The 72,089-nt window shown below is 39.9% G+C and overlaps 1 protein-coding gene across 2 annotated transcripts; it reads left to right on the top strand.

Moving 5' to 3' along the window:
• The first annotated feature begins 15,460 nt into the window (after positions 1 to 15,460).
• LOC128655723 (barrier-to-autointegration factor-like protein) lies at positions 15,461 to 36,341 on the top strand. 2 transcript variants are annotated; one of them, XM_053709295.1, is made up of 3 exons: positions 15,461 to 15,596; positions 16,040 to 16,170; positions 36,002 to 36,341. In XM_053709295.1, exons 2-3 carry the CDS (start codon positions 16,045 to 16,047, stop codon positions 36,149 to 36,151), a joined length of 276 nt encoding a protein of 91 aa, XP_053565270.1. In that variant the 5' UTR covers positions 15,461 to 15,596; positions 16,040 to 16,044; the 3' UTR covers positions 36,152 to 36,341. The 2 variants fall into 2 exon arrangements, with proteins under 2 accessions (XP_053565270.1, XP_053565271.1); XM_053709296.1 differs by having other exon boundaries at positions 15,467 to 15,505.
• Positions 36,342 to 72,089: the final 35,748 nt, after the last annotated feature.

Raw genomic sequence — 72,089 nt, forward strand, 5'->3', positions numbered from 1 at the left:
TAACCCCAAACTGCCTGATAACACGTTGCTGGACTTTGCTTGGTTGAAAAATTCTACTGGTTAACCCCAAACTACCTGATTACACGTTGCTGGAACTTTGCTTGCTAGACTATTCTACTGTTTAACCCCAAACTGCCTGATTACACGTTGCTGGAACTTTGCTTGCTTGACTATTCTACTGTTTAACCCCAAACTGCCTGATAACACGTTGCTGGACATTGCTTGTTTGATAATTCTACTGGTTAACCCCAAACTGCCTGATTACACGTTGCTGGAACTTTGCTTGCTAGAATATTCTACTGTTTAACCCCAAACTGCCTGATAACTCGTTGCTGGACTTTGCTTGTTTAACAAATTCTACTGGTTAACCCCAAACTACCTGATTACACGTTGCTGGACATTGCTTGTTTGATAATTCTACTGGTTAACCCCTACCTGCCTGATTACACGTTGCTGGATATTGCTTGCTTGATTACTCTTTTGGTTAACCCTATCTACTCGAAGTTTCTTCTCCTGACCCTGCTGTGCCAACTTCCAGTTTATTTCAGTGAGTATATTACTGCAGCTGTCGCAGGGTCAGATCCTGGAATATACTCACAGTGCTAGGGTGTTTTCAAACTTCATTCTAGCATTTGGGTCTAACTCTGGACTTAACCTATCCTGACATTACAAACAGGCCATATAATGGACCCTGGTGAGTTATCCAGAGCTGTGGCTCTACAGGGACAGCTTCTTGGAACCCACTCTGCACACCTGCAATCCCTGGATTCTAAGTTGGATCAAATTACTGCTCTTTTGCACAATCTCTCTCCACCTTCACAAGTCTCAGCAGCACCTGTTGTTCCTGCGGCCAGTTCTAACCCTGCATTTAATCCGCCACAACCTGCAGAACAGTTCATTCCCAGAATTCCGCTACCGGATAAATATGACGGCAATCCTGAAGACTGTCGAGGATTTCTTAATCAGTGCCACCTTCACTTCAGAAATAATCCTCAGATGTTTATTTCCTCTTCCTCCAAGATCACCTTTTTAATTTCTCTTATGAAGGGTAAAGCCTTGGCTTGGGTTTCTCCACTGTTGGAAAAGGATGATCCTTTGCTCCACGATATTGACACTTTTGTATCCATATTTTCTTCCGTGTTTGATAAACTTGGAAGGTCAGCGGCTGCCGAAGCAGGACTTTTAGATTTAAGGCAGGGATCTCTTTCTGTAGCACAATACGCTATAGAATTCCGGACTTTAGCTGCTGAAACTATGTGGAATCATGAGGCCCTGCGTGCAGCGTTTCGTAAAGGTTTTTGTGATCGTTTAAAAGACAAACTGGTTTATAGGGATCTTCCTGATTCTCTAGAAGAACTCATCAACTTATGTATCAAGTTAGATGCTCGTTACTCTGAGCATCTCCATGAACGTGACCGTAACAGAAGATCCTTTATCAAATCTTCTTTCCTTCCTATGCCTCGTTCACCAAACCTTCCTACTCCAAATACTTCTATCTCTGAATCAAGTGAACCCATGGAGGTTGGTGCAATTAAGTTATCTGAAGCTGAACGTCTCAGAAGGCGTAATCTTGGACTATGTCTTTACTGTGGTATTAAGGGGCATATGTTAAAAGATTGTCCAACCCGTCCAGTAAAAGCCAGGGCTTAACTCCAGAAAGAGGGACTGAGTTAAGCCAAATATCTTTTTCTACCCTCAATCCCAAGCTGTTTGTTCCAGTCACCTTCCGCTTTGGCAACACCCAATTCCAGGCTCAAGCACTCATCGATTCTGGAGCTGCAGGAATTTTTATGGATTCGGATTTTGTCAATGCCTTTCGGATTCCTTTGCTTTCCAAGAGCCAAGTAATTAAGGTCACTACTGTCAGTGGTCAACCCTTAGGTTCTGGATTCATTCAATATTCTACAATACCACTTCTCATGTCTGTAGGAGTACTTCATTCGGAAACCATTTGTTTTGACATCATCTCTTCTCCTCAGTTTCCTCTAATTTTGGGACTCCCTTGGCTTCAACTTCATGATCCAGTTTTTTCCTGGTCTAAAGGGGAACTTGTTACTTGGCAGGAAATATGAATAGACCGGTCCGGTCGCCAATGGCAACCTAAATTTCTTGAGGGCAAGTAAAATTTTTAAGTTACCAGCCCGAGCGGCGACCTGACATTTTAATTAGGATAAAAGAAGCAATAATAAAAAATGTCAAATTGCCTTTCACATATGCGCACACACGGGAAAGGAGGATAGAAAGGGGAGGTTCTTTCTGTTAAATGCATTCAAAGAACTCCCCTTATCTCCATGGCTCTTGGTATCTTCCTTGTCAGTTGATACTTCCCACCCCTAAAGTTGTCTGCGCGGGAAGACATCCTGCTAGAGCGGTGAGTGTTTCTTCTCTGTGTATGAATGTAGTATGGCTTAAAGTGAAGGTCAATTTTCATCAATGAGTGCCCGGTTTTTAAAAATACTTTTAAAATCAGGGGCACTTTCATTGATGAAAATTAACATTGCACTGGATTTTAAGAAATACTTACCTTTTACTTCTGCAAAGCCGGTCCGACGATCTCCCTCCTTCTTCTTCCTGCTGTAGACAACAGCAATGACGAAACTGGCTTCCTCCAATCACAGCCAGGCATCACGAGCTGGACGCTCTGGGGTGCAATCCATGATTGGAGGAAGCCGGTTTTTGTCATTTCTGACGTCACTACAGAGGAACTGAGGCTGAGATCGGCGATCCGGTTTTGCAGGAGAAAAAGGTAAGTATTTCTTAAAATCCAGTGCAATGTTAATTTTCATCAATGAAAGTGCCCCTGTTTTAAAAAGTATTTTTAAAAACCGGGCACTCATTGATGAAAATTGACCTTCACTTTAAAGTAACTATATAGTTATGGTAGGTAGCTTGCTCACGTACATTATGCTGACGTACTCCAGGGTCCTCTGCAGTACTTCAGCACAATGTACACGAGCAAGCTGCTTACCATAACAATATAGAGCAGTGCATAATATTTCTGTATGCTATTGATGCTCCAAAAACTGACTTTAACCAATTCGTAGAGAACATGCCATCTCCATGCACCCAGTTAAATCTGCTAGTGCGGGACTGGCAGTGCTAGTAGTTGAAAGGCAGCTGGGCAGAAAGGTGAAAAAGGTATTTTTAAAATGCTTGTTATGTCACTGTTCATTGTCCAGCTAAATCCAATACCGCTCACATATGCTGAAGTAAAAAAAAAAAAAGCGCAATTATATCTTTTTTTCCTTAGGGGGAAAAAAGTCAAGATGTACATACAGTATTACAAAGATAATATCCCTGTTTTTTTCTACCTAGTGATAGAAAAATATTTTCTAAAGATAAAGCCTTTTTATCAAGTCCCAAATATTAAGCAGCTTGCAGGGCATTCAAATTGGGACCTCTGTCTGCAATGCTTTGTGGGATTACAATAACACTATTTATATTGCCTTTTTACATAAGCTATATACACACTACATGCAGATACGCACGGGCGACTAAAGTTTCTTGCGGGCTGGTAAGTTTTGTCATTTACTTGCCCGGTGGGCAAGGGGAGTTTTTGGGTATTCATAGGCCCTGCTTGGGGATCTTCTTGTTTCAAACAGTGTCTTCAGAATACTCCCAAACCTTCTAGTACAGTTGTGGCAGTTTTGGACATTCCTGATTCCTTGCCTGAACAATATCATTCTTTTTGTGATGTCTTTTCTAAGAAGGATGCTGAAATATTACCTCCACACCGGACCTTTGATTGTCCCATTGACCTACTACCTGGAGCACCTCTTCCTAAGGGTAAAACATACCCACTTTCTCGTCAAGAAAATGTTTCACTTGAAGAATTCATCAAGGATAATTTGGCCCGAGGTTTTATTCGCCCTTCTTCCTCTCCGGTAGGAGCAGGTTTTTTCTTTGTTGAAAAAAAAGATGGAGGTCTTCGTCCTTGCATTGACTATTGTGCTCTTAATCAGATTACAATCAAGAATTGTTATCCTCTTCCTCTCATTCCCAAATTATTTGATCGTCTCCAGGGTGCTTCCATCTTTACCAAATTGGATCTTCGTGGGGCATATAATTTGGTCAGGATTGGTACAGGGGACGAGTGGAAAACAGCCTTCAACACTAGGTTCGGGCACTATGAATATTTAGTTATGTCTTTTGGGTTATGCAATGCCCCTGCAGTTTTTCAACATTTTGTTAATGAAATATTCAGAGACTATCTTAATCAATTCGTTATTATCTATCTTGATGATATTTTGATTTATTCTCGGACTTTACAGGATCACGTTCATCATGTCCAGAGATTAAGTGAAAATTCTCTCTTTGCCAAGCTTGAAAAGTGCTCTTTTCATCAAGAATCTATTCATTTCCTGGGCTACATTATTTCACCATCTGGATTCAAGATGGATTCTGACAAATGGTCGTCTATTATAGATTTGCCTAGACCAACTTCCTTAAAATCTCTTCAGAGATTTTTTGGGTTTGCCAATTACTACCGTAAATTCATAAAAGACTTTGCTAACATCTCGGCACCCCTTACAGCTCTTACTAAGAAGGGTCAGGATTGCAAGCATTGGTCTGATAAAACGTTACAGGCCTTTGAATCTTTGAAGTCTGCATTTACTTCGGCTGCTATTCTTTGCCATCCAGTTCCTAGTCTCCAATTAATCCTTGAAGTGGATGCTTCTCTGATCGCTGCTGGGGCTGTACTATATCAGCGAAATCCTGTTACTAGCAAGATCCTTCCTGTGGGGTTTTTCTCCAAGAAGTTTAATTCTTCAGAACTGAATTATGACGTCGGTAACAAGGAACTGTTAGCTATTAAGATGGCTTTGGAAGAATGGAGACATCTGCTTGAAGGCACGGTTCAACCATTTCTTATTCTCACGGATCATAAAAATCTTCTGTATCTTCATACTTCCAAACGTTTCGACTAACGTCAAGCACGATGGGCTCTGTTCTTTTCCAGTTTTAATTTTGTCCTCTCTTATATTCCTGGTTCTAAGAACACTAAAGTGGACGCTTTATCCAGACAATTTCTGGCCTCTGATTCTACATTATTGGATTCTGAACCCATTCTCCGTCCTGCTAAAGTTCTAGCTCAGTTATCTACTTTTCCTTTCCGAGCATTACAGTCTGCTCAAGCCTCTGTTCCTTCATTCTATAACATACCTCCTGGGATCTTGTTTGTACCTACAGAATTCCGCCTCAAACTTCTTCATTGGGCTCATGATAATATTTTGTCTGGACATCCAGGAGTACGTAATACTTTGTGGAGACTCAAACAACATGTCTGGTGGCCTTCCATGGTCAAAGATGTCAAGGATTATGTTGCAGCTTGTCATTCCTGTACCTCTAATAAACAGTCTTCTTCTTTACCTCTTGGACTCCTACAACCTCTGCCTGTTCCATATTATCCCTGGTCTCATGTTTCCATGGACTTTATTACAGATCTTCCTAATTCTGCCGGAAACAAGACCATGGGTTGTGGTAGACAGATTTTCCAAAGCAGCTCATTTTGTTCCGTTACCTGGATTACCATCTGCCCAGAAACTCGCTGAATTGTTTATACTCCATATCACCAGATTACATGGTTTTCCTTTGGACATTGTTTCTGATCGGGGAGTTCAATTTGTCTCAAGATTCTGGACATCTCTGTGCAAACAGTTTGGAGTTACCATATCTCTTTCTACTGCCCATCATCCTCAATCCAACGGTCAAACTGAGCGGGTAAATCAATCTCTTGAATCCTATCTCAGGCACTATGTTAATCATCAGCACACCAATTGGTCTCAACTTCTTCCTTTAGCAGAACTTGCTTACAATTCCCGTTTCAATTCTTCTTTACAGACTTCTCCTTTCAAGGCAGCCTATGGATTTGTACCTAGAACTTTTCCTATGTCTTCTGGGGGTTCTGGAGTTCCTGGAGCAGATCGAACTGTGAAGAATCTCTGTAAACACTGGAAGAAGATTCGGGAAATTCTTCTCCTCTCTTCTCAAAAGTATAAACGATTTGCTGATCGCAAACGCCGTAAGGCACCCTCATTTCGCACTGGAGACAAGGTTTGGATTTCCACCAGATTCATTCGACTCAAACAACCTTGTGCTAAATTGGGTCCTAAATACATTGGACCATTTAGGATTGTTTCCAAGGTATGTTCTACTGCCTACAGGGTGGCTTTACCGGACACCTTGAAGATTCATCCTGTATTTCACGTATCTCTTCTTAAACCAGCAGTCTCTAACCGGTTTTCCACCAAATGTAAAGTTCCCTCTCTGTTTCTTGTGGATGGTACTTCAGAATTTGAGATCAGTCAAATTCTTGATTCCAGATTACGGGGTAACCGTTTATATTATTTGGTCCATTGGAAGGGATATCCCATCACTGAACGTTCCTGGGAATCTGCTTCTCATGTCCGCGCCTCTGCTTTGATCAAACATTTCCACGCCCAGAATCCTTCAAAACCTGTTTGTGTTCCCCGGAGGGGTCCTTGAGGAGGGGGCCCTGTCGCGATCGCTCTGCTGCTGATCGCTTTCTTCCTTGCTTGTGTCAGCGCGGTAGCGCTTCCTTGGTTGCCTAGCAACCCTGTTTCTCTCCGGCCCCTTCTGCTGACGTCAGAAGGTCTTCTTATTCCGGCGTCTCCTCTCCTCGGTGCCTGTTTGTTCTAATTACCTGGCTTGTGAGTACTTCTTGAATCTCTTGTCTTATTAGAATTGCTGGCTTGTTTAACTCCAACCCTGCTTAAAGGGACAGTCTACCATAGAATTGTTATTGTTTTAAAAGATAGATAATCCCTTTATTTCCCATTCCCCAGTTTTGCATAACCAACACAGTTATATTAATATACTTTTTACCTCTGTGATTACCTTGTATCTAGGAACCTTCTTCCAGCCCCCTGATCACATGACTGTGACTGTTTATTATCTATTGTCATAAATTTAGCATTGCTTTGTGCTAAATCTTAAATAACCCCCTGTGCCTGAACACAGTGTTATCTATATGGCCCACGTGTACTTTCTGTCTCTTTGTGCTGAAAAGAGATTTAAAAAGCCTGTAATAAGAGGCAGCCCTCAAAGGCTTAGAAATTAGCATATGAGCCTACCTATGTTTAGTTTAAACTAAGAATACCAAGAGAAAAAAGCAAATTTGATGATAAAAGTAAATTGGAAAGTTGATTAAAATTAAAACTCCTATCTGAATAATGAAAGTTTAATTTATACTAGACTGTCCCTTTAACCCTACCTGCCTGATTCCTGATAACTGGACATTGCTTGTTTGAATATTCCTCTGTTTAACCCCAAACTGCCTGATAACACGTTGCTGGACTTTGCTTGGTTGAAAAATTCTACTGGTTAACCCCAAACTACCTGATTACACGTTGCTGGAACTTTGCTTGCTAGACTATTCTACTGTTTAACCCCAAACTGCCTGATTACACGTTGCTGGAACTTTGCTTGCTTGACTATTCTACTGTTTAACCCCAAACTGCCTGATAACACGTTGCTGGACATTGCTTGTTTGATAATTCTACTGGTTAACCCCAAACTGCCTGATTACATGTTGCTGGAACTTTGCTTGCTAGAATATTCTACTGTTTAACCCCAAACTGCCTGATAACTCGTTGCTGGACTTTGCTTGTTTAACAAATTCTACTGGTTAACCCCAAACTACCTGATTACACGTTGCTGGACATTGCTTGTTTGATAATTCTACTGGTTAACCCCTACCTGCCTGATTACACGTTGCTGGATATTGCTTGCTTGATTACTCTTTTGGTTAACCCTATCTACTCAAAGTTTCTTCTCCTGACCCTGCTGTGCCAACTTCCAGTTTATTTCAGTGAGTATATTACTGTAGCTGTCGCAGGGTCAGGTCCTGGAATATACTCACAGTGCTAGGGTGTTTTCAAACTTCATTCTAGCATTTGGGTCTAACTCTGGACTTAACCTATCCTGACACTCCCTCTCCCCAAGCATGAGTCAAAGCTCCATGGTGAGGGTCACACAGATATCAGCCAGAGCTGTGGGTTTATTGTTCTTATATACACATTCTTACACATTAGTACCACCCACAGGGTTTTGTAAAGAGAGTTGCGGTTAGTGGGTTTGGAAAATAGCTTCTTGGACCTTTCTATATTCATTAGTGGGGATAAATTTGGCACTAAGCTATATTCCAAACCCACTGACCGCAACTCTCTCTTGAGGGCTGATAGCTGCCATCCCCCATCACTATTTAAGGGTATTGTGAAATCGCAGTTTTTGAGAACAGCCAGAAACAATACAGATAAGGCAGTGGGGGGCTCCCAGTTGGATGAGATGAGGGACAAATTCCTTAACAGAGGATACAGGAGACCTATGCTGGATGGCATCTTGGATGAGATAAAAAACACAGACACCACAGACAAAGAGGCAGCAAGTAAAGACCCTAGGAAACCACTCATTATGAGCACCACCTTTGCTCCGAACAATAAAAGGGTAGGTAACACACTGAACAAACACTGGACTATCCTATCATCAGACCAGAAACTACCCTTTACCCGGACAGTCAGACCTATGGTTGGGTACAGAAGAAATACCAATCTTAGGGATCTTCTGGTTAAATCAGACCCAAAAACCAGCTACACAGCCCAAAATAAATCTCGAAATAAGGGATGCTTCAGGTGCCTGGGTTGCATTACCTGTAATGCTATGATTACAACTAGAACTTTCCATCATCCACACAATAACAAGAGCTACACCATACGTCACTCTATAACGTGCATGATTACTCATGTTGTGTACCTTTTGGTATGCCCATGTTCTGCTTTCTACGTTGGAAAGACCCAGGGCACCATGAGAGAGAGGATGGCAAACCACCAGTTAGCCATTAGGCAGGCCTTCGACACCGGACAATCTGAACAATCAGTGGCATGACACTGCCTGGCTGAGGGACATTTAGTTTCATCAATAAGAATAATATTAATTGAACACATTCCAAAACTGGATAGAGGAGGTGACAGAAAGAAACTATTATGGATTTATCGTCTGGGAACTATTTACCCAGGTGGACTGAATTCAACTCCTGATTTCAGGGCCATGATCTAAGTGATGGCACCAGAAACATACTGGAGTGCAGGTCCTTTATGGGGCCATGTACATGTGGCGTGAGGGCTGCCATACACTGTTGGGTGCGGACATCCCTCGTGGGCCACATGCCTGTTGAGCATTGAACAGGGTGACACGAGAGTGTACCTGGTTCAGGCTACCATCACCCCTAGTCCAAGGCGAGTCACTCGTGCGTTCGGTGCCACTAGTAGCCCGGCATTATTGGAGATCCACTGGATCACTCCCAGGATGATAGTTTGAGTCTTTTGGACATACTGTAAAGCTACTACAGATAGCTAATATCCAATAACATGTGTAATGTGTGCGTTCCTTGAATAAGAACACACAGACATCTGATTCCATTGGGAATAGAGATGCTATTGTCCTAATGAATGCAAGCTGTACTTTGTATGTAGGTTTGGATTATTAGTTAGCAATAGTTAAGACATGATCTGCACAGTTAGATGTATATGATCTTGTAATCAGGCCACTCATTTGGATTACAGATGCACTGTTTTCATTCATTCATGTATCTAACTCGTATGACACACGTTCTATAGGGGAGATACTTTAAATCTATAGGATTATAAGTATTCAAAATAACACTGAGGATCATGTATAGTTACTACCTAAGGGTGATACAAATGGATATATGTAATTTTTTACTCAATTTATTATGTTTGTGCATATTTGTTTAGATGGTTCAGCACCACACTAACTCATTAACACATATAAGTTTATATTTATATGAAGGCGATTTAGATTGCACAATACATTTTAAATAGCTAATTGGGAGGTTATGTATATGCTATATATAAATAATATATCACAATTTTGCTCACTTTAATTATAGAGCATACGGCTGACATTTGATACATTACTTTAACACATCGTCACGATGCCAGCATTGGTTGCTAAGCAACAGTAATATTTCACTATGAATATATACAGGGTAGACCCCCCTCCATGCCACGCAATTGTTTTCAGCCTGACCCAATGCTGTTTTGGGCACAGAAATTGTTGCCAATACTGGCATAGGTGACATAATTCTCATTTTTGAATAAGTAACATATATTTTCAAAGGGTTAATAACCATTGGGCCACTGATTTCACTATGAATATATACAGGGAACATCCCCCTCCATGCCATGCAATTGTTTTTAGCCTGGCCCAATTGTGTTTTTGGCACAGAAATTGATGCCAACCCTGGCATAGGTGACATAATTCTCCTTTTTTAAAAAGTAACAGATATTTTCGAAGGGTTTATAACCATTGGGCCTCTGATTTCACTATGAATATATACAGGGTATTTATTCATAGTGAAATCAGTGGCCCAATGGTCATTAACCCTTTGAAAATATGATTTACTTATTCAAAAATGAAAATTAGAGCCCTATACAAGTGTTGGCATCAATTGTTGTGCCCAAAACACAATTGGGCCAGGCTAAAACAATTGCATGTCATGAAGGGGGGTCTACCTTATATATATTCATAGTGAAATCAGTTGCCCAATGGTTATTAACCCTTTGAAAAAATATGTTACTTATTTAAAAATGGTAATTAAAGCACCAATGCCAGTGTTGACATGAATTTATGTGCCCAAAACACCATTGCGCTAGGCTAAAAATAATTGCATGTCATGGAGGGAGATCTAACCGGTATATATTTATGATGAAATCAGTGGCCCAATGGTTATTAACCCTTTAAAAATATATGTTACTTATTCAAAAAAGAGAATTAGAGCACCTATGCCGGAGGTTGGCATCAATTTCTGTGCCAAAAACTCCATTGGGCCAGGATAAAAACAATTGCATGGCATGGAGGGCGATCTACCCTGTATATATTCATAGTGAAATCAGTGGCCCAATGGTTATTAACCCTTTGAAAATATATGTTACTTATTAAAAAATGAGAATTAGAGCACCTAAATCAGTGTTGGCATCAATTTCTGTGTCGAAAACACCATTGGGCCAGGCTAAAAACAATTGCATGGCATGGAGGGGGATCTAACCTGTATATATTTATAGTGAAATCAGTGGCCCAATGGTTATTAACCCTTTGAAAATATCTGTTACTTATTCAAAAATGAGATTTATGTCACCTATGCCAGGGTTGGCATAAATTTCTGTGCCAAAAACTCCATTGGGACAGGCTAAAAACAATTGCATGTCATGGAGGGAGATCTAACCTGTATACAGGTAGCCCTCACTTTACGCCAGGGTTAGGTTCCAGAAGGAATGGTTGTAAATCGAAACCGTTGTAAATTGAAACCCAGTTTATAATGTAAGTCAATGGGAAGTGAGTGAGTTAGGTTCCAGGCCCCTCTCAAAATTGTCATAAGTAACACCTAATACCTTATTTTTAAAGCTTTGAAATGAAGGCTTTAAATGCTAAAGAGCATTATAAACCTAATAAAATAATCACACAACACACACTTTACTTGCATTTTTCTGCAAACAATTCTCTCTATGCATTCCAATCTGGACTGATTTATAGACCGGAAGATCTTGTTCCTATGAAAGCTGCTCGATAGCTCAGGTCTAGTTATACTGATTCATTTTAGCTTGCTTGGCTTGCATATCTTTGCTGCAACACAAGCGTACAGCTCCACCTACTGGCTATTTTAATCAATGCACTGCTTCTCAATGCTTTTCAATAGCAGTCACATGACTGAAAAAAAAGGTTGTTATTCTGAAACGTTGCAAATTGAACCGTTGTAAATCGAAGGCCACCTGTATATTTATAGTGAAATCAGTGGCCCAATGGTTATTAACCCTTTGAAAAAAAATGTTACTTATTTAAAAATGGTAATTAAAGCACCAATGCCAGTGTTGACATGAATTTATGTGCCCAAAACACCATTGGGCCAGGCTAAAAACAATTGCATGGCATGGAGGGGGATCTACCCTGTATATATTTATAGTGAAATCAGTGGCCCAATGGTTATTAACCCTTTAAAAATATCTGTTACTTATTCGAAAATGAGAATTATGTCACCTATGACAGGGTTGGCATCAATGTATGTGCCAAAAACACAATTGGGCCAGGCTAAAAACCATTACATGGTATGGAGGGGGATCTACCCTGTATATATTCATAGTGAAATCAGTGGCCCAATGGTTATTAACCCTTTGAAAATATATGTTAATTATTCGAAAATGAGAATTATGTCACCTATGCCAGGGTTGGCATCAATTTCTGTGCCAAAAACACAATTGGGCCAGGCTAAACACAATTGCATGGCATGGAGGGGGATCTACCCTGTATATATTCATAGTGAAATCAGTGGCCCAATGGTTATTAACCCTTTGAAAATATCTGTTACTTATTAAAAAATGAGAATTATGTCACCTATGCCAGTGTTGGCATCAATTTCTGTGCCCAAAACACCATTGGGCCAGGCTAAAAACAATTGCATGTCATGGAGAGAGATCTAACCTGTATAAATTTATAGTGAAATCAGTGGCCCAATGGTTATTAACCCTTTGAAAATATGTTACTTATTCAAAAATGAGAATTATGTCACCTATGCCAGGGTTGGCATCAATTTCTGTGCCAAAAACACAATTGGGCCAGGCTAAAAACAATTGCATGTCATGGAGGGAGATCTAACCTGTATATATTTATAGTGAAATCAGTGGCCCAATGGTTATTAACACTTTGAAAATATCTGTTACTTATTCAAAAATGAGAATTATGTCACCTATGCCAGGATTGGCATCAATTTCTGTGCCAAAAACACCATTGGGCCAGGCTAAAAACAATTGCATGGCATGGAGGGGGATGTTCCCTGTATATATTCATAGTGAAATCTGTGGCCTAATGGTTATTAACCCTTTGAAAATATCTGTTACTTATTAAAAAATGAGAATTATGTCACCTATGCCAGGGTTGGCATCAATTTCTGTGCCCAAAACACCATTGGGCCAGGCTAAAAACAATTGCATGGTATGGAGGGGGATCTACCCTGTATATATTCATAGTGAAATCAGTGGCCCAATGGTTATTAACCCTGTGAAAATATCTGTTACTTATTCAAAAATGAGAATTATGTCACCTATGCCAGGGTTGGCATCAATTTCTGTGCCCAAAACACCATTGGGCCAGGCTAAAAACAATTGCATGGCATGGAGGGGGATCTACCCTGTATATATTCATAGTGAAATCAGTGGCCCAATGGTTATTAACCCTTTGAAAATATCTGTTACTTATTCAAAAATGAGAATTATGTAACATATGCCAGTGTTGGCATCAATTTATGTGACCAAAACACCATTGGGCCAGGCTAAAAACAATTGCATGGCATGGAGGGGGATCTAACCTGTATATATTTATAGTGAAATCAGTGGCCCAATGGTTATTAACCCTTTGAAAATATCTGTTACTTATTCAAAAATGAGAATTATGTAACATATGCCAGTGTTGGCATCAATTTATGTGACCAAAACACCATTGGGCCAGGCTAAAAACAATTGCATGGCATGGAGGGGGATCTAACCTGTATATATTTATAGTGAAATCAGTGGCCCAATGGTTATTAACCCTTTGTAAATATCTGTTACTTATTCAAAAATGAGATTTATGTCACCTATGCCAGGGTTGGCATCAATTTCTGTGCCCAAAACACCATTAGGCCAGGCTAAAAACAATTGCATGTCATGGAGGGAGATCTAACCTGTATACAGGTGGCCCTCACTTTACGCCAGGGTTAGGTTCCAGAAGGAATGGTTGTAAATCGAAAACCGTTGTAAATTGAAACCCAGTTTATAATGTAAGTCAATGGGAAGTGAGTGAGTTAGGTTCCAGGCCCCTCTCAAAATTGTCATAAGTAACACCTAATACCTTATTTTTAAAGCTTTGAAATGAAGACTTTAAATGCTAAAGAGCATTATAAACCTAATAAAATAATCACACAACACACACTTTACTTGCATTTTTCTGCAAACAATTCTCTCTATGCATTCCAATCTGGACTGATTTATAGACCGGAAGATCTTGTTCCTATGAAAGCTGCTCGATAGCTCAGGTCTAGTTATACTGATTCATTTTAGCTTGCTTGGCTTGCATATCTTTGCTGCAAAACAAGCGTACAGCTCCACCTACTGGCTATTTTAATCAATGCACTGCTTCTCAATGCTTTTCAATAGCAGTCACATGACTGAAAAAAAAGGTTGTTATTCTGAAACGTTGCAAATTGAACCGTTGTAAATCGAGGGCCACCTGTATATTTATAGTGAAATCAGTGGGCCAATGGTTATTAACCCTTTGAAAATATCTCTTACTTATTCAAAATTGAGAATTATGTCTTCTATGCCAGTGTTGGCATCAATTTCTGTGCCCAAAACACCATTGGGCCAGGCTAAAAACAATTGCATGGCATGGAGGGGGATCTACCCTGTATATATTCATAGTGAAATCAGTGGCCCAAGGGTTATTAACCCTTTGAAAATATCTGTTACTTATTCAAAAATGAGAATTATGTCACCTATGCCAGGGTTGGCATCAATTTCTGTGCCAAAAACACCATTGGGCCAGGCTAAAAACAATTGCATGACATGGAGGGGTATCTACCCTGTATATATTAATAGTGAAATCAGTGGCCCAATGGTTATTAACCCTTTGAAAATATCTGTTACTTATTCAAAATACTAATATTTGTATTGGTGCCAACGTATGCCCTTTTTTCAAGTTTGTATATTCAATTGTTGTATAAAGGGATTTCACCTCTGTGTAACTACATTACATGAATCATATTATTATATAAATAAAACCTATATTTTTATTTTAAAGTCAATTTAAAGCAGTCTGACAAAAAAAAATGAATAAGAAACCAACTTCCATGAATAAGAAACAGAATTTCACGAATAAGAAACAGCTTGAATAAGATAAGAAACCAACTTCCTTGTATATACTGTACACACACCACAACACCGGAGATAAATATAAATATAATATGATTGGTAAATACTATAAATATTAAGCTGTTTTAATGAGCATCTTTAATAGATTGCAGATTTGCTTCAAATCATGCTAATTGATTAATTTACTATGCAGTAAGTTTTTTTTATATTGCAGTGTTTTGAGGGAACTGAAAGGTAATTTTTATTAGTAATTTGAAGGCTTGCAGCAGCACAAACTTATTGTCTTTAAATTTCGTTCCTATTTTACAATTGTTTATGTTCGATCGTACCGTCTTAGGTTTCCTGGTTTTCTAATCTTTTACATAAGATCTCTCTATACGTGGTCTTAGTTCAGCGCTCTCTCTCCTCTCGTCGATGTCTATAATATTTTTAGCGCATGCGCTTATTTCCGGCCGCTCTCTGCTGTGATACATATGAAAGAATGAAAATTCAGTAAGAGACTCATGCGCATTTGAAGGTGGGGGCGTAGATTGAAGCTTTCAGACGCCACTGGGGGAACAATCAATTAGGTATATCGATCGATAGTCGGCATTGCACAACAATTGTTTTTTAAGCGGCAGGTGAAACTGCGTATTGCGTAATAGTGTTGCTGCTTGCAAGGTAAATTACTCTGCTAAATATAATTTAAAATGCGTTTTTAGATGCGGAGGTTGTGGATAGTTGACTTTAACTTTAATTTAACTTTGATATACTATGCAGTGTTTAAAAAGCAATATAGAAAATAACCTACATGTTTTATTAATCAAGCCATATTATACTTGCAAAATATTATCCATTAGGGTCTGCATTAAATTTCAAGTACCCACTGATTTAAATTAGCACATTATTTCTTTAATCTCAACATATTTAAACTATCATTTTCTTCTGAGTAAACAACAATACTATTTCAAGTATTTCTAAATGTATTTTCTTTTATCCGATTAATGAAGAAAATAATCGGCCAACTAATTGGTTATGAAAATAAGTTAGTGGCAGCCCTAAAAAAACAGATAAAACCCAAGACTAAAATGTATTTGTTGTTTTTTTCCCCCTTCAATCTCCAGGGAAAATGTCTAACACCTCTCAGAAGCACAGAGACTTTGTGTCTGAGCCTATGGGCGACAAACCAATAACGGCTCTTGCTGGCATTGGAGATGTACTTGGTGGTAAACTGGAAGAACAAGGATTTGATAAGGTAGGATATGGAACAAAGATGTTATCTTTACAATCAATGGAGAGGACCCACAGCCTGAAGCAGGGTGCAGGAGTATGCTGCTTTATATCAATTGGGGGTTTAATACAGCTTCAAATTGGCTACACCATCTTCCCAGGCTGTTTAATAAAAAAAGAGACTTGGTATAGGTTGCCACTGAACAAGCTAAGTAGCCACTGTTGGTTTAAAAATAACAGCACTTTTCTCTGTCAGTGAGGGGTATAAAGTGCTTTGCAGTAACATCTGCCGATTTGTCTCCCTTTAACAAATAAGATGGCATGCTTAATTTACAGTTGGCAAATATTCACATTTAAACTGACAGTAAAGTTAGATATAAACATATATGATTCAGATTGAGTGTGCAGATTTCCAATTTACTTTGTTCTTTTGGTATCCTTTATGGAGAAATAAAGCTATGTAGGCTCATAGGAGCTTAGAAGTGTGCACATGTCTAGCATTCTATGTCAGCAGTGTTTGCAGTACTATGTATAATAATTTTATAAACATTGCAGCAAACGCTGTTACCAGATAGCTAGACATGTGCAAACTTTTTGAGTTCCCCAATCGTTACTCTTTAACAAAGGATATCAAAATAACTTTGCAAAATTGATGATTTAAATTTTCATGCTTTAACACATGAAGTTTTCTTGCTCGTTTCTGACAGCTCATAACACTTTTAGAAAAGTTTCCAATTTACCTAATTTATCAAATTTGCTATGTTCTCGTTTTTTTTTTTTCTAAGAAAATACCTACGTAGGTAGCATGCATGTCTGGAGGGCTACACGGCAGAAGACACTGCTGCCACCTAGTGCAAATGTATAATATATTTGCTAAACTTCTGCCATATTGGTCCAAAAATGAAGTAAATAGGAAAAAAATTAAATTGTATGGATCATTAACCCCTTAGTGGCAAACCATTTTTAAATGTTCTTACCATTGGGGACCAGGGCTATTTTTACATTTCTGCTGTGTTTCTGTTTGTGTTTTGCTGTAGCTTTCTTCTTACTCATTTACTGTACCATACATATTATATACCATGTTTTTACCATTAAATGGACTTTCTAAAGATACCATTGTCATCATATCTTATAATTTACTATAAAACAATTATAAAATTGGATGAAAAAAATTGAAAAAAGCAAACATTTTTTTTCTAACTTTGACCACCAAAAAACACCCATGCTAAACACCCGACCCGTCTTGAAACACGAACCAGATCAAATAATAAAAAATTTACTTTTTCACTAACTTTAGGTTTCTCACTGAAATTATTTACAAACAGCTTGTGCAATTATGGCACAAATGGTTGTAAATGCTTCTCTGGGATCCCCTTTGTTCAGAAATAGCAGAAAAATATGGCTTTGGCATTGCTTTTTGGTAATTAGAAGGTCACTAAATGTCACTGCACACCATACTTGTATTATGCCCAGCAGTGAATGGGTTAATTAGGTAGCTTGAAGGGTTAATTTTAGCTTTAGTGTAGAGATCAGTCTCCCATCTGACACAGAAAGCCTGCCAGTATATATATATATATATATATATATATATATATATATATATATATATATATATATATATATATATATATATATAATGGGTAAAGGAAAGTTAGTAAAGTGCACTATATTAGTAAGCTCCCATTATGGGAATGATTCTCAACTCTCACTTGCAAGATTGCAGTATATGCCCAAAGACAAGGGATAAAGCAGTCCGTTGAAAAGGTAAACTTAACACAGAGTTCAAATGTTTGCACACTCTTGCCCCGGACTCTTCAGACAAAAACAACAGCACAAAAGGAGTATGCCATATATGTTTAGCATTGCCACAGTAAATTCATTGGCTATACTCACTGCATCAAATGCGGTGCTGCGTTGTCACAATCCTTCCGGCTCCGTGTGCTGCAAACAGATCCCCTTTGCTCACCGCTCCTTGCAGAATCCTCTGTGCCGATTCAGTGTGTTTCTCAATTCACACAGTGCGCGTCCGATGACGTATGCACAGCCGGTCACGTGGTATGCGGTGTCCAATCGGTGTATCCCTTTTCCTCGTCTTCAGTAGATAGCCAGCAGACGTAAACAGGGCTGTACATGCAGGCGAGTCCAAACCCAGCCTGATAAGTGAGAGGCTTCCGAGCCTAGGGACCCCAGATACTGGCGTAATGAAATGATCAGTAGAAAGAAATCCAGGGTCAAAGTATTAAAAATAAAATCCAAACTTTATTAAAGTCCACTTGTGTATAAAAAACCATGGGGGTCAAAAACATACAGCACTCAGCACTTGTTGTTTCCAGCTGACATGTTTCGGTGTAGTACCGTAATCATAGCTAATGGAATACACAAGTGCTGCTTCATTTAAAAGCAGAATAAAATTCTGATTGGTTAATAACAAATACAAACCTACGTGTGAGTGTGTGAACAGGTGATTGTATCAAAAGTTAACCTATTACATACCAAAAGAATAGACACTTAAGTTGTGAATGGAAATGTACATTATGTATATTAATAGTTATAAAAGCTTAACTATTAGATTTCAGAGCTAAACCAAAGCATAGGTTCATACTGCCATAACGGAAAACATACTTAATTTCCATTAATTTAAAAATATATATAAATATTTTATTATAAATTTTCTGCAGTGTAGGATCCCCCCGTATTTGCCACCATTTTGGGTACTGGCAGCTGTCTGACGGTACCTACTTTCCAATAAAATTTGCCTTTTTTTTTTTTTTTAATTCCACTTTTTCTGTAGTGTAGCTGCCCTCCCTCTATACCCTCCCAGATCCCTTTTTCACCCTCCTCTCCCACCACTTCTAGTTTAGTGACATTCCCCACCGCTTCTTGTTTAGTGATTGCGCGCGCACAACCTAATGAGATCTCTCCCACTGGCCGGAAGTTCTCCAGTGATGAGCCGCCCACCTGCCTCCCTGCAATGGCTTCCACCCACCAACGATCGGCACCATCGCTGGCCGATGCAGAGAGTCCACAGAGTGGCTCTCTCTGCATTGGATGCTTAAAAAAGGGTATTGCAGGATGCCTCAATATCGAGGCATCACTGCAATACCCTAAATGCGACTGGAAGCGTTCATGATCGCTTCCAGCGCTTGAAAACTCTGAGGACGTGCAGGGTATGTCCTTTGTCCTTAAGGTGTTAAAGGGACAGTTAAGCCCAAAAAAACTTTCATGATTCAAATAGGGCATGTCATTTTAAACAACTTTCCAATTTTCTGTTATCACCAATTTTGCTTTGTTCTCTTAATATTCTTAGTTGAAAAATAAACCTAGGAGGTTCATATGCTAATTTTGACAGTTTTTCACCACTAGAGGGAGTTAGTTCATGTGTGTCACATAGATAACACTGAGCGCATGCACGTGAAGTTACCTAGGAATGAGCACTGATTAGCTAAAATGCAAGTCTGTCAAAAGAACTGAAATTAGGGGGCAGTTTGCAGAGGCTTAGATACAAGGTAATCGGAGGTAAAAAGTATATTATAACTGTGTTGGTTATGCAAAACTAGGGAATGGGTAATAAAGGGATTATCTATCTTTTTTTAAACAATAATAATTCTGGCGTTGACTGTCCCTTTTTAAAGAAAAAAAAAATAGGATTTCATGTCCCTTTAAATTCAATTTTGACTTTACTGTCCCTTTTTCATTCACATACATAACATCAAGGCAACATTTTTAATAAAAAATAGAACTACTATATCGATAAAAATATTTAATATAAACGTAACCACAGTGAGTAGTTTTATATAAAACATCTCCTCTAAACCTACAACTAAGATGCGGTAGCAATTTCTGTTTCCAAACCACTAATTTAAAATGTCAATATGATATAAAAAAGTATACAAGAAAAAGTTCTATACAAATAAAATATGAATTAAATATATAATGGATACAACGAGAGCCAGTTCATAGGACATCACCACAAGAATCATAATCCTGACAAGATTTCCAAAATTGGGCATCATTACTCAATGTATAGACCACTGAATTAAGCCACATTTGCAATTTCTTATTTCCTTTTAATACTGTAAATTGATTTCTGCTGAAAATGAAATATAAATATATATTTTTCTCTCTCTCTCTCTCTTTTTCTCTCTCTTTTTCTCTTTCTCTCTCTTTTTCTCTTTCTCTCTCTTTTTCTCTTTCTCTCTCTTTTTTCTCTCTCTGTTTCTCTCTCTCTGTTTCTCTCTCTCTGTTTCTCTCTCTCTGTTTCTCTCTCTCTGTTTCTCTCTCTCTGTTTCTCTCTCTCTGTTTCTCTCTCTCTGTTTCTCTCTCTCTGTTTCTCTCTCTCTGTTTCTCTCTCTCTGTTTCTCTCTCTCTGTTTCTCTCTCTCTGTTTCTCTCTCTGTTTCTCTCTCTCTCCTCATAAAACAAGTGAACTCCATTGATTTGACAAATAGTTATCTCTGCAAATAATCCAGTACCTAGAATCAATTATGTATGATGATTATTATCACTAATGTTGGTACTGATTCCATTGGTAACTGATATTTCTGTTTAATAACTTTTTTTGATTTTTGCTCTTTGAATTTTATTTTATTGTTGCAATTTTATTTTTTTTATTTCATTTCCTTAACTGTCTGTCATATAACTAAACTCCCCTGTTCTAAAAAGTTTTAAATACACTACAAATCCAATCATATATGGCGTATTCTAAAGATTGTATTTCCTATTAAATCTTGTTTGAGAAAATAGAACATTTAATATAACTAAATTGGAAAGTTGTTTAAAATTGCTTGTTTAATCTTACTGTCCCTTTAAAGTCCCTTTTTAAATGGAAAGATTTTGTGACAAAAATATAGCTTTGAGAAGGGAGAATGCTGATATGATAAAAATATTCATATACTGTACATTAAGGGATTTAAGAAAGCTATAGGGTTTTTTTTTTTTTTTTTTTTTGTTTGTTTTTTTCTTCACAAAAAGCCCTGAACTTAGGGGCCATGGTCTTTACTTGTAGAGTAGTAGTTTCACGAGAACTTTCTGTTAACACTTTACAGAGAGTGGACGATTCATAGTATAGACTTATAGAGGTGGTAAGGGCACAATACTGTGTGAGAAATACAAAAATGCCTGGGATATTCATTAGACTATCCTAATAATGAATTAAGCTCAAGTGTTAGAAGAAAATCTGGTCAACAGTTTTGGAGCCAAAAATGTTTGCTTTTCATGATTCACGTGTCTGTTTAGTGTATATTTAAAGGGACACTGATCCCAAATTTTTTCTTTCGAGATTCAGATAGAGCATGAAATTTTAAGCAACTTTCTAATTTACTCCTATTATCAAATTGTCTTTATTCTCTTGGTATCTTTATTTGAAATGCAAGAATGTAAGTTTAGATGCCGGCCCATTTTTGAATAACCTGGGTTGTCCTTGCTGATTGGTGGATAAATGAATCCACCAATCAAAAAGTGCTGTCCAGAGTTCTAAATGAAGAAAAAAGCTTAGATGCCTTTTTCAAATAAAGATAGCAAGAGAACGAAGACAATTTGATAATAAGAGTAAATTAGAAAGTTGCTTAAAATTGCATGCTTTATCTGAATCATGAAAGAAAAAATTTGAGTTCAGTGTCCCTTTAACACAGTGCAGCTAGAGAGGAGAATGTTTTGAGTTTAAAATTAGGGTTGCACCGGTACCATTTTATTAAGACCCAGTACAAGTACCGATACTTGTTTTCAAATACTCGCCGATACCAATTACCGATACTTTTTTTTATGTCATGTGACAGTTAACCAAGCACAATACAGACTAATTATTTAAGATTCCTTCTTTATAATTATGAAGGACTGTAACTTAAAAGACATTATGAAATAACAGTTTTATTTGTCATAAAGTTCACAGAACATGTTTATAAATAAAAATATTACAATAAAATATATTAATAACAACAAACAACAAAAATAAAATCACAACCAACCAAAAGTGCAATACAGTAAAAAATAGAAAAATAGTAAAAATAGAACAGTGCACTGTTTAATCATGGGTAACAACACTATGGGCTAAATTACATTTGACTGGTAAGTTTTACCAATGCTATGCTAAAGTCTATGGAGTTGGAAATGTGAACAAAGCATTGATAAAGCTTACCAGTCAAATGTAATCTAAATCTAGTCCTAAAATGGCAGGATGAGTGTTCATTGGAATTAACTTAATTTTTGCCATGAGTACTCTTCCTGCAATTATATAAGCTAACCTATGGATGTTCCTCAGAGTACAGTATGTTTTGAACATCATTGTGCAAGATGAGAACTAGCAGTAAAAAAGGCAATTTAGCAATTAGAATAATTTTTCAAAAGTTAGTGGCATGTTAAAGGAACAGAAGCCTCTCTGCATGTTCCGCTATAAGTCTGTTTTTGCTATCAGTAAGGAGGTTTGATTCTAAGTTGAACAGTCTTTCACTTTCCACACTACTGCATGGGGCAGATAGATATTTTTGGACCATTTTAGCCAGAGCTGGAAATCTCAGTTTATTAACTGCCCAGTACTTTAGGGGTTTGTCTGAATGATGTACAGTGATCTCTCCTACAATAATACAAATAACAGCAATTTGTATTGGCAGAACAGTAGTAAACACTTTTTAGTTTAGTCTCCACTTCAGTTTAAAATGAAATGGGAACGTGCAGTTTGAAAAAACGCCACAAGATAGCATAGGGTAGGAAGTGGAGGTATCGGTAAGAGTATCGGTGCATTTGCACGAGTAAAAGTACTCATGCAAATACTTGTTATCCATACCGATACTAGTATCGGTATCGGTGCAACCCTATTTAAAATATTGAATAATCTGCCCATAATTTCAGTGTTACATAGTTTTCTTCCTGGAGAGTGAAGACCCATAGTCTGTGCTCTGTGTTTTTTTTTTTTTTTTTTTTTTTATTGAAACCTGTTTCGGTGCTGTTTTATTGTGGAATCTGCCTGTCAGAGTACATTGAGACTTTAGAAAAGCTGCTCTTCTCTTGCAGCGTCCATGGCAGGACAATTCCTCCCCCTCTTCTGTCTGCTGCTTATCTATCTTCAGGCTCAGTCCACTGGAGCAACAAAAAAACAACTTCAGAGGTACTTTTAATGCTGGCTACCAGAGAGAACTGCAATAGCATTGCAGCCCTTTCTGGCAATTATATGGTTAACTAGTCCCCAAATGTTAGCTGAGGGCAGTAGGTTATGTGGGAGGGGCTATAGTTCTGTCTTTCACTTGTTAATGGCCCTTTAATCATTGAAGCCTATCTCTTGTAGGAGTGAGTCTGCTCTTATTTGTATTCTTTAGTTTGAAAGAGCATATCTATGTAAATAATCTTTTTACATGTGCATGATATTGCATTTAAAATATATTTTTAATTTACAATGGTCTATTTTATGTGTGTGTGTGTATGTATATCTATCATTAAAATCTTACCATCTTCTAGTCCTTTAATTTAACCTGACCTATATTTTCAGGTGCACACACATTTTGGTCACTTGCCCGAAATTTGCACAGGTACATTTTTTGCGCCCAGTGCTGAAATAAATTAGAGGGAACATTGCAGTTTACACATTTATTTCTTGGTTAAGAAGCTTCCTATGCGGTTTTCTTAAATTGTTGGTTCGTCAGACATGATGGGCGGGGCCTAATTTCATGCCCCAGTGCGCGGTTAGCTTCTGGAGACAACAGCAGCCATTAGCTCCGGTTGGGAACAGACTGTGAGGCTGTGTTTTGGAGTGGGACCGGATCGTTTTGACAGGTCTTGGGGGCAGGTAGGCGCCACAGCAGAGCTGTGGCGAGGTGCAGAAACGATTTAGTGATATTTGTCTGCAGAACGTTTTTACTGCCTAACTTACTCAAAGATTTAACTCTCCTATTACTTGTGGTGCAATATCTGGTTGCACATTAGGTTCACAGATCATAATTATTTATTTTGTATAATGTTTTAACGACTTTGCAAAAATAGTGTACACTTTTTATTCTTAAAGGTGCAGTACCCGTATTTTTGCTGATTTGTTTTTTCACATATAATAAAGTTTGGGAACGACTTGTGCTGTTATTACTAGTCTGTACAACATGTCTGACATGGGAAGTCAGTGTTCTATGTGTTTAGAAGCCATTGTGGAACCCCCTCTTACATTGTGTCCTTCTTGTACTGAAAGGGCCTTACACTGTAAAGAGCATATTTTAAACAAGGAAAGTGTGCCTCAGGATGATTCTCAATCTGAAGAGAATCAGGATATGCCATCAAATTCTCCCCAAGTGTCACAACCTTTAACGCCCACGCAAGCAACGCCAAGTACTTCTAGTGTGTCTACTTCTTTTACTTTGCAAGATATGGCTGCAGTTATGTCTACTACCCTTACAGAGGTTTTATCTAAACTGCCAGCTTTGCACGGTAAACGCCATAGGTCAGATATTAATGTAAATACTGAACCCTCTGATGCCTTAGTGGCTATTTCCGATACACCCTCACAATGCTCTGATTTGGGGGTTAGGGATTTTATGTCTGAGGGAGAACTTTCAGAGTCAGGAAATGTAGTACCTCTGACAGATTCGGACGTTACGCCCTTTAAATTCAAATTGGAACACCTCCTCCGCCTGTTGCTCAGGGAGGTTTTGGTGACTCTGGATGACTGTGACCCTATCACAATTCCCCCAGAAAAATTGTGTAAAATGGACAAATATTTAGAAGTACCTACTTACACAGATGTTTTTCCGGTTCCTAAGAGAATTTTGGAAATTGTTAAGAGGGAATGGGATAGACCAGGTATACCGTCTTTCCCCCCCATCCTAACTTTAAGAAAATGTTTCCTATATCTGACACCATGCGGGACTCCTGGCAATTGGTCCCTAAGGTGGCGGGAGCTATATCTACTTTAGCTAAGCGTACAACTATATTCATTGAGGACAGTTGTGCTTTTAAAGACCCTATGGATAAAAAATTAGAGGGCCTTCTAAAGAAACTATTTGTTCACCAGGGTTTTCTCTTACAGCCTATACCCTGCATGGTTCCAGTAACTACTGCAGCTGAATCTTGGTTTGCCGCCCTGGAAGAGTCTCTGAAGGTAGAGACACCTTTTAGAAGACATTTTAGACAGATTTAAGGCTCTTAAATTAGCCAATTCATTTATTACTGATGCTGCTTTTCAAATTGCAAAATTAGCAGCGAAAAACGCAGGCTTTGCCATTGTGGCGCGCAGAGCGTTATGGCTAAAGTCATGGTCTGCTGACGTATTGTCTAAATCCTAAGCTTTTATCTATTCTCTTCAAAGGTAAGACCCTATTCGGGCCAGAGCTGAAGGAAATAATCTGACATTACTGGAGGTAAGGGTCACACCCTACCTCAGGACAAGTCCCTCAAGTTGAGGAGTAAACAAAATAATTTTCTTTCCTTTCGAAATTTTAAAGGAGTATCCTCTGCTTCCTCTTCCTCCACTAAGCAGGAAGGGAACTTTGCTCAATCCAAGTCGGTCTGGAGACCTAACCAGGCCTGGAATAAAGGTAAACAAGCCAAAAAGCCCGCTGCTGCTACCAAGACAGCATGAAGGGGCAGCCCCCGATCCAGGACAGGATCTAGTAGGGGGCAGACTCTCTTTCTTTGCTCAGGCTTGGGCAAGGGATGTACAGGATCCCTGGGCATTGGAAATTGTGACCCAGGGGTACCAGTTGGAATTCAAGGATTTCCTCCCAAGGGGGAGATTTCATCTTTCACGTTTGTCTGTAGACCAGACAAAAAGAGAGGCTTTCTTACGCTGTGTAAAAGACCTCTACACAATGTGTGTAATTTGCCCAGTTCCAGATCTGGAACAGGGGCAGGGGTTCTATTCAAATCTATTCGTGGTTCCCAAAAAAGAGGGAACCTTCAGACCAATTTTAGATCTCAAATGTCTAAACAAGTTTCTCAGAGTCCCATCGTTTAAGATGGAGACCATTCGTACAATTTTGCCAATGATCCAGGAGGGTCAATACATGACCACGGTGGACCTGAAGGATGCGTACCTTCACATTCCTATCCACAAGGATCATCCTCAATTCCTGCGATTTGCATTTCAGGACAAGCATTATCAGTTTGTGGCCCTTCCCTTCGGGTTGGCCACGGCTCCCAGGATCTTCACAAAGGTTCTAGGGTCTCTCCTAGCGGTTCTCAGACCGCGAGGCATAGCGGTGGCGCCCTATCTGGACGATATCTTGATCCAGGCGTCAACTTATCTTCTTTCCAAATCTCACACGAACATCGTGTTGTCATTTCTAAGATCTCATGGTTGGAAAGTGAATGTAGAAAAGAGTTCACTAGTTCCCAAACAAGAGTTCCATTCCTGGGAACTCTGATAGACTCGGTAAACATGAAAATATTTCTGACAGAGGTCAGAAAATCAAAGATTCTAAATACTTGCCGAGCTCTGCAGTCCATTCATCGGCCATCAGTGGCTCAGTGTATGGAAGTCATCGGACTAATGGTAGCAGCAATGGATATCATCCCGTTTGCTCGCTTTAATCTCGGACCACTACAACTGTGCATGCTCAGTTAGTGGAATGGGGATTATGTGAATTTATCTCCTCAGAAAAATCTGGACCAAGGGACCAGAGACTCTCTTCTGTGGTGGTTGTCACAGGACCATCTGTCCCAAGGGATGTTCTTCCGCAGGCCATCTTGGGTAATAGTAACGACGGACGCCAGCCTCCTGGGGTGCAGTCTGGAATTCCCTGAAGGCTCAGGGTGTGTGGACTCATGTGGAGACTCAACTGCCAATTAATATTCTGGAACTGAGAGCAATATTCAACGCACTGCTGGCGTGGCCTCAGTTGGCTTCGGCCAAATTCATAAGATTCCAGTCGGACAATATCACGACAGGTGTGGCATATATCAATCCTCAGGGGGGAACAAGGAGTTCTCTAGCGATGATAGAAGTATCATAGATAATCCGATGGGGGGAGACTCACTCTTGCCATCTGTCTGCGATCTATATCCCAGGAGTAGAGAACTGGGAAGCGGATTTTCTAAGTCGTCAGACTTTTCATCCGGGGGAGTGGGAACTCCATCCGGAGGTGTTTGCAACCTTGATTCATCAATGGGGTACACCGGAATTGGATCTGATGGCATCTCGACAGAATGCCAAACTTCCACGTTACGGGTCCAGGTCAAGGGATCCCCAGGCTGTACTGATAGATGCTCTAGAAGTACCCTGGTTGTTCAACCTGGCTTATGTGTTTCCATCTTTTCCTCTCCTTCCTTGTGTGATTGCCAGAATCAAGCAGGAGAGGGCTTCAGTAATTCGAATAGCGCCTGCGTGGCCACACAGGAACTGGTATGCAGATCTAGTGGACATGTTGTCTCTGCCACCGTGGAGACTGCCATTGAGACGGGACCTTCTCATTCAAGGTCCGTTCCAACATCCAAATCTAACTTCTCTGCAGCCTGGAGATTGAACGCTTGATTTTATCTAAGCTGGGTTTCTCTGAGCTGGTCATTGATACCCTGATTCAGGCTCGCAAGCCGGTCACTAGAAAAATTTACCATAAGATATGGCTTAAACATCTTTATTGATGCGAGTCCAAGGGTTACTCATGGAGTAAGGTTAGGATTCCTAGGATTTTGTCCTTTCTCCAAGAAGGATTGGAGAAGGGATTATCAGCTAGTTCCTTGAAGGGACTGCTTTATCAATTTTGCTTCACAAGCGTCTGGCAGATGTCCCAGATATTCAGGCATTTTGTCAGGCTTTAATCAGAATCAAGCCTGTGTTTAAACCGATTGCTCCGCCATGGAGCTTGAATTTAGTTCTTAATGTTCTTCAATCGGTTCCATTTGAACCCATGCATTCCATAGATGTTAAGCTGTTATCTTGGAAAGTTTTGTTTTTAGTAGCTATCTCTTCTGCTCGAAGAGTTTCTGATCTTTCTGCATTGCAATGTGATTCCCCTTATCTTATATTCCATTCTGATAAGGTGGTTTTGCGTACTAAACCTGGATTCCTTTCTAAGGTTGTTTCAAATACGAATATTATTCAGGAAATTGTTGTTCCTTCCTTGTCTTAATCCTTCTTCTAAGAAGGAGCGTCTGTTACATAACTTGGACGTGGTTCGTTCTTTAAAATATTATTTACCAGCGACCAAGGATTTCCGTCAAACATCTTCCCTGTTTGTTCCGGAAAACGTAGGGGTCAAATAGCTACGGCTACCTCTCTCTCTTTTTGGCTGAAAAGCATCATCCGCCTGGCATATGAGACTGCTGGACAGCAGCCTCCTGAAAAGATTACGGCTCATTCCACTAGAGCTGTGGCTTCCACATGGGCTTTTAAAAACAATGCTTCTGTTGAACAGATTGTAAGGCTGCGACTTGGTCCTCCCTTCATACATTTTCCAAATTTTACAAATTTGATACTTTTGCTTCTTCTGAGGCTATTTTTGGGAGAAAGGTGCTTCAAGCAGTGGTGCCTTCCGTTTAGGTTCCTGTCTTGTCCCTCCCTTTCATCCGTGTTCTAAAGCTTTGGTATTGGTATCCCACAAGTAAGGATGAAACCCGTGGACTCGGTATATCTTGTAAAAGAAAAGGAAATTTATGCTTACCTGATAAATTGATTTCTTTTACGATATACCGAGTCCACAGCCCACCCTGTCATTTTGAGACAGGATTTATTTTTTATAAACTTCAGTCACCTCTGCACCTTTTGTAGTTTTTCCCTTTCTCTTCTTATACCTTCGGTCGAATGACTGGGGGGAGGAGTTAAGGGAGGAGCTATATAGCAGCCCTGCCGTGGTGCTCTTTGCCACTTCCTGTTAGCAGGAGGATTATATCCCACAAGTAAGGATGAAACCCGTGGACTCGGTATATGGTAAAAGAAATCAATTTATCAGGTAAGCATAAATTTCCTTTTTTTGTTGGCTATTGCCTCTGCGCGCAGAGTTTGAGATTTCTGCTTTGCAATGTGACCCCCCTTTATCTGGTTTTTAATGCTGATAAGGTGGTTTTATGTACTAAATTAGGGTTCCTCCCTAAGGTGGTGTGGGATCATAACATTAATCAAGCAACTGTTGTTCCTTTGTGTCCTAATCCTCCAGCGAAGGAACGCTTGCTTCACAATCTGGATGTGGTTCGTGCCTTGAAGTTCTATATTCAGGCTACTAAGGAAGTCGGAAAAATCTTCCTTTTTTGTTGTCTATACAGGGAAGCGTAAGGGGCAGAAGGCTACTTCGACTTCCCAATCTTTCTTTTTGAGTGTCATCCCCTTAGCTTATGTGACAGCGGAGCAACAGCCTCCTGAGAGGATAATGGCTCATTCCACTAGAGCAGTGGCTTCCTCCTGGGATTTTAAGAACAAAGCCTCTATGGTTTTAGATTTGTAAGGCAGCTACCTGGTCCCCTCACACACTTTTTCTAAATTTTATAAGTTTGATGTGTTTGCTTCGGCTGAAGCAGCTTTCAGGAAAAAGGTTTGCAGGCTGTGGTGCCCTCAGAATAGGGTCCGTGTCTCCTTTTTTTTTTTTTTTTTTTTTTTTTATTTTTTTGTTCCTTCCTGTTATTCATTCAGTGTCCTCTGGAGCTAGCGTATAGTTTTCCCAACAGTAAGGAATGAAGTCGTGGACTCTCCCTGCCTTATGGAAGGAAAACATAATTTATGCTTTCCATATAAATTCCTTTCCTTCCTGGCAGGAAGAGTCCACGACCCCACCCGTAATTTATTTTTGTTGGGCGGCTCCTTTTTTAATATTTTTTTCTGGCACCTTTATACCCTGATGGTTCTTATACTTTTCCTTGTTCCCCCGGCAGAATGACTAGGGGGCTAGGGGAAGTGGGAGGGATATTTAAGCCTTTGGCTGGGATGTTTTTGCCTCCTCCTGGTGGCCAGGTGTTGTATTTCCCAACAGTAAGGAATTAAGTCGTGGACTCTCCCTGCCAGGAAGGAAATTAATTTATCTGGTAAGATTAAATTGTTTTAATCCAGAGCTTTGGTCTTAAGCTCTCGAATATGTGAGTACGGCCAGTATATGATTTTGATTTAAAGCTGCATAACAGGACTTTACTATTAGTCTTCCTTTTCTTTTTTATACTTTTGAGTGCACATTATCATATTCGGCAGTTGTTGCTATTTCACAATTTGAAATGTTTCCCCTATTTCTTCTTCAGCAGAAGATGTACCCTTTTGTGCTTAAAAAAACAAACAAACCTCTTTAATTTGACTCCATTATCGTTTTCTTTTTCGTTTTTTTTCTTCACACACAGGGATTTGGGTCCAGCATTGGTTTAAAAAATGTTTTACATTTATTTAATCAATTAAAGACTTTTCTTTTTAAAGACACAATGAGTCCACGGATTTGCCTCCTGGTCAGCAGGAGGAGGCAAAGAGAACCACAGCAGAGCTGTTAAATAGCTCCTCCCTTCCCTCCCACTCCAGTCATTCTCTTTGCCTGCGTTAGTGATAAGAAGAGATAAAGTGAGGTGTTAAATTAGATTCTTCAATCAAGAGTTAATTATTTTTAAAATGGTACCAGTGAGTGCTATTTTGTTCTAGGGTGTAGCCGACGTCCTTATCAGTCTCTAGAGTAAAGCTATTGGTGGCTTTAAAGCAATGGGAACTGGTGGGACATAATTCTCACTGCGCCTCCATACTGTGTTGCTGCCCTTTTGGTGATGGCCTAAGCAGATACTAACTCAGGCCCTATTTGTGTCACAGGGCTATAGGAGGGAAAGGACCTCTTAATCCTGTTGGAGCTGTCATGCTGTCGGACAACATTGAGGTAAGTGCAGTCTTTATTATTCTGGGCCATATATTATCTCACAGAGGACTTTGTACTTATTCATATGTCATTGGGAACATGGGATCTCTAGGTGAAGGGCTTCCCATACAAGACGGCTTTTATGGCTCTCATACTAGAGCATTTTTACAGTGTTCGGAAAAGGCTATGTTAATGGGGGACATGGGCTCTTTAAGGCGAGGGCTCCCCTGCAAGACACCGTTTATAGGCACTGGGCAAGACACTTGGGGCTATATTTGTCTGGGGCTTCTTAAGTAGAATGCTCCTATACAAGGCAGTACTTTTCTGGGCTACGCTTGGGATAACACAATGGCGATCAGCTTTTTTATTAAAATCTTAGCTGAGAAGTTGTCAGTTTTTTGTGACGCCCACGAAGGGCGGGGTTAACTTTCGCGCGCTTCAGTCGGGTTCAGAGAAGCCGCGCAGTTGCCAATTCCTCCGGAGTCCCGACATCCAGTGGTCTATCGGGTGTTACGCTAAAACCGCATGGTTGTATAAGCAAGCGGTTTTTAGCGTTCTGAGACCTGATCAGAAGTTTGCTGGGAGAGTGGTCGGAAAACCGGGTGGCAGGCGCCTCAGCAGAGCTGTTGAGGCGAGGAGGTGTCATTTCTTTTTTTCTGGATAAAGGCATAGTAAAGAAGTTGTTTAAAAGATTATCCAGCGCAGTAAAATTGTTAGATTTTTTTTATTTTTACTTTTAAAAGGCACAGTATCCTGTTATTTTTCAGGATGTATCAAGAGGAAAGTGTTTGAGTTAGTGCTTGCACACATACTGATAAGAGAGTGGTTGGTTAAAAATTTTAGGGGCCTATATAATTTAAAGGGCCAATACAATTTTTTTTTTTCTTCTTAAATATCATGGACTTGGAAGATGTCCAGAATGTTACATGTGCCATGTGTTTGAATGCCAATGTGGAACCTCCTGTTCCTTTTTGTCCCTCATGCATTGAGAGGGTTTTAAACTATAGAGAAAAAAATCTTTGATAAAAAATTGTCGGATGCTTCTCAGGAGTCTACCGATGAGATGCAGTGTATGCCGCAGGTTTCTTCCCAAGCGTCACAGCCCTTAACGCCCGCTCAAGCAGTGCCATGTACTTCTCAAGTTTCTGCTGCAGTCACTTTAAAGGACATAGCTGCAGTTATGTCTTCTACACTTTCTAAAGCGTTATCTGCCTTTCCCATGTTTCAAGGCAAGCGTAAAAGGAAGGACAACTACGTGGTTAATTAAGTTTCTGATGCTATGATAACAATTTCGGACGTACCCTCCCAGGGTTCTGAGTTGAAGGGTATGGAGGTTCTATCGGAAGGTGACATTTCTGACTCAGGAAGTTCCTAACCTCTGACTGATTCAGAAGTGGTTTCCTTTAGGTTTAAAATAGAACACCTCCGCCTGTTACTCAGGGAGGTTTTAGTGACTTTGGATGACTGATTCAATAGTGGTCTCTCCGGAGAAGTTGAGTAAGTTGGATAGATACTTAGAAGTTCCTTCTCACTCTGTTTTTCCAGTTCCCAAGAGAACTTCAGAGATTATTTCTAAGGAATGGGAGAGACCAGGTATTCCCTTCTCTCCTTCTCCCATTTTCAAGAAGATGTTCCCTATAGCTGACGCTGTCAGGGAATCTTGGCAGATGGTGGAGGGAGCTATTTTCACCTTGACTACTATTCCTATTGAGGATAGTTGTGCTTTTAAAGATCCTATGGATAAGAAGTTGGAGGGTCTACTTAAAAAGATCTATGTTCACCATGGTTTGCTATTGCAACCGGCTCCTTGCATTGTTACGGTCACTAGTGCGGCAGCTTATTGGTTTGATGCTCTTGCAGAGTCTCTTAAGACTTTGACTTCTTTGGAAGAGATACAGGATCGCATTAAAGCTCTTAAATTAGCTAATTCGTTTATTACTGATGCTTCTTTGCAGATTACTAAATTGGCTGCTAAGAGTTCAGGTTTTTCCATCCTAGCCCGCAGAGCCTTATGGTTGAAGCCTTGGTCTGCGGACACGTCATCTAAGTCTAAACTTCTGGCTATTCCTTACAAGGGAGTCCAAAAATAATGATATAGCTGCACCACCAACTGTATTAAAACATGATTTTATTGTGCCACTTAAAACAGACAAGGGAAAGACCCTGTTTGGACCTGGCTTGAAGGAAATTATTTCTGACGTCACAGGAGGCAAGGGTCATCTCCTCCCTCAGGATAAAAGAAACAAGCAGAAAGGTCGACAAAGTAATTTTCATTCCTTTTGAAATTTAAAGGGAAACTTTTCTTCCTCTAAACAGGAAGGAAACCATTCGCAATCCAAGTCTACCTGGAGACCCAACCAATCGTGGAACAAAGGTAAACAGTCAAAGAAACCTGCTGCTGCCGCCTCCAAGTCAGCATGAAGGGTTTGCCCCCGATCCGGAACCGGATCTGGTAGGGGGCAGACTTTATTTTTTCATTCAGGCTTGGGTGCGAGATGTTCAGGATCCCTGGGCTATAGAAATAGTGTCTCAGGGATACAAACTGGAGTTCAGAAATTCTTCCCCCAAGGAAGATTTCTTCTTTCAAGATTATCTGCAGACCAGATTAGAGAGGCGTACTTACATTGTGTAAGAGACCTCTCGTCCATGGGAGTAATTTGTCCCGTTCCGATACAGGGACAGGGTTTTTATTCAAATCCTATTTGTAGTTCCCAAGAAGGAGGGAACTTTCAGCCCTATCCTAGACCTCAAGAGTCTGAACAAGTTTCTCAGAGTTCCATCTTTTAAGATGGAAACTATTCGTACCATTCTTCCATTGATCCAGGAGGGTCAATTTATGACAGTGGATCTAAAGGATGCATATCTTCATGTTCCTATCCACAGAGATCATTACAAGTTCCTGAGGTTTGCCTTTCTGGACAAACATTTTCAGTTCGTGGCTCTTCCTTTCGGTCTGGCTACGGCACCCAGAATTTTCACAAAAGTTCTGGGGTCTCTGCTGGCGGTTTTAAGACCACGGGGCATTGTGGTGGCACCTTATCTGGACGATCTTCTAATCCAGGCGTCATCTTGTCAGAAAACAAAGTCCCATACCGACATTGTGCTATCCTTCCTGAGAGCCCACGGGTGAAAGGTAAATCTGGAAAAGAGTTAATTCCGAAGACGAGGGTTTCTTTCTTGGGAACTCTAATCGACTCTATCCATGAAATTTTTTATGACAGAAGTCAGAAAGTCAAAGATTCTGAATACTTGTCGATCCCTTCAGTCCACTCCTCAGCCGTCAGTGGCTCAGTGCATGGAGGTAATTGGATTGATGGTGGCGGCAATGGACATCATACCGTTTGCTCGGTTTCACCTCAGGCCTTTGCAGTTAAGCATTCTCCAGCAGTGTAATGGAGATTATACGGACTTGTCTCCTCAAATAACCCTAGATCAAGAGACGAGGGTCTCTCTTCAGTGGTGGTTGTCTCTGGATCATCTATCCCAGGGGACGTGCTTTCACAGACCGTCATGGGTGATTGTGACAACGGACGCCAGCCTTTCAGGATTGGGAGCTGTATGGGGCTCTTTAAAGGCTCAGGGAGTTTGGACTCAGGCAGAGTCTCTACTTCCCATCAACATCTTAGAACTAAGGGCGATCTTCAATGCTCTTCGGGCCTGGCCTCAGTTGGCTTTGGCTTAATTAATCAGATTCCAATCAGACAACATAACGACAGTGGCTTACATCAATCATCAGGGAGGAACGAGGAGTTCCTTAGCGATGACCGAAGTAGCCAAGATAATCCAGTGGGCGGAGGCCCATTCCTGCCATCTGCCAGCATCCCAGGGGTGGATTTTCTGAGCAGACAGTCTTTTCATCCGGGAGAGTGGGAACTCCATCTGGAAATATTTTCCAAACTGATTCTCAGATGGGGTCGGCCAGAGTTGGATCTCATGGCATCTCGTCAGAATGCCAAGCTCCCGAGATACGGATCCAGATCCAGAGATCCCCAGGCCGAGCTGATGCCTTGGCAGTTCCTTGGTCCTTCAGCCTAGCATATCTATTCCCTCCGTTTGCACTACTTCCCCGGGTTATTCCCCGGGGCATTACAGTATAATTCGCCTTACCTTATTTTTCATTCGGATAAGGTGGTGTTGCATACCAAACTTGGTTTCCTTCCTAAGGTTGTTTAAGACAAGAACATTAATCAGGAGATTGTTGTTCCTTCGTTGTGTCCTAATCCTTCTTCTCAAAAGGAACGTCTGTTGCACAATTTGGATGTGGTCCGTGCTTTGAAGTTTTATTTGCAAGCAACTAAAGACTTTTGTCAGTCGTCTTCTTTGTTTATCGTTTTTTCCGGGAAACGTAAAGGTCAGAAAGCTACGGCTACCTCTTTCCCTTTGGCTGAAGAGTATCATCCGTTTTGCGTATGAAACTGCTGGACACCAGCCACCTGAAGGAATTACGGCTCATTCCACTAGGGCGGTTGCTTCCTCATGGGCATTCAAAAATGAAGCTTCTGTAGAACAGATTTGCAAAGCTGCAACTTGGTCCATTCTTCATACTTTTTCTAAATGTTACAAATTTGATACTTCTGCCTCTGCTGAGGCTGTTTTTGGGAGAAAGGTTCTTCAAGCAGTGGTGCCTTCCGTTTAGGGTTCCTGTCTTGTCCCTCCCTTTTCATCCGTGTACTCTAGCTTTGGTATTGTATCCCACAAGTAAGGATGAAATCCGTGGACTCATTGTGTCTTTAAAAAGAAAAGAAAATTTATGCTTACCTGATAAATTTGTTTCTTTTTAGACATGAGTCCACGGCCCGCCCTGTTCTGAGACCGGTTAATTTTTTTGTAAACTTCAGACACCTCTGCACCTTGGCTTTTCCTTTCTCTTCCTTTCTTTGGTCGAATGACTGGAGTGGGAGGGAAGGGAGGAGCTATTTAACAGCTCTGCTGTGGTGCTCTTTGCCTCCTCCTGCTGACCAGGAGGCGTAATCCCACATGTAAGGATGAAATCCATGGACTCATCGTGTCTAAAAAGAAACAAATTTATCAGGTAAGCATAAATTTTCTTTTTATACAGTTTTGGGAATGATATTGGTTGCCTGGCACTATACTAGATTGCTTGTATGTTAATGTTAAATGCATTATTGTTGTTTTGCAGGCATATGTACTTCTGGGCCAGTTTCTTATTTTGAGGAAAGATGCTGACGATCTCTTCAAAGACTGGTTGAAGGATTCCTGTGGTGCTAATTCTCGTCAAGCAGAACTGTGTTCCTCTTGTTTAAAAGAGTGGTGTTCATCTTTTCTATGATACCTGCATTTCAGATGGTTTTTCCAATGAAATACTTGTGTTCTTTTTGTATATACTGAAAATGTATTAATTGGAAAACTTTTTTACATCAAAACCTATATTTTGTATTGAATAAAAGGCAATAAATATTATCTTCTCCGATAGCTACCATTCAGAATAACCCAGCTTTTCTGAGAAGTCTTAAAGTGCATGCTCTGTTTTACTAGTTTCTTAATGGCTACTGTAATTCATTAATACATAAAGGAAAATTTTGGAAATACAGGAACAGAGAGAAGCAGGCACTGCATCAGGGTATCCATAAAACTTGAATCCTTTATCAGAGCAAGGTTAAAAAAGTAAACAGCTACATTCGCTGTATATCACGCATAAAGGTACATAAGCTGTCTAACTAGTTTCGAGTCCCTACAGGACTCTTATTCATAGACATGACAGCTTATGTGTCCCACATACTCCTGCCTTGTACCTTGCACTTTGTACCTTTATGCGTGATATACTGCGGATCTAGCTGTTTACTTTTTAACCCTTTCTCTAATAAAGGATTCAAGTTTTATGGATACCCTGATGCATCTCTGTTCCTGTATGTACATAGTGGCTGGGTTTCGCCACTGATACGGCACTCTGTTGGATCTCTATGGGAAGATTTTTTACAGACCGGCGTCACTTCCGGTTCTTTTGCTGGGCCCGTGGTTGTTGCTTGGAACGCCGCTCTTGTGTTTGAAAATTTTGGAAAACTTTTTTTAAGCTTTTTCTTGAATCTAATGCTACTGTACTTGGCAGTCATTATTATTGAAAACATGTAATTACAAATATAAAGTCTGTGTAATTACCTTTTTTATACCTTTTGGTAATCTCACATTTTATGCACAGTGTAAAATATATAAGTAGTTCAGTCTTTGTATAAAAGGCCTACTACCAAGTGAAAAACAAATTGCAGTATAACTCAATGGTCTAAATTATTTTGGTTTATCTTCTGGAGTTTTGGGCAGGATCTTGCACATCAATTTATATAAAATGTAGTAAATACATGGAATAGCATTTTGTAACAAATTCAATAATGGCTGTTTATATACGCTTTAAAATAATTGTGTAGCTGCCCTGCAAAAACACACCAATCTCTCCATCTCATAATAAAGTTGTTGCACACACCATGACAAGAGCAGCCACCTTAGAGCAGAGTGTGTGCAAACTGCACTAGTGGTAAATTTAGAAACAGCGCCAGAAAATATTAAATTCATAGGACACTGAACCCAAATTTTTTCTTTCATTACTCCTATTATCAATTTTTCTTCGTTCTCTTGCTTTCTTTATTTGAAAAAGAAGGCATCTAAGCTATTTTATTGGTTCAGGACCATGGAAAGCACTTGTTTGGTAGGTGAATTTACCCACCAATCAGCAAGAACAACAGTGTGTTCACCAAAAATTGGCCGGCATCTAAACTTGAATTTCAAATAAAGATACCAAGAGAATGAAAAGAATTTGATAATAGGAGTAAATTAGAAAGTTGCTTAAAATTGCATGCTCTAACTGAATTACGATAGAAAAAATGTGGGTTCAGTGTCCCTTTAAGGCAGCAGATGTCTTGCCAAATCATCTTAAAGTGACATACAATCGAAAATGTCTCATTCATGATTCAGATAGATAATACATTTTTAAGCAACTATCCAATTTACTTAAAGGGACACTGAATCCAATTTTTTTTCTTTCCTGATTCAGATAGAGCATGCAATTTCAAGCAACTCTCTAATTTACTCCTATTATAATTTTTTTCTTTCCTACGATATGGTGAGTCCATGGAATCATCAATTACTAGATGCAGGTAAATGCTCTGTCTTCTATATTTTGGGGGACTTGCAATTCAGAAAATAGATATTTTGGGGGACTTGCAATTCAGAAAATAGACTGCAATTCTTGGGACGCGTATATATCCTGGGGTAGGATATTTCAGGCAGGATGCAGGCACTGGTGACGAGGAGACTAGGGGATAATATTTTATAGAGTATTCCCTGTTTATTGTATAAGGCTCATTAGGGGTTAATGACATTCTGGGCAAGAGTATGGAGGGAAACCGAGTGCAGTGTTACTCATGTTTTTTCTTCTACAAGAAATGACGAATCCACGGATTCATCCTTGTGGTATATCATCCTCCTGCTAAAAGGAAGTGGCAAAGAGCACCACAGCAGAGCTGTCTATATAGCTCCTCCCTTGACTCCACCCCCCAGTCATTCTCTTTGCCTGTGCTAGTAATAGGAAGGGTAAAGTGAAAGTGGTGATAGAATAATAGTTTTTTAGTCCTTCAATCAAGATTTTTTTTTATTTTAAATGGTACCGGGGAGTACTATTTTTCCTCAGGCAGGAGATTGAAGATTACTGCCATGAGGTTGATGATCTTAGCAGATGTCACTAAGATCCATGTCGGTTCCCACAGAGTTGCTGAGGAGTACAGGAGACATCTTCAGTGTGGTGAGCTACAAGCAGCATTGAGGTATGTGCAGTCATTTATTCTGAAGAGACTATAGTATATCAGAATTGGCTGACATGTTTCCCAAGTTGGGAAGGGGTAAGCAGTAGACCTATGTGTAACAGGGTGGTACTGAAAACCTATGGAGTTTAACTTTGTCATGATGCAAAGAAAATTCAGGGCTGATTATTAGACACTGGTGCAGCCTAACGTTTAATTTTTATATAAAACAGTTCATGGCTGGTAATGTTTGCGATTCTGGGGTTTCACATGGCTATGTTTGTTTGCGTGTTTCACTTTGATATCCCTCATGGCTGTTCTAAAACCGCTTCCCATGCGGTTACTGAGGCAGGCAGGACATCGTTCATGATGGGCGGAGCCTCTTTTTGGAGCTTCTAGTGCGCAGTTCTTTCTGAAAACAGCAGCCATCAGCTCCGGTTGGGCCCAGATTTGGAGGACAAGTACCGGAGTGATACCGGATCGTTGGTTTACTAATTGAGGGCAGGTAGGCGCCACAGCAGAGCAGTTTTTAGAAAACTTCTGTCTCCATAACGTTTTGTGCTTACATTAACCTAAAATAGAGGTTTGATTGTCCTGATTACTTGTGGTGCAATATCCGATTGCACTTTAGGACCTATACTGTTAAAACTGAGCAGTTATATAACGTTTTGAGCAATTTTGGAAAAAAAAGTGTACGGTTTCTATTTCTTAAAGGCGCAGTACCTGTTTTTGATAAATTTGTTTTCAAATATAATAAAGGGTTTAGCGACTGGTATTGTTATTATTAGTCTGTTCAGCATGTCTGGCATTGAAGAGAGTCAGTGTTCTATGTGTTTAGAAGCCATTGTGGAACCCCCTCTTACATTGTGTCCTCCTTGTACTGAAAGGGCCTTACACTGTAAAGAACATATTTTAAATAAAGAAAGTGTGTCTAAGGATGATTCTCAGCCTGAAGAGAATCAGGATATGCCATCTAATTCTTCCCATGTGTCACAACTTTTAACGCCCACTCAAGCGACGCCAAGTACTTCTAGTGCGTCTACAGGGAGTGCAGAATTATTAGGCAAATGAGTATTTTTACCACATCATCCTCTTTATGCATGTTGTCTTACTCCAAGCTGTATAGGCTCGAAAGCCTACTACCAATTAAGCATATTAGGTGATGTGCATCTCTGTAATCAGAAGGGGTGTGGTCTAATGACATCAACACCCTATATCAGGTGTGCATAATTATTAGGCAACTTCCTTTCCTTTGGCAAAATGGGTCAAAAGAAGGACTTGACAGGCTCAGAAAAGTCAAAAATAGTGAGATATCTTGCAGAGGGATGCAGCACTCTTAAAATTGCAAAGCTTCTGAAGTGTGATCATCGAACAATCAAGCGTTTCATTCAAAATAGTCAACAGGGTCGCAAGAAGCGTGTGGAAAAACCAAGGCGCAAAATACCTGCCCATGAACTGAGAAAAGTCAAGCGTGCAGCTGCCAAGATGCCACTTGCCACCAGTTTGGCCATATTTCAGAGCTGCAACATCACTGGAGTGCCCAAAAGCACAAGGTGTGCAATACTCAGAGACATGGCCAAGGTAAGAAAGGCTGAAAGACGACCACTACTGAACAAGACACACAAGCTGAAACGTCAAGACTGGGCCAAGAAATATCTCGACTGATTTTTGTAAGGTTTTATGGACTGATGAAATGAGAGTGAGTCTTGATGGGCCCGTGGCTGGATTGGTAAAGGGCAGAGAGCTCCAGTCCGACTCAGACGCCAGCAAGGTGGAGGTGGAGTACTGGTTTGGGCTGGTATCATCAAAGATGAGCTTGTGGGGCCTTTTCGGGTTGAGGATGGAGTCAAGCTCAACTCCCAGTCCTACTGCCAGTTTCTGGAAGACACCTTCATCAAGCAGTGGTACAGGAAGAAGTCTGCATCCTTCAAGAAAAACATGATTTTCATGCAGGACAATGCTCCATCACACGCGTCCAAGTACTCCACAGCGTGGCTGGCAAGAAAGGGTATAAAAGAAGAAAATCTAATGACACGGCCTCCTTGTTCACCTGATCTGAACCCCATTGAGAACCTGTGGTCCATCATCAAATGTGAGATTTACAAGGAGGGAAAACAGTACACCTCTCTGAACAGTGTCTGGGAGGCTGTGGTTGCTGCTGCACGCAATGTTGATGGTGAACAGATCAAAACACTGACAGTATCCATGGATGGCAGGCTTTTGAGTGTCCTTGCAAAGAAAGGTGGCTATATTGGTCACTGATTTGTTTTTGTTTTGTTTTTGAATGTCAGAAATGTATATTTGTGAATGTTGAGATGTTATATTGGTTTCACTGGTAAAAATAAATAATTGAAATGGGTATATATTTGTTTTTTGTTAAGTTGCCTAATAATTATGCACAGTAATAGTCACCTGCACACACAGATATCCCCCTAAAATAGCTATAACTAAAAACAAACTAAAAACTACTTCCAAAACTATTCAGCTTTGATATTAATGAGTTTTTTTGGTTCATTGAGAACATGGTGGTTGTTAAATAATAAAATTAATCCTCAAAAATACAACTTGCCTAATAATTCTGCACTCCCTGTAATTCTTTTACTCTGCAAGATATGGCTGCAGTTATGTCAACTACCCTTACAGAGGTATTATCTAAACTGCCAGTTTTGCAGGGTAAACGCAGTAGGCCAGGTATTAATGTAGATACTGAACCCTCTGATGCCTTATTGGCCCTTTCTGATGTACCCTCTCAGTGCTCTGATTTAGGGGTCAGGGAATTGCTGTCTGAGGGAGAACTTTTAGAATCAGGAAATGTATTACCTCAGACGGATTCATATGTCACATCCTTTAAATTTAAACTTAAACACCTCCGCCTGTTGCTCAGGGAGGTTTTGGCAACTCTGGATGATTGTGACCATATCACAATTCCCCCAGAAAAATTGTGTAAGATGGACAAGTATCTAGAGGTAACTACTTATACAGATGTTTTTCTGGTTCCTAAGAGAATTTCGGGAAATTGTTAAGAAGGAATGGGATAGACCAGGTATACCGTTTTCTCCCCCTCCTAACTTTAAGAAAATGTTCCCTATATCTGACACCATACGGGACTCCTGGCAATTGGTCCCTAAGGTGGAGGGAGCTATATCTAATCTAGCTAAGCGTACAACTATACCTATTGAGGACAGTTGTGCTTTTAAAGACCCTATGGATAAAAAATTAGAGGGCCTTCTAAAGAAGCTATTTGTTCACCAGGGGTTTCTCTTACAACCTACAGCTTGCATTGTTCCAGTAACTACTGCAGCTGCTTTTTGGTTTGACCCCCCTGGAGGAGTCCCTGAAGGTAGAGACGCCTTTCGAGGACATTTTAGACAGAATAAAACCTCTTAAACTAGCCAATTCATTTATTACTGATGCTGCTTTTCAAATTGCAAAATTAGCGGCGAAAAACGCAGGCTTTGCCATCCTGGCGCGCAGAGCGTTATGGATAAAATCGTGGTCTGCTGACGTATCATCATCTAAATCTAAGCTTTTAGCTATTTCTTTCAAGGGTAAGACCCTATTTGGGCCTGAGCTGAAGGAAATCATCTGACATTACTGGAGGTAAGGGTCACGCCCTACCTCAGGACAATTCTCTCAAGATGAGGGGTAAACAAAATAATTTTCGTTCCTTTCGAAATTTTAAAGGAGTACTCTCTGCTTCCTCTTCCTCCACTAAGCAGGAAGGGAACTTTGCTCAATCCAAGTCGGGCTGGAGACCTAACCAGGCCTGGAATAAAGGTAAACAAGCCAAGAAGCCCACTGCTGCTACCAAGACAGCATGAAGGGGCAGCCCCCGATCAGGGACCGGATCTAGTAGGGGGCAGACTCTCTCTCTTTGCTCAGGCTTGGGCAAGGGATGTACAGGATCCCTGGGCATTGCAAATTGTGACCCAGGGGTACCAGCTGGAATTCAAGGATTTTCTCTCTAGCGGGAGATTTCACGTTTGTCTGTAGACCAGACAAAAAGCGAGGCGTTCTTACGCTGTGTAAAAGACCTCTACACAATGGGTGTAATTTGCCCAGTTCCAAAGCTGGAACAGGGTCAGGGGTTCTACTCAAATCTATTTGTGGTTCCCAAAAAAGAGGGAACTTTCAGACCAATCTTAGATCTCAAATGTCTAAACAAATTTCTCAGAGTCCCATCGTTCAAGATGGAGACTTCGTACAATTTTGCCAATGATCCAGGAGGGTCAATACATGACCACCGTGGACCTGAAGGATGCGTACCTCCATATTCCTATCCACAAGGATCATCATCGATCTCTAAGATTTGCCTTTCAGGACAAACATTATCAGTTTGTGGCTCTTCCTTTCGGGTTAGCCACAGCTCCTAGAATCTTCACAAAGGTCCTAGGGTCCCTTCTAGCGGTTCTCAGGCCACGGGGCATAGCGGTGGCGCCCTTTCTGGATGATATTTTGATCCAGGCGTCAACTTATCATCTGACCAAATCTCACACGGACATTGTGTTGTCATTTCTAAGAACTCGCGGTTGGAAAGTGAATGTAGAAAAGAGTTCACTAGTGCCACAAACAAGATTTCCATTCTTGGGAACTCTCATAGACTCGGTAAACATGAAAATATTTTTGACGGAGGTAAGAAAATCAAAAATTCTAAATACTTGCCGAGCACTTCAGTCCATTCCTCGGCCATCAGTGGTTTAGTGTATGGAAGTCATTGGATTAATGGTAGCGGCAATGGACATCATCCCGTTTGCTCGCTTTCATCTCAGGCCACTGCAGCTGTGCATGCTCAGACAGTGGAATGGGGATTATGCAAATTTATCTCCTCAGATAAATCTGGATCAAGAGACCAGAGACTTTCTTCTGTGGTGGTTGTCACAGGATCATCTGTCCCAGGGGATGTGCTTCCGCAGGCCATCTTGGGTAATAGTGACGACGGACGCCAGCCTCCTGGGCTGGGTTGCAGTCTGGGATTCCCTGAAGGCTCAGGGTGTGTGGACTCAGGTGGAGTCTCAACTGCCAATCAATATTCTGGAACTGAGCAATATTCAACGCACTTCAGGCGCGGCCTCAGTTGATTTCGGCCAAATTCATAAGTTCCAGTCGGACAATATCACGATTGGCATATATCAATCATCAGGGGGGAACAAGGAGTTCTCTGGCGATGATAGAGGTATCAAAGATAATCCGATGGGCGGAGACTCACTCTTGCCATCTATCAGCGATCTATATCCCAGCAGTAGAGAACTGGGAAGCGGATTTTCTAAGTCGTCAGACTTTTCCTTCCGGGGTAGTGGGAACTCCATCCGGAGGTGTTTGCAACTTTGATTCATCAATGGGGCACACCGGAATTGGATCTGATGGCATCTCGACAGAATGCCAAACTTCCACGTTACGGGTCAAGGGATCCCCAGGCTCTACTGATAGATGCTCTAACAGTACCTTGGTCGTTCAACCTGGCTTATGTGTTTCCACCATTTCCTCTCCTGCCTCGTGTAATTGCAAGAATCAAACAGGAGAGGGCTTCAGTAATTCTAATAGCGCCTGCGTGGCCACGCAGGACCTGTTATGCAGATCTAGTGGACATTTTGTCTCTGCCACCGTGGAAACTGCCATTGAGACAGGATACTCTGATTCAGGCTCGCAAGCCTGTCACTAGAAAGTTTTACCATAAGATACGGCGTAAATATCTTTATTGGTGCGAATCCAAGGGCTACTCATGGAGTAAGGTTAGGATTCCTAAGATTTTGTCCTTTCTCCAAGAAGGATTGGAGAAGGGATTATCAGCTAGTTCTTTAAAGGGACAGATTTCTGCTTTGTCAATTTTACTTCACAAGCGTCTGGCAGATGTCCCAGACGTTCAGGCTTTAATCAGAATCAAGCCTGTGTTTAAACCTATTGCTCCGCCATGGAGTTTGAATTTAGTTCTCAATGTTCTTCAAGGGGTTCCGTTTGAACCTATGCATTCCATAGATATTAAGCTGTTATCTTGGAAAGTGTTGTTTTTAGTTGCTATCTCTTCTGCTCGAAGAGTTTCCAAGCTTTCTGCGTTACTATGTGCTTCGCCTTATCTTATATTTCATTCTGATAAGGTGGTGTTGCGTACTAAACTTGGATTTCTTCCTAAGGTTGTTTCCAATAAGAATATAATCATAAAATTGTTGTTCCTTCCTTGTGTCCTAATCCTTCTAAGAAGGAACGTCTGTTACATAACTTGGACGTGGTTCGTGCCTTGAAGTTCTACTTACAAGCGACCAAGGATTTCCGTCAAACATCTTCCCTATTTGTTGTTTATTCTGTGAAGCGTAGGGGTCAAAAAGCTACGGCTACCTCTCTCTCTTTTTGGTTGAAAAGCATCACCCGCCTGGCATACGAGACTGCTGGACAGCAGCCTCCTGAAAAAATTACGGCTCATTCTACTAGAGCTGTGGCTTCCACATGGGCTTTTAAAAACGATGCTTCTGTTGAACAGATTTGTAAGGCTGCGACTTGGTCCTCCCTTCATACTTTTTCCAAATTTGATACTTTTGCTTTTTCTGAGGCTATTTTTGGGAGAAAGGTTCTTCAAGCAGTGGTGCCTTCCGTTTAGGTATCTGTCTTGTCCCTCCCGTTCATCCGTGTCCTGTTGCTTTGGTATTGTATCCCACAAGTAAGGATGAATCCGTGGACTCGTCGTATCTTGTAGAAGAAAAGGAAATTTATGCTTACCTGATAAATTGATTTCTTCTACGATACGAGTCCACGGCCCGCCCTGTCTTTTTAGACAGATTTTATTTTACTTTTCAAACCTTTAGTCACCTCTGCACCTTTTTAGTTTCTCCTTTTTCTTCCTATACCTTCGGTTGAATGACTGGGGGGTGGAGTCAAGGGAGGAGCTATATCGACAGCTCTGCTGTGGTGCTCTTTGCTACTTCCTGTTAGCAGGAGGATAATATCACACAAGTAAGGATGAATCCGTGGACTCTTCGTATCATAGAAGAAATCAATTTATCAGGTAAGCATAAATTTCCTTTTTTTTCCTGAGCTCCTGTAACTATGTTAAAAGGGTTCTTAATCCTGCTATTCAGAATTGATAGAGCGTGCTCTTTAATTGCTGAGTGGCGCAGTGTTGGTCTTCCTTCAGGGTTATGTTGGTTCACTGTGTGCAGTGTTTTAAATTGCATTTTCTGTCTGCCGGAGCAGGTTCATTCTATGGTGGCTATGACAGGATGAGGAGCGAGATAATTATGCTGCACGCTTTATCTCTGTCCTCTCATGTAGTGAATCAGACGAGTTCCGCCGCCTTCCTTAGTTGTGGCGGGAAATCGGCATTTTTCGGCTCTCCTTCTGAGCCGGGTTGCTGGTCTCGCCCCCTTGTCTCCTTAAGAACGGAGTGAGGGGTTGATAGTGCGATTCCTCTGGAAGGCTTATATTATGCAAGTCGCTAGTGGACTTTAAAAGGTGACTGCTGTTCATGTCAAAATAAGAAGTTTTTATCGCAGCTGTTGCTGCGTGCCTTCTAATAGTTTGTGATTGCTCAGCTGCGGTTTATGCAAGATGCAGGCATAAGTGCTTTATTCTACCATTTTTGTTTTCTTATAATCACACAGTCAGGAAGCTCTATCCTATGTTATGTTTTATATTTTGTATTTATGATACCTCTTGTCAGTATATGGCCGGGTTATAATACAATATATTCAATAATTATCCTTTAAACTAAACCCCAATAAAATGCATATACAAAACCATAAAATTAATATAAATTCCTAAGTTCTTTTTATCAGTTAATATTTATAAACACTTTGAAATATATTTTTAGAAAGTCCGATATGAATCAATATTATACACGTTTGAATTATTAAAATATGCTATGCAGAGATCATAAAAGTTGCCTTATTCACAATAGTCTAATGAGACCAAGATATAAGCCACTAACATTCAGACTGGTACAATTTCAACAGTGCTTAGTTAAACAATAGGACAATATATTCTCTAATACATCAGAAATTGTATATTTTTGTGTAAACAACCAATTCCTATGTCAATTTAAGCTGAAATAAATTCTTAGTTACTTACAATTAAGACCAATTTTGAGTTATAAATCTATATTTGCAAAGATAAACTACTTAGCATTTATGATTAGTTTTACAATACATGGGCTATGAAATACAATGTTAAAATACAATTGTTACTTTAAGTCTGCTACCTACAGCAACAATGGATGTTTGTTTAAATATTTAGCATACAAAAGACAAGCTTAAAACTATCCAGAACTATGAACATGAATCCAAAATATAAATATGCTCTTTAAATCTATTAACTACAGCAGCAGTGACTATTCCTTTAAATCTACTATTTGACTATAGTTGCTAAATACCCTTGATTCAAATATAAAAAATTAGAACAATCATACATCACCAGTTTGAATAAAATTTGTAGTTCAATCTTTTCTAAATATTTTCAGATCACCTCATATGAAGATAAGTGTAATTGCAATTGATAAGAAAAAGTATGGCCCAATTTGCTTATAGTTTGACTGTGTCCCACGCAACCGTTTTCAGTCAGTTTAGCAAAATAATCAGCAGCCTCCTTTCTTATCTTGCATTCCAGCTTATATATGTCTAATCATAGATGAGAAGGCCGTTCGGAAACCTTGTCCCTTCTTATTGGTTCATTTTGGAAATGTATGGTTGCTAGGGAAATGCATCTTTGTTAATAACCAATTGTCTTTTGGCTGTAATTCTTGCATTGCAACACCGGGAGCAGCATGACAAACAAACAGATATACAGTCCTAACATTCATTTTTGTTATATTTTAAATATCTCCCTATATAATGATTATTCAACATACTACAATTTATTGTATTAATAAATTTATCTTGTTAGCATATATATTTAATTTAGCATAAAAGAAAATTTACAATTTGATATCAAACATCAATATTTTATAGTCATATCACATCAAAGTAATTCCTATATATATTCATCTTATTATATTTTAAAAGAGGTATTTAAAGTTTCATAAACATTTAGTGCATAACCATATGATGTGACTTAGGTCAACCCATGCAGGCAATCCTGTATTTATCATCTTTTAGCGCCATCTGGAAAATAGAAAATAATATTTTATATATATTTCAAAAATGGGATTATTACAATTGTTATTTAATCTGTGACAAATCTGAATTGTATTTCCCATGTCTATATATATATATATATATATATATATATATATATATATATATATATATATATATATATACATACATACACACATACATACACACATATTTACTAGAGTATCTTACACCTACATGAAGATAAGGTATAATTCCTATATTTGAGGTCTGATTTCTTATGTGCTGTTTATCTGAACCAACAGTCTTTTCAACTGAGAATGTGAATTAGGTCTCATCAGGGACAATTTAACACCACAGGTACCAATTTAGCACCTATGTGTTACAGATTATTTCCTTTGAGAATCTTCAAAAGGGCTGTTTGTGATTATACAATTGCATAATTTAGCATATTGAGTGTTTAGGAAAGGTTCCGGATGGATCCTGATTTAATTTAGCAATGTTTCCCATGTCTGAATTAAGAACTTGCAATACACAGTGTAGATGACCATCTCTCTGATCACCAAATGTTTTAGAGCTAGGAGGGGGGTTAAATTACACACAGTGCCATTTGGAGTCTTTTGAAATGAAATGAATTATTTGATGTACACAGCCACATCACCATTAAATAATGAGTATACCTGTGTACATCATCTAATACTATTTCAAATACCTTGACACACTATAATGTACCTCCTATATTTTAATTATATTTTTATTGAAACTCCAGCCTATATGGGGTTAAATCTGTTGTGCTCTTCCAGCCTATGTGGGCTTAAGTCTGTTTGATGGGTGTTTCTTTTTTAATATAACCAAATTCTGTTCCTATGTAATTAGGATGACTTGAGTTACAGTATTCAGCTGTTATTCATTCCTTATCAGGACAGGGGTGTCGCTGTGGTTTCTGTTGCAAAAATTTGATATATTTTAAACTTCTGAGCCCAATGTCTCCTTGGATGATGCTGTTCAGAAGTTTCTCCTTTGCGTCCCAAGTTTCTCTGGCGTCGCATGCCGTTTCCTGTGGTTCCTCTCAATCTCCTGGATGAGTGTTTTTGCCTGCAGATTTTGCAGCTCAGGTATTCTCTCAATATCTGCCTTTTTCTTTCAGGGAAAGTGCAAGAGGACATTTAAATATTCAGATAGTAAGGTTTCTGCTGAATATGTTGCTATCCCTCATAAGTCTGATGCGGTGCAGTCGCTAGGAGCTTCTGATGCTGAGGAGTATTCATCAGATTCTGGCTTGAACACTTTCGTGTATGGTAAGGAGGTTTTGGCTAAATTGGGGCGACTGATACGTATGTCGTTGTCAGCCCTAGGAATCTAGTGAATTCTATATATACTAGAATTCCTTTATGGAAGTTTTTCCTGTTCCTGACCGTGCTAGGTGGTTTTTCACAGGAATGGGGGAAGTCCTGTTGTCTGCATTAAATAGCATGGCACATGGTGCCTAAAGTAGTAGGGCATTTCTACTCTGGCTAAGAGAAATACTATTCTTTGAAAGGATAGCTGCTCTTTTCAGGGTCAATGGACTAAGCTGGTGACTTACATGGAAGTTTATATTGCCACTGTGTTAAGTGCAGCATCTTTTTGGTGCAATGCCTTTTGCAAATTCCAATTAGGTAGAGACTCCTTTGGAGCAGCTCCAGTACAGAATTTAGGCTCTTAAGTTAGCCAATTCTTTATTTCTGGTGCTACCAAACACAAGATATCTGGCTTCGCTGTTCAAGTCCACGGGGCGATTTGGTCAGTGGATTTTCCTCCGAGTCCAAGTCTTGGTGCATCCGTACAAGGATAAGACCTTGTTTTGGTCCTGATCTGACAAGTATAGTTCTGTTATAAAGGATTTTTCCCCCATTCTGGAATTGGTCCACGTGGGGGGTTGATTCTCTTGGTCTTCAGACATGGATACGAGATGTTCAGTTAGTCTGTGGGCATTGTGCTTCAGAGTTACTACTTAGTAGTCATTCCTTCCCTGCCTGAGGCTCCTTTCTATTTTATCTACGGGCCAGATAACTGAGTTTTTTTTTGCAGTGCATTTAGCTTCCCTGTGGGTGATAGTTCCAGTTTCTGTAAAAGAAAAAGGCCTAGGATTTTAATTTCTGTCTGAGGTTCCCGAAAAGGAGGGAATTTCGCCGTATAGTAGTCCTAAAGTGTCTCAACAGGTTGTCCCAGGGTACCGTTCTTCAAATGGTCAGTTCATAGTGACCTTTTGTCCTGGAGGATGCATAATTTCAAGTTCCTAAAGTTTGCCAGTTTGTGGTTCTTTCCTTTGGCCTTGCCATGGTTCTCTGTAGGGGCTGTATTGGCAGTGGTCTGGTTTCAAGGGAATTGCTGTGGTGCCATTCCTGGACATCATAATGGTTCAGGTGCCATTTCTTTCAAGATGCTAACTCTCATACTGAGATCTTGTTGTCTATCTTCATTCCTCGAATGGAAGTGTATCTAACAATGAGTTCCCTTGGTCTAGCTACAGAAGTAATTTCTTAGGGCCCGGATTAGTTTCCCTATCTCTGAATTTATTTTTCACAGAGGTCTGGAAATAGAGGATTTTTTCTTCTTGCTTCTTTCGGCACTCTTCTGTTTAGTCCTTCAGTGGCTTTATGTATGGAGGTAATGGTCTGATGATTGCTTCATTGGACATCATCCCTTTGTTCGATCCATGAGGGTCTGCGGTTATGCATGTTCAGATAGTGGACCGAGGATCTTGTGTTTTTGTCTTGGAGGATAGATCTTGATCTGTCAACATGAGATTCTTCCCTGTGGATCAGAGAAGGGAGTTAATGGTGGAGCCCGCACTTTTCTTGCAGGAAGTAGCAGAATCTTTCCTGCATTCTCCAGAATTTTTTGGCTTTCTCAAGTACATCTGTCTCGGGGCACCTTCTTCCGGAGACTTTCCTATGTGTTGGTCATGTTCACTAGCCTGTTGGGTTGGTGACTATGGACTTGGGAGCGATCTGCAATGCTCTGATGTTTTGGCCTCAGTTGTCTTTTCCAGCTTTCAGGTTCTAGTTGCACAATTTAATTTCAGTGGTTTACATTAACCACCTGGGAGGAACCTGGAGTTCCTTTGCCATGATTGGCATGGATTGTTCGTTGGGCAGACGCTCACATTCTAGTTTTTCTATTCTCTTTTTAAGAGTGTATACCGGGAGCGGACTTCTTGATTTTTCATTCCGGCGAATGGTCTCCTAGAGGGTTCTCCAGGTTAACCATCACATGGGGGGTGCTGGAGTTGGCGATGGCAGTACGCCAAGTTTCTAAGTTGTGTTTAGGGTCATGAGATCAGCAGGCTGTTCTGCTATATACCCTGGCGGGATTTTAATGGTTCCTGCATAGTCTCGCAGGATCAGGTTTTCAGACCTAGCAGAGATATATTTCTTCCACCTTGGTGGTGGTTCCTGGGGAAGGTCCTTCTGATTTAGATTCCTTTCTTTCATCCTACTTTTGTTTTCTTTGAAGTTTTCAGCTTGGAGATTAAATGCTTGGTTTTTCTGAATCGGTCATTGAGATCATGGCTCAGACTCGTAAATCCTGTTACTGGTAAATTTTACCATAAGGTATGGCATAAATTTCCTGATTGATGTGAGTTTATGGACTACTCTTGAAAGTAGGTTCGGGATTACTAGGGGTTTTTGCCCTTCTCTGGAACGTTCTGGAAGACGTGTAATCTTTTTGTCAGACCCTGGTTTGGTATCAGGCCTGTGTTTAAGTCTGTTGCTCCTTCTGGAGTTTTTAACCTTGTTTTTAAGGTTTTGCAGCAGGTTCAGTTTGAGCCATAGCATTCCATAGATTTTAAAATTTTATCTTGGAATGTTTTTTCTTTTATCTTCTTTTCGGAGAGTTTAGGTACTCTCGGCTTTGCAGTGTGTGATTCGCTTTACTTTCATTTGGATAAGACGTTTTTTTATCCTAAGTGGAAATATTGTTTGGGAATTGTCGTTCCCTCTCGGTGTCCTCATTCTTATCTGTTGAGGTACGTGTGTGCATAATTTGGATGTTGTGCAGGCTTCTGTTTTTGTTTTCTCTGTATTAGAAAACAACTGCTATACTTCTCTTTTTTCTTGTTGAGAAGTTTGCTTTTCAGAACTGCAGGGCTGCAGTTTCCTGAGAGAGTTATGGCTCCTTTTTTGAGGGCTGTCTCTTCTTTTTGGGCTTTCAAAATGAAGCTTCTGTGGAACAGATTTGCAAGTCTGCAACTTAGTTTCTTTCATGTAATTGGCAAGAGTCCATGAGCTAGTGATGTATGGGAAATACAATCCTACCAGGAGGGGCAAAGTTTCCCAAACCTCAAAATGCCTATAAATACACCCCTCACCACACCCACAATTTAGTTTTTACAAACTTTGCCTCCTATGGAGGTGGTGAAGTAAGTTTGTGCTAAGATTTCTACGTTGATATGCGCTTCTCAGCATTTTTGAAGCCCGATTCCTCTCAGATTACAGTGAATGTCAGAGGGATGTGAAGGGAGTATCACCTATTGAATGCAATGGTTTTCCTCACGGGGATCTATTTCATAGGTTCTCTGTTATCGGTCATCTCCTACCTCCCTTTTCAGATCGATGATATACTCTCATATTCCATTACCTCTACTAATAACTGTTTCAGTACTGGTTTGGCTATCTGCTATATGTGGATGGGTGTCTTTTGGTAAGTGTTTTCATTTACTTAAGACACACTCAGCTATGGTTTGGCACTTTATATAAAGTACTAAATATATGTATTGTACTTATTTGCCATGATTCAGGTTTCAGTATATTTCCTTTTTTGCAGACTGTCAGTTTCATATCTGGGAAATGCATTTTTAAGGAAAAATTACCTGGGGTTCAGTCTTTTTCAAATTGACTCTCTTTAAATTTGCGGGCAGAATTAGGCTCGCGAGGGCGCAAAATGCCAAAATTTATTGCATCATTTTTGGCGCAAAAGTTACGTTCGTTGACGCAAATTCGTCAATTCCAGCGTCTTAGTTGGCGCCGAGTCCTTCACGAGGTTGCGTCATCTATGACGCAAGTGTTTCGTTTCCGGACGTTTTTGGCACCAAAAAATATTTTTCTGTTTGTTGTGCGTCATTCTTGGCGCCAAATGTTTTCATTATTTTTAACCCCATTCCTTTTGCCTCTGCCCTTTTTTCTATGTCAGAGGGCTATGCTGTTGCATTTTTTTCCCATTCCTGAAACTGTCATATAAGGAAATTGATAATTTTGCTTTATATGTTGTTTTTTTCTCTTACATTTGCAAGATGTCTCAATCTGATCCTGTCTCAGAATCTACTGCTGGATTCCTGCTGCCTGATATCGGTTCTACCAAAGCTAAGTGCATTTGTTGTAAACTTGTGGAGACTATACCTCCAGCTGTGGTTTGTAATAGTTGTCATGATAAACTTTTACATGCAGATAATGTTTCCATCAGTAGTAGTTCATTACCTGTTGCTGGTCCCTCAACATCTAATGCTCAGGATATACCTGTAAATTTAAGAGAATTTATTTCGGATTCCATTCAGAAGGCTTTGTCTGCCATTCCGCCTTCTAATAAACGTAAAAAGGTCTTTTAAAACTTCTCATAGAGTTGATGAAATTTCAAATGACCACCAACATACTGATTTATCTATCTCTGATGAGGATCTATCTGATTCAGACGTGCCTGCCTCAGATATTGACACTGACAAATCCTCTTATTTAAAATGGAGTATATTCGTTCTTTATTAAAAGAAGTGTTGATTACATTAGATATGGAGGAGACTAGTCCTCTTGATATTAAAACTAGTAAGCGTTTAAATTCTGTTTATAAACCTCCTGTCTTTATTCCAGAGGTTTTTCCAGTTCCTGATGCTATTTCAGATATGATTTCAAAGAAATGGAATTGGCCGGGTACTTCTTTTATTCCTTCTTCAAGGTTTAAAAAATTGTATTCTTTGCCAACTGATAGATTGGAGTTTTGGGAAAAGATCCCCAAAGTTGATGGGGCTATCTCTACTCTTGCTAAGCGTACTACTATTCCTACGGAAGAGAGTACTTCTTTTAAAGATCCTTTAGATAGAAAACTTGAATCTTATCTAAGGAAGGCTTATTTATATTTAGGTCATCTTCTAAGGCCTGCAATTTCTTTGGCTGATGTTGCAGCTGCTTCAACTTTTTGGTTGGAAACTTTAGCGCAACAAGTATCGGATCATAATGTGTCTAGCATTGTTAAATTAATTCAACATGCTAATAATTTAATTTGTGATGCCATTTTTGATATCATCAAAATTGATGTCAGGTATATGTTTTTAGCTAGAAGAGCTTTATGGCTTAAATCTTGGAATGCTGATATGACTTCTAAGTCAAGATTGCTATCTCTTTCCAAGGTAATACATTATTTGGTTCTCAGTTGGATTCAATAATTTCAACTGTCACTGGGGGGAAGGGAGCCTTTTTCGTTCCTTTCAACTTAAGGAACAGAAATCTAATCCTTCTCCAAAGGAATCTGTTTCCAATTGGAAGCCTTCCTCAATTTGGAATAAATCCAAGCCGTTTAAGAGATCTAAACCAGCCCCCATGTCCGCATGAGGGTGCGGCCCTCATTCCAGCTCAGCTGGTAGGGGGCAGATTAAAGTTTTTCAAAGTTGTCTGGATCAATTCAGTCCAAAATAATTGGATTCAGAGTATTGTCTCTCAGGGGTACAGAATAGGTTTCAGAGTAAGACCGCCTGTGAGAAGATTTTTTTCTCTCACGCATTCCAGCGAACCCAGAAAAGGCTCAGGCTTTCCTGAAGTGTGTTTCAGACCTGGAGTTATCAGGGGTAATCATGCCAGTTCCGTTTCAGGAATAGGGTGTGGGGTTTTATTCAAATCTATTCATTGTCCCAAAGAAAGAAAATTTCATTCAGACCAGTTCTGGATCGAAAGATTTTGAATAGTTAAAGTAACCATTTCAAAATGGTGACTATAAGGACTATTCTGCCCTTTGTTCAGCAAGGGGATTATATGTCCACAATAGACTTATAGGATACATATCTTCATATTCCGATAGATCACTATCAGTTCCTGAGATTCTCTTTTCTAGACAAGCATTACCAATTTGTAGCTCTTCCTTTTGGCCTAGCGACAGCTCCAAGAATCTTTTTAAAGATTCTCGGTGCCCTACTCTCTGTAATCAGAGAGTGGGGTATTGCAGTGTTTCCTTATTTTGACGATATCTTGGTACTGGCTCAGTCTTTACGTTCTGCAGAATCTCACATGAATCAACTAGTGTTGTTTCTTCAAAGACTTGGTTGGAAGATCAATTTACCAAAAAGTTCTTTGATTCCTCTGTCAAGGGTAACCTTTTTAGGTTTCCAGATAGATTCAGTGTCCATGACTTTGTCTCTAACAGACAAGAGACGTTTAAAATTGGTTACAGCCTGTCGGAACCTTCAGTCTCAGTCATTCCCTTCAGTAGCTATATGCATGGAAGTTTTAGGTCTCATGACTGCAGCATCGGACTCGATCCCCTTTGCTTGTTTTCATATGAGACCTCTCCAGCTTTGTATGCTGAATCAATGGTGCAGGGAATATACAAGGATATCCCAATTAATATTCTTAAATCCCAATGTTTGACTTCCTCTGACTTGGTGGTTAGACCATCATCGTTTAATTCAGGGGGCCTCTTTCGTTCGTCCAACCTGGACTGTGATCATAACAGATGCGAGTCTTTCAGGTTGGGGAGCTGTTTGGGGATCTCTGACAGCACAAGGAGTTTGGAAATCTCAAGAGGCGAGATTACCAATCAATATTTTGGAACTCCGTGTGATTCTCAGAGCTCTTCAGTTTTGGTCTCTGTTGAAGAGAGAACCGTTCATTTGTTTTCAGACAGACAATGTCACAACTGTGTCATATGTCAATCATCAGGGTGGAACTCGCAGTCCTCAAGCTATGAAAGAAGTATCCCGGATACTTGTTTGGGCGGAATCCAGCTTTTGTCTAATTTCTGCAGTTCATATCCCAGGTATAGACAATTGGGAAGCGGATTATCTCAGTCGTCAGACTTTACATCCGGGCGAGTGGTCTCTCCACCCAGATGTGTTTTCTCAAATTGTTCAGATGTGGGGGCTTCCTGAAATATATCTGATGGCATCTCATATAAACAAGAAACTTCCCAGGTACCTGTCCAGGTCCAGGGATCCTCAGGCGGAAGCAGTGGATGCATTGACACTTCCTTGGTGTTATCAACCTGCTTATATTTTCCCGCCTCTAGTTCTTCTTCCAAGAGTGATCTCGTAAATCATCATGGAGCAATCGTTTGTGCTGTTGGTGGCTCCAGCATGGCCTCACAGGTTTTGGTATGCGGATCTTATTCGGATGTTCAGTTGCCAACCTTGGCCACTTCCCTTAATGCCAGACCTTCTATCTCAAGGTCCGTTTTTCCATCAGGATCTCAAATCATTAAATTTTAAGGTATGGAAATTGAACGCTTAGTGCTTAGTCATAGAGGTTTCTCTGACTCAGTGATTAATACTATGTTACAGGCTCGTAAATCTGTTTCTAGAAAGATTTATTATCGAGTTTGGAAGACTTACATTTCATGGTGTTCTTCTCATAAATTTTCTTGGCATTCTTTTAGACTTCCTAGAATTTTACAGTTTCTTCAGGATGGTTTTGATAAAGGTTTGTCTGCAAGTTCCTTGAAAGGACAAATCTCTGCTCTTTCTGTTTTATTCCACAGAAAAATTGTTAAACTTCCTGATATTCACTGTTTTGTACAGGCTTTGGTTCGTATCAAGCCTGTCATTAAATCAATCTCTTCTCCTTGGATTCTTAATTTGGTTTGGAAGGCATTGCAGGCTCCTCCATTTGAGCTTATGCATTCTTTGGACATTAAATTGCTTTCTTGGAAAGTGTTGTTCCTTTTGGCCATCTCTTCTGCTAGAAGAGTTTCTGAATTATCTGCTCTCTTGTGAATCCCCTTTTCTGATTTTTCATCAGGATAAGGCAGTTTTGCGAACTTCATTTAAATTCTTACCTAAGGTTGTGAATTCTAACAACATTAGTAGAGAAATTGTTGTCACTTTTTTGTGTCCTAATCCTAAGAATTATTTGGAGAGATCTTTACATTCTTTGGATGTGGTGAGAGCTCTGAAATATTATGTTGAAGCTACTTAAGGTTTCAGGAAGACTTCTAGTCTATTTGTTCAAATTGTTATCTTTTCTGGTTCCAGGAAAGGTCAGAAGGCTTCTGCCATTTCTTTGGCATCATGGTTAAAGCTTTTGATTCATCAAGCTTATTTGGAGTTGGATAAAACCCCGCCTCAGAGAATTACAGCTCATTCTACTAGATCAGTTTCCACTTCTTGGGCTTTTAAGAATGAAGCTTCAGTTGATCAGATTTGCAAAGCAGCAACTTGGTCTTCTTTGCATACTTTTACTAAATTCTACCATTTTGATGTATTTGCTTCTTCTGAAGCAGTTTTTGGTAGAAAAGTTCTTCAGGCAGCTGTTTCAGTTTGATTCTTCTGCTTATGATTTAAGTTTTTTTCTTTTCAGTTATGAGACTAAACTTATGATTTGGGTTGTGGATTAATTTTTTTTCAGCGGAAATGGCTGTTTTTATTTTTTATCCCTCCCTCTCTAGTGACTCTTGCTTGGAGTTCCACATCTTGGGTATTGCTATCCCATACGTCACTAGCTCATGGACTCTTGCCAATTACATGAAAGAAAACATAATTATGTAAGAACTTTGACATATTATGTTGAAGCTACTAAAGATTTCAGGAAGACTTCTAGTCTATTTGTTATACTTTCTGGTTCTAGGAAAGGTCAGAACGCTTCTGCTATTTCCTTGGCTTTTTGGTTGAAGCTTTTGATTCATCAAGCTTATTTGGAGTCGGGTCAGGCCCGCCTCAGAGAATTACAGCTCATTCTACTAGATCAGTCTCCACTTTGTGGGCTTTTAAGAATGAAGCTTCAGTTGATCAGATTTGCAAAGCGACAACTTGGTCCTCTTTGCATACATTTACTAAATTCTACCGTTTTGATGTCTTTGCTTCTTCAGAAGCAGTTTTTGGTAGAAAAGTTCTTCAGGCAGCCGTTTCAGTTTGATTCTTCTGCTGATGTTTTAAGTTTTTCTTCTCATTATAGAATAAACTTATAATTTGGGTTGTGGATTATTTTTTCAGCAGAAAATGGCTGTTTTTTATTTTTATCCGTCCCTCTCTAGTGACTCTTGCGTGGAGTTCCACATCTTGGGTATTGATATCCTATACGTCACTAGCTCATGGACTCTTGCCAATTACATGAAAGAAAACATAATTTATGTAAGAACTTACCTGATAAATTCATTTCTTTCATATTGGCAAGAGTCCATGAGGTCCACCCTTTTTATGGTGGTTATGATTTTTTTGTATAAAGCACAATTATTTCCAAATTCCTTTGTTGATGCTTTTTACTCCTTTCTTTATCACCCCACTTCTTGGCTATTCGTTAAACTGAATTGTGGGTGTGGTGAGGGGTGTATTTAGTCTACCTAGGTTTCATTTATAACAAAGGATATCAATACAACAAAATAAATTTGATAATAGAAGTACTTTGAAAAGCTGTTTAAAATGGCTTGCTCTATCTTAATCATGAAAGACAAACATTTGATTTAATGTCCCTTTTAAGTAGCATTGCTGGTTTCCATAAAATGCAGTCGTTTTTTTTTTTATCCACACTTTATTTAAGGTTGTAAATTGGCATATAAAGCAATAAAATACAATTGCACATACAATGTATTGTAGTGGATTAATTTCTTTATACGATATTCAATAAACCAGCAAAATTAGAAAAATAAATAAGCTACGAGCATATCAATAAAAGTATGTATTCCCAATGCCATCATAAGTAAATGAGAGAGAAACTACGAAGAGTCTTATTAATCAAAGATCATCCTCATTCTATGATAGGCATAAGAATTAAAGAAATAACATGCCTAATAAAGAGGTTCATAATATCCTGGGTATTGTGGCAATAACTTTTTAATATATGACTATGGGAAGTTATATACCTTATCTTTGAGGCGAGTTTCCAAATATTTGTCCCTCAATATATGTATCAATGTTGCCTTGTTTTTTGTAATAAAATTCCTCTAATTATATGAATTCAGAATCCATTTCACCACATCTGTTTCATTGGAGGTTCCTTACTTTTCCAATTTCTAGAAATTAAAAACCTGATACTAATTTGCCATAATTGGAAATATTCTGCGTTTAAATTGTATTAGTGTTTTTCTTTCTTAAGACACGTTGAGTCCACGGATCAGCAATTGCTGTTGGGAATATCACTCCTGGCCAGCAGGAGGATTTAAGGAGCACCACAGCAAAGATGTTAAGTATCACTTCCCACAACCCCCAGTCATTCTCTTTGCCTTAGGTGCAAGGAGGAGGTGAAATGTTTAGGTGTCTGTTAATGATTCTTCTATCAAGAGTTTATTTTGGAAGCCTGGGCAAACTTGCTCTTATCTTCCCTGACATGCTGGGTTTAGCTGTACTCGTTAGTCTCTTCAGTAGGGCTGTGGTAGCTTTAAAGCAGTTAGGAACTTGTGGGGTAGGCCTCACTACACTTTCCTAACAATTTTGCTGCTCTTTATAATATGCCAGAGTAGGCTTACTCTGTTCTTTATTTAATTCGCAGGACCCTAACTTCCTCCCATTTCTGGTGCTGTCTCCCTGCTGGACAGGCAAAGGTGTAAAGTAAGTGCCATCTTTTTATATTAAAAACCCTGGCACTTAAGCTGGTAAAGATTTGCAGCAAGGGGTGTCATAAAATAAAATTTTATTGGGTTGTTTGCAGACAGTTCTGTTTTTGCAAGAGGGTTTGCATACGGTCTCTGTTCTGTTTCTCTCCCCCCCCCCCACTAGTTTTGAGACCGGCCCGTAATGCTGTGATGACGTCATAGGGGGTGGATCTTCCTTCCCCAGACACGGCACATGCTTTCTCTTGGCACCTTTTCTCTTTGAGATTTTTGCCGACTGTGTCTGTCTCCCTGTCGGGGCCCCTGCCTGTCCGGAGTGGAATTCGGCAGCTCTCCATTTTCAGTTAAGAGGTCAGGTAAGCACTGCAGTGGTGGTGTAGGGGTGCCTAAGGGGTATTAAAAAATTTGTAGGGTTTGAAATTTTTTTTCCTACGAATTATTTAGGGTTTTTTCCTGCTCATAAATTGCGGGCACTGTCTGTTATTAAGTGGTAGTTCTTAAAGTGACAGTTCCGTTTTTTGCATTTTTTTCTTTTCTTAATTCCGGGTATATTCATTATCTGCAATATGGACCTAGAGCCTATATCTGCTCAGGACTGCAAGCTTTGTTTGGAGGCCCAAATTGAACCATCCTTGCCCTTCTGTAGTTCTTGTGTTGAAAGAACTTTATTACACAAAGATAAATTGTTTGATTCTGAGCCACCATTCTTTTTAGTGGATGCTGTCCAGGCGATGCCACAGCCTTTCCCACAAGTGTCCGAAACGGTGCCATCTCTCGCAGTGCCCTGCGCTTCCTCACTCTCTCTTGACGGAGTATTTTTGAAGGCTGAGATTGCGGCCCAGGTATCCTCAGTGGTATCTGAGGCGCTAGCGGTAATCCCTTTGCTGCAAGGGAGGCGTAAGAGGAAGATTGTTGAGTCAGACAGGGTATCTGATCCGTCTCGGGCTAACCAAGTTGCTCTTTCCCATAGATCAGAAGAGGAGGATACTTCGGTAGCCTCTGAGGGTAAACTCTCAAATTCGGATAGTGTAATTCCTTCTTCTGATGTGGAAGTGGTTTCCTTCAGATTCAAGCTTGAGCACCTCTGTGTGTTACTAAAGAAGGTTTTAGCTACCTTGGTGATCATATCTTTTAGATTTCGTGTCCGTCTATATCCAATGGCTGATCTATCTCCCAGGCACTTTTTTAGTTTTGGATCTGTTTTTAGAATATTCCAATGTTTATTGATTATATTGATGACTTGGGGAGTTTGCACATCAAATGTCAGGATTAGTCTCTGCGTATTTGAACTGGAATTTACATGGTATGTCTGAAGCTCTCTCACAAGTCTTGTGAAATGCTGTAAGCATTGTAAATGAGCTGATCTCACTGATTTTTCTTGCCAGCAGGGGAAGTTTTCTCAAAATTCGCAATGCACTTATTTAACGGACAGAAAAGTAGTATATACTTAACTATAGGCAAAAGCAAGTTAAATTGTAGTGAAAAAAATTGTTTAAGTTGTAAATGATTCAACCTGAGCCTTTTGCAGTGAAAATTGTAAATGATGTCCTGTGAAATTCTGTATCTCAGAGAGCTTCATTACTTTCTATAGAAGGCATCTTTCATCTCTTTTGGACTTCCAAGTTTCACCCATTTTCTTATAGAATTCAGTGAGTCCGGCCCTGTGAAGTGTGCACTATAATTTCTCTCCAAACTAGAGAATCATTGCTTATCCGGTCCATAGAAAGTAATAAAGCTCTCTGGGAAACTAAAGCTGTTAGTTTTTCTGTTTTATTTTATTTTAAAAAGAAGAAATACAAAGTGCAATGTAATTTTGTAAAATATATATATATATATATATATATATATATATATTGTGTGTGTGTGTGTATATATATATATATATATATATATATATATATATATATACTCATTTGTTAAAGTTGCACAGAAACTGTGAAAGCATAATCAGAATTTGTAAAATCTCAATACTAAATACACTGCTGTATACAAAATACAAAAAAAAGCTAGAATGTAATAAAACTTAATCTGAAATGTAAAGTAATATAAAATACAAAACATCATGTAAGTGCAGTAGAACTCTTATGTCATGCACTGGGCTTGTCTCTCCTTCACACACAGAAATACAGGGAATGACTCTTGGAGAAGTATATTAAATTCTTCCTTTCTTTCATGTAATTAGCAAGAGTCCATGAGCTAGTGACGTATGGGATATACATTCCTACCAGGAGGGGCAAAGTTTCCCAAACCTCAAAATGCCTACAAATACACCCCTCACCACACCCACAAATCAGTTTTACAAACTTTGCCTCCTATGGAGGTGGTGAAGTAAGTTTGTGCTAGATTCTATGTTGATATGCGCTCCGCAGCAGGTTGGAGCCCGGTTTTCCTCTCAGCGTGCAGTGAATGTCAGAGGGATGTGAGGAGAGTATTGCCTATTTGAATTCAATGATCTCCTTCTACGGGGTCTATTTCATAGGTTCTCTGTTATCGGTCGTAGAGATTCATCTCTTACCTCCCTTTTCAGATCGACGATATACTCTTATATATACCATTACCTCTACTGATTTTCGTTTCAGTACTGGTTTGGCTTTCTACAACTTGTAGATGAGTGTCCTGGGGTAAGTAAGTCTTATTTTCTGTGACACTCTAAGCTATGGTTGGGCACTTTATAAAAAAGTTCTAAATATATGTATTCAAACATTTATTTGCCTTGACTCAGGATGTTCAACGTTCCTTATTTCAGACAGTCAGTTTCATATTTGGGATAATGCATATGAATAAATCAATTTTTTCTTACCTTAAAATTTGACTTTTTTCCCTGTGGGCTGTTAGGCTCGCGGGGGCTGAAAATGCTTCATTTTATTGCGTCATTCTTGGCGCTGACTTTTTTGGCGCAAAACTTTTTTTTCAGTTTCCGGCGTCATACGTGTCGCCGGAAGTTGCGTCATTTTTTGACGTTTTTTTGTGCCAAAAGTGTCGGCGTTCCGGATGTGGCGTCATTTTTGGCGCCAAAAGCATTAAGGCGCCAAATAATGTGGGCGTCTTTTTTGGCGCTAAAAAAATATGGGCGTCACTATTGTCTCCACATTATTTAAGTCTCATTTTTTATTGCTTCTGGTTGCTAGAAGCTTGTTCACTGGCATTTTTTCCCATTCCTGAAACTGTCATTTAAGGAATTTGATCAATTTTGCTTTATATGTTGTTTTTTCTATTACATATTGCAAGATGTCCCACTTTAACACTGAGTCAGAAGATACTTCTGGAAAATCGCTGCCTGGTGCTGGATCTACCAAAGCTAAGTGTATCTGCTGTAAACTTATGGTATCTGTTCCTCCAGCTGTTGTTTGTACTGATTGTCATGACAAACTTGTTAATGCAGATAATATTTCCTTTAGTACTGTTACATTACCTGTTGCTGTTCCGTCAACATCTAATGCTCAGAGTGTTCCTGATAACATAAGAGATTTTGTTTCTAAATCCATTAAGAAGGCTATGTCTGTTATTCCTCCTTCTAGTAAACGTTAAAAGTCTTTTAAAACTTCTCATTTTTCAGATGAATTTTTAAATGAACATCATCATTCTGATAATGGTTCTTCTGGTTCAGAGGATTCTGTCTCAGAGGTTGATGCTGATAAATCTTCATATTTATTTAAAATGGAATTTATTCGTTCTTTACTTAAAGAAGTCCTAATTGCATTAGAAATAGAGGATTCTAGTCCTCTTGATACTAAATCTAAACGTTTAGATAAGGTTTTTAAATCTCCTGTAGTTATTCCAGAAGTTTTTCTTGTCCCTGATGCTATTTCTGAAGTAATTTCCAGGGAATGGAATAATTTGGGTAATTCATTTACTCCTTCTAAACGTTTTAAGCAATTATATCCTCTGCCATCTGACAGATTAGAGTTTTGGGACAAAATCCCTAAGGTTGATGGGGCTGTCTCTACTCTTGCTAAGCGTACTACTATTCCTACGGCAGATGGTACTTCCTTTAAGGATCCTTTAGATAGGAAAATTGAATCCTTTCTAAGAAAAGCTTACTTGTGTTCAGGTAATCTTCTTAGACCTGCTATATCTTTAGCGGATGTTGCTGCAGCTTCAACTTTTTGGTTAGAAGCTTTAGCGCAACAAGTAACAGATCATAATTCTCATAGCATTATTAATCTTCTTCAACATGCTAATAATTTTATTTGTGATGCCATCTTTGATATCATTAGATTTGATGTCAGGTATATGTCTCTAGCTATTTTAGCTAGAAGAGCTTTATGGCTTAAAACTTGGAATGCTGATATGTCTTCTAAGTCTACTCTGCTTTCCCTTTCTTTCCAGGGTAATAAATTATTTGTTTCTCAGTTGGATTCTATTATCTCAACTGTTACTGGAGGGAAAGGAACTTTTTTACCACAGGATAAAAAATCTAAAGGTAAATTTAGGTCTAATAATAGTTTTCGTTCCTTTCGTCACAACAAGGAACAAAAGCCTGATCCTTCATCCTCAGGAGCGGTATCAGTTTGGAAACCATCTCCAGTCTGGAATAAATCCAAGCCTTTTAGAAAACCAAAGCCAGCTCCTAAGTCCACATGAAGGTGCGGCCCTCATTCCAGCTCAGCTGGTAGGGGGCAGATTACGTTTTTTCAAAGAAATTTGGATCAATTCCGTTCACAATCTTTGGATTCAGAACATTGTTTCAGAAGGGTACAGAATTGGCTTCAAGATAAGGCCTCCTGCAAAGAGATTTTTTCTTTCCCGTGTCCCAGTAAACCCAGCGAAGGCTCAAGCATTTCTGAATTGTGTTTTAGATCTAGAGTTGGCTGGAGTAATTATGCCAGTTCCAGTTCTGGAACAGGGGCTGGGGTTTTATTCAAATCTCTTCATTGTACCAAAGAAGGAGAATTCCTTCAGACCAGTTCTGGATCTAAAAATATTGAATCGTTATGTAAGGATACCAACATTCAAAATGGTAACTGTAAGGACTATCCTGCCTTTTGTTCAGCAAGGGCATTATATGTCTACAATAGATTTACAGGATGCATATCTGCATATTCCGATTCATCCAGATCACTATCAGTTTCTGAGATTCTCTTTCCTAGACAAGCATTACCAGTTTGTGGCTCTACCGTTTGGTCTAGCAACAGCTCCAAGAATTTTTACAAAGGTTCTCGGTGCCCTTCTGTCTGTAATCAGAGAACAGGGTATTGTGGTATTTCCTTATTTGGACGATATCTTGGTACTTGCTCAGTCTTCACATTTAGCAGAATCTCATACGAATCGACTTGTGTTGTTTCTTCAAGATCATGGTTGGAGGATCAATTTACCAAAAAGTTAATTGATTCCTCAGACAAGGGTAACCTTTTTAGGTTTCCAGATAGATTCAGTGTCCATGACTCTGTCTTTGACAGACAAGAGACATCTAAAATTGATATCAGCTTGTCGAAATCTTCATTCACAATCATTCCCTTCGGTAGCCTTATGCATGGAAATTCTAGGTCTTATGACTGCTGCATCGGACGCGATCCCCTTTGCTCGTTTTCACATGCAACCTCTTCAGCTCTGTATGCTGAACCAGTGGTGCAGGGATTACACAAAGATATCTCAATTAATATCTTTAAAACCGATTGTACGACACTCTCTGACGTGGTGGACAGATCACCATCGTTTAGTTCAGGGGGCTTCTTTTGTTCTTCCGACCTGGACTGTAATTTCAACAGATGCAAGTCTTACAGGTTGGGGAGCTGTGTGGGGATCTCTGACAGCACAAGGGGTTTGGGAATCTCAGGAGGTGAGATTACCGATCAATATTTTGGAACACCGTGCAATTTTCAGAGCTCTTCAGTCATGGCCTCTTCTAAAGAGAGAATCGTTCATTTGTTTTCAGACAGACAATGTCACAACTGTGGCATACATCAATCATCAAGGAGGGACTCACAGTCCTCTGGCTATGAAAGAAGTATCTCGAATTCTGGTATGGGCGGAATCCAGCTCCTGTCTAGTTTCTGCGGTTCATATCCCAGGTATAGACAATTGGGAAGCGGATTATCTCAGTTGCCAAACGTTACATCCGGACGAATGGTCTCTTCACCCAGAGGTATTTCTTCAGATTGTTCAAATGTGGGGACTTCCAGAAATAGATCTGATGGCCTCTCATCTAAACAAGAAACTTCCCAGGTATCTGTCCAGATCCAGGGATCCTCAAGCGGAAGCAGTGGATGCATTGTCACTTCCTTGGAAGTATCATCCTGCCTATATCTTTCCGCCTCTAGTTCTTCTTCCAAGAGTAATCTCCAAGATTCTGAAGGAATGCTCGTTTGTTTTGCTGGTAGCTCCAGCATGGCCTCACAGGTTTTGGTATGCGGATCTTGTCCGGATGGCCTCTTGCCAACCGTGGACTCTTCCGTTAAGACCAGACCTTCTATCGCAAGGTCCTTTTTTCCATCAGGATCTCAAATCCTTAAATTTAAAGGTGTGGAGATTGAACGCTTGATTCTTAGTCAAAGAGGTTTCTCTGACTCTGTGATTAATACTATGTTACAGGCTCGTAAATCCGTATCTAGGGAGATATATTATAGAGTCTGGAAGACTTATATTTCTTGGTGTCTTTCTCATCATTTTTCCTGGCATTCTTTTAGAATTCCGAGAATTTTACAGTTTCTTCAGGATGGTTTGGATAAAGGTTTGTCTGCAAGTTCCTTGAAAGGACAAATCTCTGCTCTTTCTGTTCTTTTTCACAGAAAGATTGCTAATCTTCCTGATATTCATTGTTTTGTACAAGCTTTGGTTCGTATAAAACCTGTTATTCAGTCAATTTCTCCTCCTTGGAGTTTGAATTTGGTTCTGGGGGCTCTTCAAGCTCCTCCGTTTGAATCTATGCATTCATTGGACATTAAATTACTTTCTTGGAAAGTTTTGTTCCTTTTGGCCATCTCTTCTGCCAGAAGAGTTTCTGAATTATCTGCTCTTTCTTGTGAGTCTCCTTTTCTGATTTTTCACCAGGATAAGGTGGTGTTGCGAACTTCTTTTAAATTTTTACCTAAGGTTGTGAATTCTAACAACATTAGTAGAGAAATTGTGGTTCCTTCATTATGTCCTAATCCTAAGAATTCTAAGGAGAAATCATTGCATTCTTTGGATGTAGTTAGAGCTTTGAAATATTATGTTGAAGCTACTAAGAATTTCAGAAAGACTTCTAGTCTATTTGTTATCTTTTCCGGTTCTAGGAAAGGTCAGAAGGCCTCTGCCATTTCTTTGGCATCTTGGTTGAAATCTTTAATTCATCATGCTTATGTCGAGTCGGGTAAAACTCCGCCTCAAAGGATTACAGCTCATTCTACTAGGTCAGTTTCTACTTCCTGGGCGTTTAGGAATGAAGCTTCGGTTGATCAGATTTGCAAAGCAGCAACTTGGTCTTCTTTGCATACTTTTACTAAATTCTACCATTTTGATGTGTTTTCTTCTTCTGAAGCTGTTTTTGGTAGAAAAGTACTTCAGGCAGCTGTTTCAGTTTGAATCTTCTGCTTATATTTTCAATTTTTTTCTTTATAAGATTTAAACTTTATTTTTGGGTGTGGATTTTTTTCAGCGGAATTGGCTGTCTTTATTTTATCCCATACGTCACTAGCTCATGGACTCTTGCTAATTACATGAAAGAAAACATAATTTATGTAAGAACTTACCTGATAAATTAATTTCTTTCATATTAGCAAGAGTCCATGAGGCCCACCCTTTTTTGTGGTGGTTATGATTTTTTTGTATAAAGCACAATTATTCCAATTCCTTATATTTATGCTTCGCACTTTTTTCTTATCACCCCACTTCTTGGCTATTCGTTAAACTGATTTGTGGGTGTGGTGAGGGGTGTATTTGTAGGCTTTTTGAGGTTTGGGAAAATTTGCCCCTCCTGGTAGGAATGTATATCCCATACGTCACTAGCTCATGGACTCTTGCTAATATGAAAGAAATGAATTTATCAGGTAAGTTCTTACATAAATTATGTTTTTAAGAATTTTACTAGGGATCACAGTGCTGTAGGATCATTTTAGATCATCTCACCTGAGGGGAGAGCTTTAGATCATCAGATCCTTAGTGTGAAGAGAGATATGAAAGGTGTGTGAATGAAAGGGATATGACAGTAATGGTTGAAGCCTTGACGGGCGTTACTGCTCATGTGAGTTTAAATATGATATTATTAACTTAGTATTAGTAATAGCAGTAGTGAATCTTCTTACTCTATTGTTTTTCTTACTTTTTGTAGTACTATATTGAAGTAACATACTTACATACACACAAAATCCATATTCATATACTACATAGTACATGCATATGTGGCCAAAAATATCAGTAACTGTCCACTTTTTTAGGAATACACACAATTTTCTCTAAACTAAGTAAAAAATGACAAAAGTATTTGGTATCCCCATTCTTTATTTAAAATGTAAAAGAACAGAAACTTCACTTGATTTATAACTTTAGATATTACTTTAAACAGTAAAACAAATGAGAATGGAATGGACTAAAATATTGATACTCTTAACCTAATATTTCGTAGCACAGCCTTTTGCGAAAATAACTGCAATCAAGCACTTTCTGTAGCTTTTTATTCGATTTTTACAACATTTGACTGGGATTTTGTCCCACTCTTCTTGAGCAAACTGCTCCACTCTCAGGTTTGATGGGTGGCTTTTCCCAACTGCAAGTTTCAGCTCTTTCCTCAGATGTTCAATGGGAGTCAGATCTGGATTTATAGAAGGCCACTTCGGAATCGTCCAATGTTTTCTTCTCTTCCATTCTTGTATGCTTTTTTGGTATGTTTCAGGTCATTATCTTGCTGGACCTGCAACTGAGGCAGAGCTTTCTGACACTGGGATGTACGTTTTGCCTCAGAATGCCTTGGTAGTCTTCTGATTTCATTGTGTCGCACAGATTCTAGGAAGCAGGTGTCAGAGGCAGCAAAGCAACCCCAAATCATCACTGATCATCTTCACGGTAGGGATGGTGTTCTTTTGTTTAAAGCTTCTTTTTTCCTTCTGTAAACAAGAAGTTGTTGTGATTTGACAAAAAAGCTCTCCTTTCCTTCTTAACACAGGGAGAGTCCACAGCTGCATTCCTTACTTGTGGGTAATACTGAACCTGTCCACCAGGAGGAGGCAAAGACACCCCAGCCAAAGGCTTAAATACCTCCCCCACTTCCCTCATCCCCCAGTCATTCTTTGTCTTTCATCACAGGAGGTTGGCAGAGAAGTGTCAGAAGATTACGGAGTAGTTCCTTAGGAAGGCTATCTGACCTTCAATTTGAGACTGGAGTTTTAAGTATTCTTGTCAGCCTTGAGAGCATTGATCAAAGATGCAGGGAGAGTCTTTCTGCTAAACCATCCAGACTCATATTAGCAGCTCCTATGCAATTAGCGTTGACGCGTTTCGCTGCCTGCTTTTCTTCACTCAAGTCCATGTCAGAAGCGATGCTACAGTCTGTCACGCTTGAAGGACCGTGTTTCTGTTCCACGGCATAGATTCCGGTAAGATCGTTTCATTTTTACACATAAATGTTAACGCTAGAAGACAGGGTCACAGTGAGACTCCTTTATCTTTATGGAATCAAGGGTTAATATCTCCTGAGGGTGATCATTGAACAGTGGGGTGTTAATTATATTTGTTTATGTGATGTATGCTGCTTCTATGTGTGAGATGTTTTGGGCTCATAGGCTGATATGGATCGTACAGGTTGCTCCTTTACTTTGAGAACTGTGCAGTTTTATTAGACTTGGCACGCTTTTCCTTTTAGCAGGGACGGTCCTGCATTGCGCACCATGTGACCGGGAGTGGTCATTGTTTCCATTTCCTATTTCTGACTGAGTGACTACGGAGAGGAGCGAGTTTCTCTACACTGTCTGGGTAATAGGAGGTAGTGAGTTCCCCAGCCATGGGTGGTATAGGTGCTGGTTGTTTTTTACTTGATTTATATAAAGTTACCTAGTTATGAAGGATTCTGATTTTTTTTTAGAGGATGCGTCCTTTACATCTGAATTCGATACCTGTGTATATTGTGAGGAGGCCCAGGTAATCTAGCCCTCTCAATTATGTCCCATATGCCACAATAGGGTGTTTTCATCAACCAATGTTGTGATGTTAGATGCCCCTTGCCCCACTAATCCTCCACCTGGAGGGGGCCTTTTTCCACCAGACGTTACTGCACAGTTCTGTATGGCGATGTCTGCGGCCTTAGCTGTTTTGCCTCGTACGGCTACACGCAAACTTAGGGTTAACCCATGCACTCCTGCTCAGGCTCAGTCGTCTGAGGATGCGGTTCTCTCTGAGGCTTCAGAGCACGGACCTTCTGGGTCGGAGCCTGCTGCTTCAATTCCTCCGGAAGAGGAGGATTTCGCCTTTAGATTTAAGGTAGCACGCCTGTGCTTCTGTGCTTCCTTCTAAGAGTGGTTTTGACGATATTAGAGATTTCTAGTACTGATCTGTCAGTCGAATCTCAGAGGGCGAATTGGATTAAGGCGAGTGGGAAGGATGGGAATCCTATTCCTCTTTGTCTGTTTGCTTTTTAAGATGCCGGTTTTGGGCTCTATAGGGGGTTGTGTTGCCCATCCATACTTGGCTATCACTTTTTTGTGCTCTTACCTATTGTTTTTACTATTCCATTTAAGGATAGTTTATTCTTAGAGCTCTTGGTTCTAAGAGGAAACTCTTTTTATGAAGATGTGTCATCCCGAGGGATATCTTATGTACCAACGACTTTGGTTGTTGCAGTTTTTCTGGAGACTTCCTATTGACTGTCTCTGTCTCGAATCGAGGGGATGGTTACCTTGATATTCTCTTGAAAGAATTAAGGCCTTGGAGCTTATAATGCTTTTCTCTGTGATTTTCACAGATTTCTTGCTCCAAAGCTAGGGCTTCAGGTTTTTTCTGTTCAGGCCATGTATCATTCTGTCATATATGACTTCTGAATCTAAAATCTTTCTTTCTGCTTGAGAGAGAGAGATTTAACTTGGTTCCGCTATTCCACGGTTTTACCGTTTTTGATGTGAAAGCGAATCTGAGAGACAAGTTTCTTTCTATTAGTCCTTTAGTCCGGTTAATGCCCAGCGTCAGAGACCTCTGCTAAGTGGAGCAATCCAAGGGTTTTTAAAAGCCGTTTTCACTCCTGGATTAAGTCCAAGCACAGCAGAGGCTTGCTGAAACTAGATTAGCAGGAGGGGCCAGTCCCAGGTCCTATATTGGATCGCATTGGGGACAGTCTATCGCTCTTTCAGTCGCTTGGTTCAGGGACGTACCAGATACATGGGTCTTTGAGGTCATACCTAGGTTTCAAGCCTTAGCCTCCCAGGGCAGTTTCCTTCTTTTGATCCTGTTTTCACACAGAGAGAGGGATGCCTTCCCAGACGGGTTTTGTTCTCTTTGAGTCATTATCCCGGTGTCTATCACGGAATGAACTTTGAGATATCATTCAAACCATTCTTTTCATGGTCCCATAGAGGGAGGGGCCTCCCGCCCTTTTGGGATCCTAAAGCCTTTCATGTCTCCTCGTTCCTGAGGGAGACTATAAGGTCCACCCCACCCTTGGTACGGGTAGAGCAGTGCAGGTCTTCTGTTGAGGAAGGGTATCGTACCTTTTTTTCTTTCCTCCTCAGGGAATATTTCCGGTTCCTAGGGTTGGTTTTTCTGGACCAGCATTTCCAGTACATTGCTCCTCCGTTAGGAATCGAGGGATTCTTTGGCAGTTGCCAGACTCCAGATCTAGCGGTAGATTCCCTTATCTAAGCGATTCTGATCAATCGCCATCGTCTCGTCTGATAAAAGATAGTCTTACTCGATCCTGAGACTTGAAAGAAATCTAGACCAGAGTTCTCTGGTGTTGGGCACCAGGGTGGAATTCCTGGATGCTATTTTAGTCTGCATAGACATGAGGATTTTTCCTCAGATTTGTGAAGTTTTGAGCTTTATCAGGTCATGCCCTCCAGTCCCTTTTCAGGCAATTGCTGGCTCTGCATTTTGGTGGTAAGGATAGTCATGTGGCCCTTCTTGGACCTTGTAAATATGCAAACAATATCGGCACCAATTTACTCCCAAAAAAAGTCTGTGAGCATATAACCACTGTAATTCTAATGTGAATAAGCTGATCGAATCCGCTTCTTCACCACTCACCTCCACTTCGGGGTGCAAACGACAGTGTGAACGTACTTAGAAGATGTGCCTTACCTCTCCCAGGCTTCAGAGATTCCCGACACCACGGTACCTTATTCCGCTTGTGTGGTCCTATATGCGGACAGCAGAAAACAAACCAACTGCTCCGCTAGGTTGTGCTCAGTTTCCAGCCTCGAGGTTTTCCAGCGTCTGACGTCACTGTCTCTCCCCTATGCTTCAATTCTCGCGGGAGGTGAGTGGACTATGCTAACAGGAATGGTCACCTGTAACTCCGTGCAAATCCTCAGTTTCTTTAACGTATAGCAATAGAGGGATTCAAGGATGCACTGGTAGCTGATAGATGTTGCAAAAACTTTATTGAAGAAAACATTAAAAGTTCATCGCTGAACAAATTTCATTCCATAGACAAGTGAGAGGTGTATGTTCCACCCCAGGGACTGCTTGCTGACGCGTTTCGGCTCCAAGGGCCGTAATCGTAGCTGCAGTCACTTGCCTTAATGATCCTTAAATATCAATTAAAGCCAGCTAATAGGTTAAAAATAGTTACACCCTTCTTTTACCT

The sequence above is a fragment of the Bombina bombina genome, chromosome 4 (genome assembly GCF_027579735.1).
Source record: "Bombina bombina isolate aBomBom1 chromosome 4, aBomBom1.pri, whole genome shotgun sequence".
In the NCBI taxonomy this organism is placed as follows: Eukaryota; Metazoa; Chordata; class Amphibia; order Anura; family Bombinatoridae; genus Bombina; species Bombina bombina.

What these genes read in the sequence shown, in the direction of transcription:
- LOC128655723 (XM_053709295.1), top strand. Translation starts at nt 16,045, where the DNA reads ATGTCTAACACCTCTCAGAAGCACAGAGACTTTGTGTCTGAGCCTATG. An exon ending in AAGAACAAGGATTTGATAAG is followed by an intron (nt 16,171 to 36,001) that starts GTAGGATATGGA and finishes GTTGTTTTGCAG; the next exon opens with GCATATGTACTTCTGGGCCA.